At 39.5% G+C, this 72,089-nt stretch overlaps 2 protein-coding genes across 2 annotated transcripts; one reads left to right on the forward strand and one right to left on the reverse strand.

The window, feature by feature from the left end:
- Nucleotides 1-6,895: 6,895 nt before the first annotated feature.
- On the forward strand, nt 6,896-40,573 carry LOC131230882 (GTP-binding protein At2g22870). The gene is made up of 4 exons (XM_058226907.1): nt 6,896-7,427; nt 8,155-8,224; nt 39,384-39,546; nt 39,991-40,573. Exons 1-4 carry the CDS (start codon nt 6,974-6,976, stop codon nt 40,198-40,200), a joined length of 897 nt encoding a protein of 298 aa, XP_058082890.1. The 5' UTR covers nt 6,896-6,973; the 3' UTR covers nt 40,201-40,573.
- A 624-nt stretch (nt 40,574-41,197) lies between these two features.
- Nucleotides 41,198-59,471, reverse strand: LOC131230208 (mitogen-activated protein kinase 15-like). The gene is made up of 10 exons (XM_058226025.1): nt 58,236-59,471; nt 57,127-57,535; nt 56,497-56,624; nt 55,861-55,920; nt 54,807-54,956; nt 54,519-54,674; nt 54,151-54,359; nt 51,784-51,885; nt 51,521-51,690; nt 41,198-42,401 (listed from the first exon to the last, which is right to left on the reverse strand). The coding sequence occupies exons 1-10, from the start codon at nt 58,257-58,259 to the stop codon at nt 42,136-42,138; spliced, it is 1,674 nt and encodes a 557-aa protein (XP_058082008.1). The 5' UTR covers nt 58,260-59,471; the 3' UTR covers nt 41,198-42,135.
- Nucleotides 59,472-72,089: the final 12,618 nt, after the last annotated feature.

The following is a 72,089-nucleotide window of genomic DNA, read 5'->3' on the forward strand; positions in this document are numbered from 1 at the left end:
AATTATATTCCACATTGTGATTATCATTACGTATGATGAGCCGCACACACTCTGCTAGGCATGCATTCATGTAGATTGGTTACGCATGTTGATACCTCTCGTAGTGGGGGAGTATGAGACGTATCAAAATCCTTACATTACTTTTATAAATATCTTGAATTATTGTTAATCTTAAAGGATAACCATCACTATGAGTAAGGCATTGACCCTCTCCAACCATATAGATGATGTAGATGATGTACAGATTGAAGACCTAGAGGACCATCTCTCTATGAAAGATTATACTAAATGAATAAGAAGATAGTTTTATGATTTAGTTTTATATTTCCACTAAAAACTCGATAATATAACAAGCTTCCATCGAGAGGGCATTTGATAATTTGTTAAATTCTTTTACTTAAATGAAATAATAAATACAATCAATTTTATTCTCATGAATGTTTACCTTCATGAATGTAATCGGATGTGATCTAAATAAAAATAATAATATATATGGTATGATTTTCAAAGCATCAAATTTATACATTATTAACACTCGAAATTCTAGGGTACGAGTATGTACTCAGGCTGTGAAAATTCGGGATGTTACAGGATGTGCGAAAACTTCAGAATCCGTAATGTTTATGCCTCACGGTGACACCCATAGGCCAATGGACAAGTTGAAGCGATCAAAAAATCATCAAGCATCACCTCCGAATCAAGCTCGAAAAAGCCAAGTGAGCATGGGTCGAGGAACTCCCAAATGTCCTTTGGGCATACCGAACTATGGCTCAGATCGCCATTGGGGAAACTCCCTTTTCTTTAGCTTATGGGGTAGAGGCCGTTACTCCAGTAGAAATTGGGCTACCAATGGCTTGGACAGAAGCATTCGATGAACAACTAAACTCCAAGCTAATGGCATTAAGTCTCGACCTTCTCGAGGAAAGGAGAGAACTAGTTCAGATCAGAATCGTTGTTCGTCAACAACAAGTGGCGCTTTTCTACAATGCTAGGGTGAACGTCAAGAGGTTCCGAGTTGGTGACTTAGTCCTTCGAAGAACCTTCCAAAACACAAAGGAACCGGGATGGAGAACTTTGGGCCCGAACTGGGAAGGGCCTTATGTGGTAACGAGTACAAGCTGACCTGAGTCATACCGATTGGAAGATTTGGACAGTCAACTCCTGCCTTATCCCTGGAATGTTGAACATTTTAAGATCTATCATGCTTAACAGACCGATACGAAGTGTACCGTATTTTGGTCAGATTCAAGATGGAACTAATAAATATTTTCACAGTTTGATTTCTATTACGTCTGATCTATCTATAAGACCCGACCTACAGTCGACCTATCTACAAGATCCAATCTACCTACCGGGTCTGACTCGTCTATTGAATGAAATCTACTTAACTTAGAAAAATCTGTGAATGAACACACAGTTTCAAAGAACAAAAGGGTATATTCTATTAATCAACTCCCAGGAGCTCGATTACATCAGGCTACATTGAAAGACCAAAAAAGGGGGTTACAAAAATGGAGTTGATCATCAAGCCTCGGGGGGCTGTTCAGGAGGTGCATCATCACCAGATGCATCGGAGCTCGAGTTAGCATCTTCGAAATCAGAGAGGTCTATCTCTGGAAAGGCCTCCTTGATCTCCTTGATGCACTTTGAGAAGCTTAGCTGGTACAAAGAATTTCTGTCTTTCACATATGCATGGAAAGACTTGTATTCTTTGACGGCAGCCTCCCGAGCTAGGGCGATAGCTGCTCAAGTTTCTACTTTAATCTTCTGGAGCTTCACCTTGGTCTCATCGAGCTTTGCCCTAATGTCCTCGAGCGTTGCCATTAGCTCAGCCTCTTGCCAAACCGACTTGTCAGAAGCCTTCGCCAGAAGCTTCTTTGTAGCGTCCAGCTCAGCCTTTAGAGAAGAAGCCCGAGCTTTCGTAGCAACAGTCGCAGCTTAAGACTGTGCGACCTCGAATTCCTTCTGCGCGAGCTTCTAGCACATTTGCCCTTGCAGCTGAGTGATGTCGCGATGCACCTTCAACATGTAGGGGGCAAGCTGCCAAAAAAAGAGGAGGGAATGAGCAAAGTTGAATAAAATAAAGAAAATGAACTACCCAAGGAAGCGCACTTACCCTAAGAAGGCTCTTCACTGCAGATGCGAGGATCGCAGAAGAGTCCAACAAATTGAAGAACTCCTTCTTAGGCACGTTCCGATCAGCCTAAGGCAGGAGCTCCTCTATGGCTCCGCAGAGGCTCCGACACTCTTCCTCTTCTTGAACCTCTGAAGGACTAGCAGAAGGTCGGCCAGTCTCTTCAGTCTCTATCGGCAGAGCCTCAGCAGAAGGCTCGGAAACCCTCGGACCTCCGCAGGAGGGGCCTTTTTGTGAACGATCGTCTCGACCATCGCCTCAACAGCAGCAGAGATAGGCTTCGCTGCCGCTCCCTCATCTCCAACATCTACAATAATAGTAGGAGACGAAGGGCCGACCCTCCCCTAACTCTTGGAGGTCATCTTCTTCTTATTCTTCTTCGACGCTGCAACTTCATCAAGGGGGGGCGCCTCGCGCTTAGAGATGAGCCTCAGCAGAGGACGAGCTTCAGGCATTTCTGCATCACAATAAGAGGAAACTTGGTTATGAAAATTCCATGAAATTTTTCTAAGTCCTAAAGGTCAGCTAAATGTCCTTACCAAAGCTCTTACCGGTAAGGGGAGTGTCTAGACCCGACTTAAGCAGAAGCTCGGGTTGAAGGAGTACTCTCTAAGATCTTTCCTCCTTCCCTAGTGATTTTGCTCCCATGATCGGAGCAAGAGATCTAACATCCAGCAGGGAAGGATACCTGGGAATAGCCGCGACAGGAGACATGTGCAAGTAAGTCAAGGATGCTCGAAGACTAACCAACTAAGGAAAAGCTAAGGGATAGCTAAGTTCGAGGAGTGCCGACCTGGTTCAGTAAATGTTGTGGGGACCAAGTGCTGATGGAAGGTCATGTTGGCCACTTCCCAACATCCAGAGACCCAAAACCACTTGTCCCTCCAATTTTTATTAAATGATGGAGGGTCAGTGATGAGGCTTCCTCCAATCCCCCGCCAGGCAGAGAGATAATACCAGCCAGGGTGGAATTTGTTATACTTCAATTGGTATAAATGGAGGAACTCTTCGACGGTGAGCTCGGACTGCTCTAGCTCGGACCATAAGATCACACAGCCGATTAATGCCATCCACCCATTAGGGATCATCTGTCCCGGAGCCAAGTTCAGGCTAGCAAGCATCCGCCTTACTAGACCTTGTAGAGGGAGCCTTAGGTCACACTGAAGGGCGACTTAAAAAATGGCAACTACTCTCTCTAGAGGATGATCAGGAAGCTCGTTCAACGAGGGAACCCAAAGGATCACGAACTCAGGAATGTACCCCACCCTGAGCTGAGCTAAGTCCGCCTCAGTAAGGGTCGAGGCCACAGGACCTCTCAGACCCTCCTTTCTAGAGGACTCCTTTGGGTCCTCTTCATTAAAAAGACTACATTTCACCCAAACCAGCCTTGCTGTTGGGGACCTCTCCATCTCCCTCAACAATCGTGACGCTTGAAAATTGGCATCGGTCATCATCACCAATGGCGACGGTGGGTTCGACATGGGATAAAGGCTACTAGCCCCACTGTCACTGCCGGAAGTCCCCTCCCATGAGTTGAAAGAGTTAGATATGGTGGCTTTTATAGATGTTGAGAGTTGCTTACAAACGAAAAAGAAAGGAGGGGGGGAGTGAAGAATAGAGCTCACCGGGGAAGAAATGACTCCCGACCGCTGGTAAGAACAGTCCGATCACTGGTGAGAATGGTCGCCCAAAATCGCTTCTGCGAGTTAAGGAAGACAACTGGAAGGGGAAAATGTAAACGGACCGTTCGAAACACGTTAGGGTTTTCCTTATATAGGAGAGCTACATGGTAACGCTTGAGTGTGCCCATCAATGCAGGTTCCATACAACGTCCCCTTGGCTACCCCATCCCGACACGTGGCGCAACCCTAGTTGTCAATCGACCCTAATATCGAGAATGGCCACGCGTCATTTTCTCATTGGTTTAACACCAAAACGGCAGCCTGGTAGGTCACGTGACCTTGTGCCACCATACGTCACATCAACTACCATACATGATTACTGACATGCCTCGACTCCCATGCTGGCTGCCATGCCTAGCATTTATGACTGCATAACCCAACCTAAGCTACATTTAATTTACTTTTCAAGTCTCTGATGATCGACTCAAAAGTAAATGGGGCTTACTGTTGGGGGAAAAATAATACAACTTGTAAAAAGGAACCAACTCTACAACCAGCACGGACCCAATGGGCTAAAACCACTTACGAGACATCTACTGGCAAAGAAAGGTCGACCACAAAGTAGGTCGGCATAGCCATAAGTCCACTTGACAAATGGCCGACCTATTGAATAAGTCGGCACAACCAATGTTTTAAATATTGACGATATCGGCCGATATATCCCACGATATATCTTATATCCCACCATTGCGATACGAAACACATAAGTAGTGCGATATATCCCACATGTTCAATCTGATGAGCATTTTTGAATTTCGATCCTTTTATTTTATGTAAATCATGTTAAATTAGTGTCAAAATGTTACAAATCCATGATTTTTTTTATTTTTATTTTTTGCATTAAAAATCATGGATTGGGAGCTTCGATTTTGAGATTTGGAGGAGATTGGCCGAGTTGCATAAAATTGAAAAAAATAAAAATTCCCAATTTCTCGTAAATCTTTTACTATCTTTGTGTCCAAACATCAAATCAAATATGTATGTAACCTAATCTAGTGATTCTTCTTTTGCTTTTGATTGTATTGCTCGTGTTTCTACAAGTCTTCTTACATTTTTATATTATATGAATAAACATTCAATATACATGCATCAATTTAGTTAGACAACACACAGATTAAGACCCTATAGAAAGAAAACCTACTGTGTGTGTGTGTATTTGTAATGTTTTGATTTATAAGTGTGTATTGATGTCTTTTTTAACAACCACCAAAGTTTCATTGAAAAGTTCAACCAAATTTTCAATGTTTCCAACAACAACGATACATTACACGATACAACTGATATATCCCAAGCGATAACCGATATGTATCCATATACCAAGAATGCGATACGTAACGCGATACCGATATTTCGAACCTTGGGCACAACTACGTGTCGATTATAGGTCGGCTATAGGTCGACTATAGGTCGACCCAACTGTAGGTCAGCCATAGCTTGGCCATAGGTCAGCACTGTCTCCGACGAAGTCAATAGCCGTCGGAGTTCAACTAAGGTGAATGCTGATATGTCGAACAACTCGATACTACTTCCATTATATCCGGCACCTTTGTCGCCCGACCTTGCCCCAAATGAATAGTCCAAGAATCTCTCATACGACCCAAAGATATCTCTCAAGATCTTTGGAAGATAAGATTAGATCCTGGGGATCCCGGACAACTGTAATCCCGGGAAGATCCTCGCATGGGAAGATCTCCGGTACAATAGGAGACTTAAACTGGGAAGGCTTCCAACAACGTTATCTTGCCTATTAAATAGAGAAGATTTCCCACTCATATGTTCCCTCTCGACCATTTAAGGGGATCCTTAGACGATGAAAGGTACATTCATAACACTCAATCACATACATGACTGATAACTTTTTCCTGTCAGATCATCTCTTGTAAAGACCCAAGTTCCTGACTTGGGCATCAGAGGGTCCCCTGTACTAGCCAGGGTCTCATTTGTCTCTCACTTTCTTCTGTGTAGGTCCTCGAGGGTTCACCAAAGAGGGTCTACTTGAAAATTGCATCAACATTGGACAATAATATTTTAGTTTAAATATTATTAATTGAGTAAATTATGAAATCATTTTTGAGAATAAGTGACTCAGATGTATGATACCTGCTCAGAAATTAGGGAAGGCAGTCTATTAATATGTGGAAGTTTGAAGTCCATTTCCAATTTTGGGATGCAGCTTTGTGGATCCAAGGAGTCGCGTACTCCTCGTGATAGCTGTATTTTATATTCACATTATTCATCCCTATTCCAGTGCATGAGCCTAAAAATAAGCTAGTCATATCTCAAGTGAACCACACACCATAGGAAAGAGTCGTGATTGAACAAAAAGTTTGTAGGGTCATAAAGGTTTTGGATTAAAATGATATTAGTATTTTCCTTTATTGAGGTTCTCGAGACCTTGCAATATGTTGGATCACTAAAGAAAGGAAAAAAAAGGTACGGTGGGCCGTAGAGAGTTTTTAACTATGGATGTTCAATTACTTGTGGCGTGGATATAAAGCATTTGGTCGTAGGGCATTAGATGGGATTTGGTGGGATAGAATTGCATTTGGTCGCTACAGTTCCATCCCGCGTTCAGAGAGGATGGGAAGGATTGGGATCAGGTGGGATGGAATTGCATTTAGCCCCGTGGAATTGCATCCTGCCCCATGCAAGATTTCTGTGGATTTTGAAATCTAATACACGTGGGCCTCACATTGATGTATGCATTTATCCATGCCGTCCATTTACATACACCGTTTACACATGACATTATGATTATATGTGTACTAGTGAACAATATCTGTTTTGAATTTGGTCCGTGGATTACAATTCCATGGTCCACCCAACATGATTTTGTTTAATCCCGTGATCTACTGTAGCAAAAATTGTAGGGCAAACATATGGCTACAATACCATGGTAATTCCATACATGCCATCATTATGTAATAACGATGTTAATATTATCTAATACAATTCAATAGCATTCAATTCCATGGACCAAACACGCCCGTAAAAAGATATCCATCGCCAACCCTCGCCACGTCTACGGTTAAAGTGACGCCGCCAATTTTTGATAAACTAGCACAACAGTCGCGACTCTTCCGGGCTTCCAAACAAATAACAACGGCTACCTCTCTCTCTCTCTCTCTGCAAAAATCTCTCTCTACCTCTTCCGGAAATGCTGTTAAGAAATCGGTTTTTCTCCCTCCAAAACCCTTCATTTTCTTCTGCTCCTTCTCTCATCTTCTCATCATCTCCTCCAACTCTCCTCTCTTTCCAAAAACCCTTCTCCCACCAAAACCCTAGCCTCCCATCCGCAGCCCCAAAACCGCCACCGGTTTCCGAAACCGCCAGATTCGTCAAAACCGCCCTCTTCCTCCCCCCAGGCGTCGAAAGCGATGACGTCACTGAGAGCATGGTCCTCCCTGGCTCCAACATCGTCGTGGGCCCCTATGCTGGCCACTCCCAGATCAAGCACGTCGATTTTGTCAAGAGCAGCGCCAGGCCCAGGGACTGCCCTAAGGACGACCTGCCCGAGTTCGCGATCCTCGGGCGATCCAACGTCGGGAAATCGTCACTCATCAATGCCCTTGTCAGGCGGAAGGAGGTTGCCCTCACTTCCAAGAAACCAGGTCTGTGTAGTATTTTCTGTTCGGTTCCTATTTGCAATACATGTCGTGACAATGGTGTCAGTCTTAGACCGTACGGATTGTGGGCTCTGTTTTGGACGGGGCATAGAGCAAAATTCATGGTGGTTGGATGATCTTCACTGCCGGATCAGTCACTATCAAATGGACGGTTGGAAAGAAAATAGGCAAATTTGAATGGTCGAGATTGTCTAATCAGCAGGTCTTTTGTTCTGCACTCCATCCATGAAAGGAGTTGTATGATCTCTGGACTGAGGATGTATTTTCTATCCTTGTATTCTTATGGTCCTACAAATGTGTCCCATTCTAGTGATCCAAACCATTGGTCTGATGGGCCCCTCATGGATTTGCCCTTTTTTTTTAGAAAACCAATCAATGGAATGATCCCAACATCTTGATTTCTGATCTGATCTGCAAATGGATAGTTAAGAAAAAATATAGCAATGGCCCACCTTCAGCAGTAAAAAGCTAAAAGCAGTAACTGTCTAGGATCTTCATCGTTGGTGCATCCATAAAAGCTAGTGGCCCCATCTTAGGGACTAGGGCCTGATAATTCCTCCGGTCCACAATAGAGCCTATGATTTGAATGGTCCAGATCAACATACATTCATTCCATGTGTATTATGGGATAATGCTCCCTTGCAGAGTAGCTAACAGAAATGATTGATTCCCTTGCTTCACCAGTTTCATATTTTTAAATTGTTTTGTGCAGGGAAGACTCAACTTATTAATCATTTCTTGATCAACAAGAGCTGGTATATTGTGGACTTGCCTGGTTACGGGTATAGCCTTTCGTCTTCTTTGAACAAACATTCCACACACACACAAACACACACACAAACTTGAAGGGAAACTGATTTTTATTAGAGTGCCACCTTGACAATTGCCAAAGCTAAACATACAACCAAGATAATTACACACCAAACAAAGATTTAATCTTACAAATGTCCATGTTCTTCGAACCGTAGGCCCATTCGACCACTTCCCTCTTAATCTTCCATACCACCTCCCATGTTCCTCGCCTATTGATAAAACAATGCCTATTGCGCTCCCTCCATATGTGCCATAACACCGCCATCAAGACTAGGTGCCATGTCACTTCCCCCTCCTTACCTATCCTACCTATCCCTCTGCTATGCCAAGCCCATAGGAGATTCTCAACAGTCTTCGGCATTAGCCATTCGATTGTGAAGATTGATAAGAAAACCTCCCACACTTTATGCCCAAACATACAATGAATAAATAGGTGATCAACTGTCTCTACATCCATCGTGCACATAACACATGTTGGGGATGATCATGGCCTTTTTTATTGGAAGTTATCTGTGGTAAGGACCTACCTTCCCAGCAACCACACTAAAGCTGATGCTTTTGGGAGGGGTCCCATAGAACCAAAGGTAATGAAGATTCCTTGCCCCACCACTTTAATCTGACTTGCGAATTAATGAGTAGAAGGACTGAAGCGAGAACCTTCCCAATGGGTGAGCTTTCCATACCACCATGTCCTTTTTAGTCGAAGATGGATGATAGTTCTGTAGGTGCTCTAGTAATCTAGCAAAATCACTCACTTCCTCTTCTAACAAGTCCTTGCAGCATGGGGGGAACCACAACTCAGCCTGGCCAATTTGAGAATAACAACTAGCTACTACTACACTCTTCTCTGGAGCTAATTGAACAAGTCTCAGGAACTTAGCCTGTGGTGATCTTTCCCCACAAAAAAACATCCTCCCATAACCGAGTATGGTTCCCATCACCAAGTGCGAAAGATAGCCCCTCCTTGAACATAGGGACTAACAACATGACTACCTTCCAAATTCTTGAAGCCCATAGCTAGAAGATCCCTTCATCACCCAACCCCTTCTGGATGCTGTACTTGGATGCCATCACCTCTCTCCACTACCTTCCCTCTTCATTGCCAAACCTCCACAACCACTTCCCTAGTAAGGCCAAGTTCATGGACACCAACACCCTCGTTGACTTCCTTTTAAACCTTTCAACCACCTTTACTCCACAAATGTTTCACCATTTTTCCTAAGCAAAGTGGAAGGCTCAAATAAGTGGATGGAAAAGAACCCGTGCCACACCTGAATACGTCTGTGAAAGCAAATACTTCCTTCTTAGATAGCCCAATGCTTAGCATCTCACTTTCTTAACATTAACCTTTAATCATGACACCTCTTTATAACACCCCAAAAATTTCCTCAAGTTGTGCACCCTCAATATTTCTACATCACAAAATAAAATTGTATCATCTGCAAATTGCAAATGAGATATATCCAGTCCCCTTGTGATCCATTAAAACCAAAGATAAGACCCGCCTCTTGACCTCTTGCGCTACAACTATGAACAAAAATGGAGAAAGCGGATCCCCCGACCTTAAGCCCCGTGAGGCTTTAAAGAAATCCTTAGGTGAACCATTGACCAAAACTGAGAAGCAAGCTGAAGAAATACATTCATGAATCCACTGAATCCATTTACCCTATCATTTTTTTTAAAAAAAAGGATAACACCTTATCCTTTTCAACATGTACTGTAATAAAATCCCAATCAATGTGTTCATATGCCTTCTCAATGTCTAGTTTACAAACCACACCTTTCTTGCCTTTTTTGTTTCTTAAGTTTATGCATTCATGGGCTAGCAAAGTACTATCTAAAATATGTCTATTTGCCACGAAAACTCCTTGATTCTTGGAAATGACACCCATTGATTTTCCAACTCTCTCGATCATATCCTTTTACCATTCCAATTCTTCATTTGACGGTACATAGGCCTGCTCTTTCCTTAATTGAACCCCCCTTTCTTGTAATGTTACTATTGACTGTCGTTGCCCCCTTCCTTGATTTCTCTCGTTGGCTGCAAAGGGTTTATATATAGGGCACCCAGTGTCGACGATATTGGCTGATATATCCCACGATATATCTTGTATCCCACCATTGCGATACGAAACACATAAGTAGTGCGATATATCCCACATGTTCGATTTGGTGAACATTTTTGAATTTCGATCCTTTTATTTTATGTAAATCATGTTAAATTAGTGTCAAATTGTTACAAATCTATGATTTTTCATTTTTTGCATAAATAATCATGGATTTGGGAGCTTCGATTTTGAGATTTGGAGGAGATTGGCTGAGTTGCAGAAAATTGGAAAAAATAAAAAATTCCCAATTTCCTGCAAATCTTTTGCAATCTGTGTCCAAACATCAAATCAAACATGTATGTAACTTAATCTAGTGATTCTTCTTTTGCTTTTGAATGTATTGCTTGTGTTTCCACAAGTCTTCTTACATTTTTATATTATATGAATAGACATTGAATATACATGCATCAATTCAGTTAGACAACGCAGATTAAGACCCCATAGAAAGAAAACCTATTGTGTATACTTTTTTTTTTGGTAATGTTTTAATTTATAAGTGTGTATTGATGTCTTTTTTAACAACCACCGAAGTTTTATTGAAAAGTTCAACCAATTTCCCAATGTTTCCAACAACAACGATACATTACATGGTACAACCGATATATCCCAAGCGATAACCGATACGTATCCGTATACCAAGAATGTGATACGTAACGTGATACCGATATTTCGAACCTTGAGAGCACCATCCAAAACTTCACCTTTGCTGACCTCTTTAGCTAGCGACAAAACATCCCTATCCTCCTCGACCACCCTTTTTGGGGTAACCTCCTTGTTGTTCCCCGCCATAGACTCAAGAATCTTCTCTTCATTTTGCACAGAGCATTCTTCATCGACAACTCTTGGAGTGTTCTTGCATTGGCCTGTTGTCGTAGAATAGTAGCTAATCAATTTCGAGCAACTGTCGTCGCCTTCCTATCTTGCCTCCTTTGAAGGATTCTTAAACCAGCAATCATAAGAGAAGACGATCCCATAGGATCCCTATGCTCCATTCAATTCGTGGGCTTGCATGTGGGATTTTCTGACTAGCATTCGCATGTGATTGGAGAGCAAGGTATTCTGTATCGGTAATTGTAGATGTAACGGTCACCATTGTTGCCAATACGGGGCGCGTAACGACGGTTATGACCCCCATAATGGTTGAAAAAAAAATTGCTCGAAAAATTATGAAAAAATACCTAAAAAATCCATAATAATGTAAATATTCCAAATATGTATTCATTTAAAAAAAAAAAAAACATGTTTATGGTATCGTAATGATCCACTCTTTGGTGAGAGTGTTGCATTGGGTTGTCTGGTGAATTTATGAACATGGTTATGTATTTCTAATATTTAATCATCACAATCAAGCATTAGAATTAGAAATCGAAAAAAAAAAGGCATATATACTACTTTTTTGATGTTTTGAAAAAAGTCCCTCAGAGCTTCTATTCACCCTAATCGCTTCAATCTACTGTTTTCATCCTAGAAAATATAGTACAAGTGGTCGAAATCTGCTATAGAATGATCTAGGAAAGTTTTTAGAATAAGAAAAGTCGAAAATGAGGAGAAAAAATGAATTTACATAAAAAAAAGTGGCCATTTTTTAAAAAAAAATCGTTATAAGGGCCGTTATGGCCCTCATAATAGTTGATACGGTCCCAAAAAAACTACCCGTTTCACCCCCGTATCGCGTAACGGTCACGGTCGTTACCTATTTGTGTTGGCATTTATGTACGTATTGTAACGGATACGGGACACCTTGCTTGGAGAGGCATGAGTGTGAGACTCCCTCAACTCTCTTGTGCCACGTGTTGCCAAATGTAGATACACATCCCCCTGATGGCTTGACTTCTGACAACTAATGGTACACGTCAGCTCCTGCTAGGTTGCCATCCCCAAACCCATCTATCCCTCCATCTGTCATTCAAGCCTCCATAAGCCGCTCACCTGTATTTACCTGCTGACAGCTGGCCCAATTGAGGTTGGGGATAATCTTCAAAGAGAATCATGGTGTGCCGTAAAGGTCGTTACGTAAAAGGTAACAGTGGCAACCGTTACACGTTACGAGGTTGTAACGGCCGTAATAGCCGTTATGGAAAAAATGACCCATAATTACCATTAACGGCACATTACGTCCCCTATAAAGGCCATAATAGCCCCGTAATGGTCTATTACGGGACAAATACAAGTTTTTCATACTTTTTAATCAACATTACGGGGCAGATACAAGTTTTTCAGGGGTTTTTTCAATAAATAAATAAACAAAAAAGAGAGACCGTAGCCATTATAGGGCCGTAATAGCTGTTATGCCCTGTATCGTAAAGGTAGCGGTGGTAGCCGTTATGGACTCCGTTACCATTATGGAACACCTTGGAGAGAGAGAGAGAGAGAGAGAGAGAGAGAGAGTTTTGAATAAATGTGTTTTGTGTGTTGGGTCCCAAAAACCCTGACATACTCTTTTATTATAATGTTATAGCATAACTACACATACTCATGATAACTGAGCATTGTGCACACGCACACACCCAAAAGCCCATACATACAAAATAAAAATACACCTGCACATACACATTCACCCTACTAACTCTCTAACTCCCCTTCAAGTTGGAGCATAGATGCTGACCATGCCCAACATGCTAGCGATACGATAAAGAGCATCCCAACTAAGAGATTTAGTGAGAAGTGAGAACATTGGTTAATTGCTCGCCGGAGTGAACAAAAGGGGTGAATGGCAGCTCAAGAAACATTGGATTGCTGGCGATGTGAATGACAGCTTAATTGCCTCAATGGAATGGAATGGGACCTGAAGGAGAATAACCAAGTTCCTAGAGATGGGTGTGAAGCCAAACTAGTTCACATGTTGCATGAAGCATTGCCCTATACTCAACTTTGGCAGAAGATCAAGCTACAACGGACCTCTTCTTGATCTTTCAGGTGATAGGATTTCCACCCAGAAATGTACAAAATCCTAATGTAGACTGCCTATCATGTAAACTGGCAGCTAGTGTTTTAAATAGTTAATAGTGTGTAGCATAGCGTTCACCCCTCTGAAGCGTGAGGCGTAAGCTACATAGCGTGTAGCTTGCTACACGCAACTACTAGATTTTTAATCAAGGTTCTTGGTTACACCAATGCTATGATATTCAATACTAGATTAGACTGATTAATAATGAAATTTAACAAAATTTCATGATATTTGATGGAAAAAAATGCAGCCTAAAGTAATAGGAAAGGGCAACGATTAAGTATAAAGGTAAAGAAAGAGCAATGAAACTGATTTAATATTGTTATTTTTATTATTTTTACTAAAAGCATTAAAAAGGTTAACTAATTTTTATTGGAAATGGAAAAATATAACAAATCATTGAAAACATCATGTGAGCTACATAACATGTAGCATAGTCAAAATTATTGGTAGCGCAATCAGCATCAGAGTAACCGGAAAGATGGAGATGACCATGCGGTTGAAACAATAAACATTTTCCTGGAGCAGATTTGAGATATCAAAGAATACGATACATTTGCAGTAAGATGTGTTTTACGAGGAGCATGCATAAATTGACTGACGACCCATAATATAGGATAGGTCTGGTTGGGTAATTGTTAAATAGAGAAGTGTCGACCAACCAACTAGCGATACATCCCACGACTTGAGAGGAGTGCACCGTAATCAGGGGTGATTTTCTGAGTAGAGTCCATTGGTGTAGCAGTAGGCTTGCATCCAAGCATTCCGGTTTCATAAAGAAGATCAAGTTCATATTTTCTCAGAGAGAGCACAACTCTGGTCTTTGATCGAGCAACTTCAATTCCTAAGAAATATTGGAGAGTCCCAAGGTCTTTGATCTCAAATCGAGTCTTGAGAAAAGACTTAATGGTCACCATACCCTCAATATCATTGCTTAATAAGATAATCATCAATGTAGACAATTGAGTACCATAATCCGGATGGGCCGCTGACAAATGAAAAGAGAATGATCTGTGTGGGCGTCGAACAAATACAAACTTGAGGAGAGCATGACTAAATTTATCAAAGCATGCAAACTGTTTGAGGCCATAAATGGACTTCTTCAATCAACACACGAGTGAAGTATTTGATTGGGAAAAACCCCGGGGCCGATGCATATAAACCTCATCGGCGAGGTCACCATGCAAGAAAGCATTCTTCACATCTAGTTGGAATAAAGGCCAAGATAGATTTACAACCAAAGAAATTACCACTCGAACGGAGTTGAGCTTGTTCCCAAGAGAGAATGTTTCAAAGTAATCCACACCATATGTTTAAAGTATAGCCCTTAGCGACCAACCATGCCTTATAATGGTCAACTAAACCTTCTGGGAGACATTTGATGGTATAAACCCATCGGTATTCAACAATCTACTTACCCTCAGGCGGAGGTACTAGCTCCCAGGTATTGTTCTTCTTAAGAGCTTGTGTTTCATCCATCATAGCCTGAGTCCTGTCAGGGCTGCTCACGGCTTCCTTTAAGGTACAAGGGACAACCGATGAGGATATGGAAGCTGCAAAAGACTAGAAGGAGGGTGCGAGACATTGATAGGAAACAAAACTATTAATGGGATGCTTTGTATAGGAGTGAGGATCAGTAAGAGGAGACATGAAGGGGTATAGAGTTAATAACTCCCTCTGACGAATAAGAGGCTCATGAAGCAACCGCCCTTCATTGGAAAAATAAGAAATCTCTTCAAAAAAGGTCACATCCGCTAAGACATCTTTTACCGGTCAGAGGATTATAACATTTATACCCCTTCTGAGATCGAGAGTATCCTAAGAAGATGCATTTAATAGCTAGAGGGCTTAACTTGTCATTGCTCCCATCAAAGACTTTAACAAAGCACACACACCTAAAGACTTTTGGAGGTAAGGGGAAAGTTTATCATGCAGGTGCAAATTTTCAAATGAGGATTTATAAGAAAGGTAGCAATAAGCAAAAACATCATCCTAAAATTGTTTAGGGAGATTCATCTAGGTAAGTGAGCATGTGTTACTTCAAGAAGATAAGGGTTCTTTCACTCGACCACGCCATTGCTGTTGAGGGGTTGTGGACATGAAGTACGAGATAATATACCATGATCTTGCAAAAAGGACAAAATATTTGACATATACTCTCCACCATTGTTAGAATGTAGAATTTTAATAGGATATTGAAACTGAGTGACTACTTCACTATAAAAAAATTTGAATACAAGCAAATATCTCATGTTTAGATTTGAGAAGATAAACCCAAGTCATTTGAGAGTAATCATAAATAAAGTTAATAAAATATTTATATATAAAAAGAGAGATAATAGGCGCAGGGCCCCAAACATCATAATGAACAAGTTCAAATGGTCTGGATTTCCTCTCAGACAAATTGGGAGGAAATACAGCTCGGTGATGTTTGGAGACTTCATAAGTCTAATAACATAGGGGTTTAGTTACAAATATTGAAGGAAACAAAAGATTTTATCTGGACAGAGATGGATGTCCTAGATGACAATGCCATCTAGACACAAAATTTTAATCTAAAGATAGAACACTGGATGCCAATATGAGCTCATCATCAAGGAAATAGACTCATCCACGTTTATGGCCCCCACCAATTGTCTACTTCGTTTGCAGGTCCTGAAACACACAATGAGAAGGAAAGAAAGTTACTAAACAATTTAAAGACTTTGTGAGAGAACTAACAGATAAGCGATTAAGAGGAAAGATGGGAACATGAAGGACTAAAGATAGCTGCACGGTGGGAGAGATGGATGAAACTAGTTCCAGATATTAGAGTTTGGTTCCCATTTGCAACAATGACAAAGTGAGGCAGACTTGAAGGAAGATAAGAGTTAAAAGTAGGACTTACTAGTCATATGAGGCAATGACCCTCTAACATGTCATGGATGAGGAGGAAAAAGATCCATAACCATAATTTGTTCCCGAACACCGTGATAAGAGTTAAAAGTAGGACTTACTAGTCATATGAGGCAATGATCCTCTAACATGTCATGGATGAGGAGGAAAAAGATCCATAACCATAATTTGTTCCCGAACACCGTGATACTTTGATTTAAGGCCAGAGAGGAATTGCATGCTTCGAGTGTCTTCACGTTGCTTCCATGCATGATCATAATCTCTTGTACAATAGGAGGGAAGGGATTGATAGAGATCTAGTTCATCCCACATACACCCCGAAGAGCAAAAAAATACTCCTTTAGCGATCTTGAACCTTGTTGAAACTTGCCACTATCAGAGATTAACTTAAAGACTCCGAATATATTTCATGCCTCTGAATACATGTCATTGAGAGTGTCCCAGATTCTTTTGGCCGAGGTCAAGAACATAATAGAGTTTCCCATAATGGAATTTATACTATTTAAGGAGCCACACCATGACTTGGTAGTTCTCTTTGGTCCAGGTCTTGAAATTCCCATCTGACGGATCTGAAGGTTCATCTAATATATAGGATGGTTTGTCTCTACCCCTTAAAAACAACTTCACGGATCGGGCCCATTGTAGATAATTATTACCATTTAGCTTGACTGTAGTAATTAACACAGGATTCAATTATGAAGATCTCAAACTAGATCCAGAGGAGTTTTTGTCCTCAATAAGGGTCCACGAAGAAGAAAATCTAGCAACAAACAACTCAAATAAGGCATTTATTATATAAGAATCTCATCTCCACACAAATCTGAGTTCCAAATAAGGGCCCGGGGTCCAACAACAACCTTAGAACTGAAAAACTACTCTAAGAATAAAAAATAGAATTTGATGTGAAAAACATCTCACTCACCAAAAACACCCACCTAGACATACGTTGGAAGTTTTAGTGTATGTCCATAATCCCTAAGGCCCCAAAAACAGCCCAACCAGACTACCTTAGGGCTCACAACTCACCCAAATCTCCCGCTTAATGCAAAACAAACACCTTAGGCTGTCAGATAGGGCAAAACCGACCCATAATATGAAGATTGGGGGTTTTCTGTCTAATGAGAAAAGTGGCTCAAACATACTTCAGATGACCTCCAAAAATTCCACAAAAATCACCATAAATCTTTTAAGATCGAGACACATGAAACCATGTTCTTCTTGATCGGAAATAGTCCGTACGGACTGTACATTTCGGATATTAGTTGTACGGTTGCTAATGTCAGCAAGTACATGTAGCTTTGATCAGCTCAAAAGGTGCTCTGATACCAACTTAACGTTGGATAATCTTCGGAGAGAGAGAGAGAGAGAGAGAGAGAGAGAGAGAGAAGTGTGTTTTGTCTCTGTTACACACCCTACGGAGGCCCTAGCCTCCTACATCCCCCACTACACCCACCCTACCCCCCCGCCAATCTCATTAATGTCCCCATACCCTTCCCTCCCCCTACTACCCTGCACATGTCACCTTCCACTGCTCTGTCAATCACTAGGCCAACTTCCTTCTCTACCATATGTCCCCCAATCCTCTCCTAACATCACACCTGTCACCAAAGCCACACTCCCAGCTCGATAAGAATCTCGAGCCACTTGGATCTCTTTATTGAGCTCGCTTTTCTTAGTACGCCTAGACGACGTAGAAATGCTCCCGCCCGACACCCGCTGCCCTATAGTGCTAGCATATGTGGCGTCAATAACCCCCCCACCCAACCACGTAGCCTCCCTCATTGCTGGTGCTTCGATGGAGCACCCAATCGATACTCCATCATCCTCCCCCGCTTTGCACCCTCTGTTCTTTACTTGTTTTCCTCAACCTCACCTCTGCCACTTCTCCCCTATCTAGAAGGAACCCCCCATCTTTCCTCCCTTGCCTATGCTCCTCCATCACTACTGTAATTGATTTTTGAATTCGCCATGGTGATCCTCTTCCTAACGCACCTTTCCACACTGATCTCCTCTCTGGTCTCCATATCTGGATCTATGGCCACCACCTCTCCCAAGCACGATCCGATTGCTGTGAAGGCATCCACCACCCACAGATCTAGTGGGCAAGGTGTTTCATAACGATACGATGACCATAACAACCACTGACATTACTATTACGATACGGGCCGTTATGACATTTTTTAAAAAAAACCTTGTTTCTGGACTGTTACAAGCAAATTTTTTTTTTTTTTTAACAGCCATTTCAACCTTGTAACGCGTAACGGTTATGGCCGTTACCATTCTGAGCTATAGTAAGCTTCTTTGCACCAACCACTTCCTCCTTTGATATAGCTTAGCTTCCCGTTGTAGGCTTGAATGGCGTATGTTATCTCCTCTTGTTTTGCCATTCTCATGAACCTAAAGCCCCTGGATACCTTCATCTTCATGTCCTTTGGAATAATTGCCTTTATCACCTTCCAACAATTCCCAAATGCCGTCGAGAGATATCCTTCCAACCAGTTGTCAGGGAAGTTCTCCGCTGATTGGGAACTTCTATATTGTTTGGTTCATATGACCAACCCCTTGCTCGATTCTTTCTTCCCCCCTCTTTTGTCTCACGACCATCCAGTCCCCATCATCTTATATGTTATACTGCCCTCCAACTCTGCGTTCCATACTCTAACCCTCTTCCTTCTTCTTCCTCTCATTTCCCCCTCCTCCTTTTCCTCCGAGCATCTTTCTTCCCACCTAATATGCTTTTCAAGCCTTTCATGGCATCTTGCATCTATCTCCCTCGAGATGTAGATTTTCTTGTGGACCTATAGATTCCATTGAGAAGCCTGGTCCCTTGATCTTTGCCCAAGACCGTCCTCGCTCTTGCTCTGTGGATCTTGCCCTTGATCGCTTTCTCACTGCTCCTCGACAACTCTTGATCAACTTCATAATAACATAGCGATGTATAACAAACATTCACATATATCATGTGACATATCTCAGTGGTTGGGAAACTTGGAATACAAGGTTTAAAATAGGTGAATAGAAGATGAGGGAAAATGATTATGGCTACAAGTCGGTTAGTTGATCGCATACCTTATTTATTTATTCTTATTAGGCCATCACACGAACATTTTAAGCATGCTTTCAACACCAAAAAAGAGAAGAAGAAAAAAGAAGAAGGCAAGTTTGCTCTCGCCCACCAATCATGCCGCATTGAAAGGCTTTGATGGAGCTTGCCAGCCTTGCCTTGTTTGACCTTCTTGAGAAAAAGATTATGGCTACAAGTCAGTTAGTTGATCGCATACCTTATTTATTTATTCTTATTAAGCCATGACGCGAACATTTTAAGCATGCTTGCAACACCAAAAAAGAGAAGAAGAAAAAAAAGAAGGCAAGTTTGCCCTCGCCCACCAATCATGCTGCATTGAAAGGCTTTGATGGAGCTTGCCTTGTTTGACTGGCTTCTCGAGAAAACCAACAAGGTGATCGTTTAGTACTTTGTTCATGATTACTCTCTCTGATGAAGTTCCAATTTACCACAATATGTTCGGTCCTCTTATGATATGTTGGTTTGGAGGTATGAATAGCTGCCTAAATATCACATCATCAGAAGCCCGACCCTAACTCCTAACTTGAATGATCAGGTTTTCAGTCATGTCAAATCACATGTTCCACGGTCATGTTAATCTTGTAACTATAATTGTTTTTAAACAAGTTATTCAAGTAGGTGTACTATGTCAAATAGTGTAGGTTAGTATGAGAATCGGTCCAATCAACATCAAAATATGCAACCACATCACATGTATATTATTAACACATATCCTCACTTGGGAAAAAAAAAAAAAAACTTGAGATAGCCTTCAAGGATGATCAAACAATGGTTATTATTATTATTATTTATTTATTTATTTATTTAAAAGATTGAAAACAATCATATAAAGAGGGAGCCAGAGCAATCCAAAGAAAACAAAGCACCTAATAAAACTATACAACAAACAAAAACCCAAACTTAAATATATAACTCGAAGGGAGGAAATGGAGTTGTTGCACAGGAGAGGCCTTGAGGCCAATCTTTCAAATCTCGAATGATCTAAGCCGAAACCTTAGGCGAAATCGAAGAAACACCCTTGAAGCAACAAATGTTTTGCTCTTTCCAGATTGCCCATAGAGAAGACATCAACGCTAGGTGCCATATTGCTTTGAAGTCACTACCAACTCATGCCAGAGAAACAACAAGCTAGGGATGGAGTCAGGCATCACCCAGGGAGAGTGAAACCTGACCATAATCGGATCGGAGACCGGATGTTGTTCATGCAAGGGTAGTGCAGGAAGAGGTGTGGAATCGACTTGGCATTGCCAAGGCAGAGGAGGCAAATGTTGGGGAGGATCATTCCTCGGTATTATAGATTATCCTCTGTAAGAATCCTTCCTCTCGCAAGAGGCCAAACAAAAGGCAGAAACCTTGGGAGGAGTGCCATAAGACCTGAAGAATGAAGGAAAATTTAGGCTTGAGATTGAGCAAAGCCGTGAATGAGATGCTATAAGGATTTAGAAGTACATTTTCTTTGATGTAGAATGTGCCCAAGAGGAGTCTTCCACCTTTGTGGAAAGAATACAGGAACTCTCTTACACATAAGAGAATCGTAAGTCCGATGCATCCAAAAAGAAGTTCTTTTACAAAAATAAAAGAAAAGGCGTTGATTGTTATGTTTGCCGGAAACTTGGCAATTTCACCAAGGAATGTCAAAATTAGATGGGAGTCAACAAGAAGAAACCTCGGGCTCATATCACGAAAGAATTTGTAGGTGTCATTACAAAAGTGCTACTAATGCGAATGGTTGGTCAATTGATTCGGGTGCCACCAAACACATTTGCTTCAACTGTAGTTCGTTTACCACCAACGATAAGGTTGGAGATAGTGTATAAATCTTTATGGGAAATTCCACAAAAATCAAAGCTGTGGGCAAAGGTAAAGTTAGCCTGAAACTTTCATATGGAAAAATCTTAACATTGCAGGAGATGCTCCATATTACAGATATCTGTAAGAATTTAGTCTGGTCAATTTGGAATTTCTAAGAATGGTACTTTTGTTGGCTAGGGCTATGTAAGTGGACTCTTTAAACCATGTGTAATGGAAATGACGTAGAAAATCAATTAGATAGAAAGATCAAAATTATCAAATCAGATAAAGGTGATAAATATACTTTTAATGCTTTTGCATCTTTTTATGAATTTAGAGGGATAATACACCAAGTAATGGCTCCTTATTATCATGGTGTGCTGTAACGACCGTTAAGTAAGGTAATGGTGGCAACTGTTATGCGGTCGTATTGGCCGTAAAGGTTGTTACGTAAAGGTAATCGTGGCAACCGTCACTCAATTTTAATGGCCGTAAAGGTCGTTATAGGAAAAATGATCCGTAACCATGATAACACCCCTCATGAAGGCCGTTATGAGACAAATACAGGTTTTTCGTTTTTTTTTTTTCAATAAACAAGAGACTGTAACGGCCATTATAGCCCATATCATAAAGGGTAATGGTGGTGGCCATTATGACCACCGTTGCCGTTACGGAATACCTTGATTCTCCCTAATAGAATGGTATAGCTGAAAGAAAAAATAGGACTTAAATAGACAAATAATTCTATATTACCGAGTTCCGGTTTTACCCTTTCACATGTGAGGAGAAGCCATATTGACTGCAAACTACATTCTGAACCATGTACCTCATAGTCATTTGGATTTAAAAAAAAAAACCCCTCCATAAAAATTATGGAGAAATAAGCATTCTAATATGAAATATTTCAAAATGTGGGGATGTCTAGCCAAGGAATATTTACCATCTCTCAAAAAATCTAAATAAGGAAGGACTATAGATTCTATCACAGCATTAACTTCTATGCTATTTTGGGATCTTAACACTAGGAATATATAGTCCTTAAATGCTGAGGATATATTTCCTTTTAAAACTTCATTGAGTTCAATTGTAATTATAGAAATTCCTACTGAAATCTGGGAAGTCGACGGGAGAATCTAATAACATCACGAGTTGTCACACCGCCTTTCTTTGGAGATATGGTGCTCCCCCCAAGGTCACAACCAATGTAGTAAATAGCTTCCGTAGCGTACGCTATGTAGCGCAGTGTTGTTGTAGCACTACGTAGTGTGCCAAATAGCATTAATCCCCTGTAGCGTACGTTTACAGGGGTCCGTAGTGTACGTTACAAATGCATAGCATGTAGCGCAGGTAGCGTGCCCTACACTGCACTTTTTTTTTTTTTTTCTTAATTTGTTAAAAATGGCGGTGAACTCACACCACAACTACTTCTAAAGTTACTTTAAAAAAAAAAAGCCATCGAATAGGGTTTTCGAAACTCGGTGGAAAGCCTTTACCAAACTCAACTTCCTCTCCCTCTCTTCATCTTGCAATCCAAAAGCCCATTGAAGGGGCTTCTTTGGCCGATTGTTGGAGCTTATAAGGAGGTCCATTTGGTGTAGTTTCACGATCATTGGAGAAGAAATGAAGGAGAAATCATATTTCCCCAATTCCAGTTCCGGTCGGCTATGGAGCTTCAAAATTTAGAGTTTTGCTTAATTGAATCTCATCCTGAGACAACAATAGGTATGCTTGTTCCCCTTGGTGAGTTTCTATCGATGTACAATGAAAATAATTTGTTAATTTGAGGTTTTTTTTTTTTTTTTCTTTCCATTTTTTCCTTTTAAAAATGTCAGTTACTGTGCGTTTTTTGTTCTTTATCATTTTTATTATTATTTCTTTTTCAATATCTCTGTGGCTATGCATTGTTTTCTATGGTATGGCCCATGTGGGGCCTACTGAGGTGTGTGCATGGGTGGATTTGCATTGTTTTCTATGGTGTGGCCCACATGGGGACCACTGTGTTGTGTGCATTGTTTTTTATTATGTGGTCCACATGGGAACCACTATAGTGTGCATATAGGTGGTTATCCATTGTTTTCTATGGTGTGGGCCCACGTGGAGATCGTTGTGGTGTGTGTATGGTTGACTGTGCATTGTTTTCTAGTTCATCATCTGGGTCACCACTCTTTTATGATGGTTTTTTCACAAGTTAATGTTGATCTTTGTGATTCACTGATTTTTTTGTGATGTGTTAAATTTTTTCAAGTGAAGTAGTGAACTAAAGAGAGAAGAATGTTTGAAGAAAAAGTGAGAGAGATTTTTCTTGGAAATATGTGGCCGATAATCCACTTGGACAATCTCATCGATATTATGTGCATTGTAAATTTTGTGGTCAAAGGTGTACGGGAGGCTTGACTCGCCTAAAGAATCATTTGGCAGGAACCCACAATGGGATAAAGTCGTGCCCAAAAGTGACGAAAGAAGCCAAGGAGTGTAGAAAGGCTTTAAAGGAATATCATGACGGAAAAAATAATAGAAATGAGGTGTTTCGAGATATTGGGAGAGGGGGATCGACTTATATTTCTGGTTCTGCAAGTGATAGTGTTAGTGTGGGTAATGATGCTTTCATTGGCAGCTAACTTGGCAATGGATCTTCTGGTAATCAACCAATGGCAAGAGCAAGGGGTCCTATGGATCAATTTGTTAGCAGAGAGCAACGTTAATCCACATTGAATTCAAGGTAGAAGAAGGAAGAAAGAAAATAAATATGTAGGGTGATTGGAAGATTTTTATTTTTATTTTTTTGGGCATGCTTTTGTCGTTCAACCTATGTAATAGCCTGTGCTTTTCAGCATTGTGTGAGGCTATTGGAAAGTTTGGACCAGGGTTGAAGCCACCATCCATGCATGAGATGCGAACATGATACTAAAAGAGGAGGTTGCTAATACTGATAGTTTAATGAAAGCATATAAAGATTCTTGGAAAACTTATGGATGTTCAATTGTGTCTGATGGTTGGATGGATGGAAAGAATAGAAGCATCATTAACTTTTTGGTTAATTCTCTGATCGGAACAATGCTTTACAAGTCTATTGATGCTTTAGATTCAATAAAAAATGGAAATTTGTTATTTAAATATCTTGAAGAAATTGTGGAAGAAATTGGGAAAGAAAATGTGGTTCAGGTTATCACAGATAATCATTCAAGACATGTGAGTGCGGGAAAGAAGTTGATGGATAAGAGGAAAATGATATATTGGACTCCGTGTGTTGCACACTGCATAGATCTAATGTTGGAGGATATCGGAAAAATGAAAATGTATTCTGAAACGCTTGAAAAGGCAAGGACGGTGACCAAGTTTATTTATGGACATGAAATTGTATTAAGCATGATGAGAAGCTTCACGAATAATAATGAGCTTCTACGGCCGAAAGTGACACGCTTAGCAACAACGTACCTCACCCCCCGAAGTATTTACAAGCAAAAGAATGGTCTTATAGCCATGTTCGCATCGGAACAATGGTGCTCATGTTCTTGAGCTAAAAAACCGGAAGAAATTGTGAAAGAAAATGTGGTCCAGGTTATCACAGATAATCATTCAAGACATGTGAGTGCGGGAAAGAAGTTGATGGATAAGAGGAAAAGGATATATTGGACTCCGTGTGCTGCACACTGCATAGATCTAATGTTGGCGGATGTTGGAAAAATGAAAACGTATTCTGAAACGCTTGAAAAGGCAAGGACATTGACCAAGTTTATTTATGGACATGGAATTGTATTGAACATGATGAGAAGCCTCACGAATAATAATGAGCTTCTACGGCCGAAAGTGACACACTTAGCAACAACGTACCTCACCCCCCGAAGTATTTACAAGCAAAAGAATGGTCTTATAGCCATGTTCGCATCGGAACAATAGTGCTCATGTTCTTGGGCTAAAAAACTTGAAGGAATATAAAGGTACGGGCTATTATAATGTTTGATCAGAAGTTTTGGCCAAATGTTGCCTTATGTGTTAAGAGCACCATGCCTTTGATAAGTGTTTTAAGAGAGGTAGATTCGGAAGAGAGGCTAGCAATGGGGTTCATTTATGAATTGATGGACTTGGAAAAGGAGAGAAGATTGCATTTAAGTGCAATAATGTAAAAAAGAGATAGCCAAGTACTATTTGAATCCTCAAATATTGTACTCAGATAAGTTCTCTACGCACCCTGAGATAAAAAGGGGGTTGTTGGAGTGCATGGATAGGATGATCCCTTATGAAGAGCATGCTGATGCTGATATTCAGTTGGATGAATATGAGAAGAGAAGAGGGGATTTTGGCTATTGCCTAGCACTCGAAACCATGACAAAGCGTTCCCCAGGTAATTTATAATTTGATATTTAGATATTTTCATTTTTATGTAAATTATATTTCTATAATTGGTGAAAGCATTTCATTAATTTATAAATTATAACTAATTTGTGTAGTTGATTGGCGGGAACGCTTTAGAGATAGAACTCCACGGCTTACGAGTTTTAAGCCTCACATGCAGTGCTTCTGGCTATGAGAGAAATTCAAGTACTTTTGAGCAAGTGACTTTTGTATCATTCGTTATTCTAAATTGGCTTTTTTATTTAGTAGATTAGCAAGTGTTTGATAATTGACTGACATAGATCATCATATGATCAGATCCACACAAAGAAGAGAAATCGGCTAGAGCAACAAAAGCTCAACTCTCTAGTATATGTGATGTATAATATGAAACTGAGAGAGAAGCATAAAGAGGAGGGCGGCAATGGATCCTATATTGTTGGACCACTTTGCTCTGAATGATGAATGGATTGCTAAGAAAGAAGACCCTGTTCTTCCAACTAATCCATCGTGGCTCGAAGATCAAAATATGGCCTTTGATATTAGTGCCATTGCAACTATTCCAGAGTCTGATGATCCGGCTGATAGCAATGCACCATCAACATCTAATATTTCTGAAGGATTTGGCCTCCCACCTTCCTCAAACAAAAGGAAGGCAAGTAATTTAAATAAGTGTTTCTAATTACAGACTAAGTTACATGAACATTTTTCACAAAGAAAGTAAAAGACCAATGAATCTCTTTTTTTAATCTGTAGGTGGTCCTATGGGAAGATTTCTTACTCCTATAAGAGAGGAAGGAGATATAGGAATGATTGTTCATGGTGTGGATGATGTACATGCAGATGCTGATGCTGATGATGAAAGGCCTAGACCTGGTGACGAAGTGAATGAGGATGACGACGATGATGATCTATTAGGATGTAGATGACCTTTAGACACTAGAGTCTAGAGACTATTAATTGAGAATTTGATGTTTTGATTCTTGAGGAATGTGACATTTGTATTGTAATTGATGCTCTTACATGTGGGATTTCATTGCACGCTACGCTATTTCACTACACGCTATGGTTGAACGCTATGCAACACACTACCGCTATTTAATACATTGGTCACAGCGTTAGCTTGTTTGTTGGGTAAAAATAGGGTAGTACTCACGGAAGAGAGAAATGATTCTCCCAAACATATGCCTTTTATGCTTCCAGAACGAGGAATCAGTCAACCATTTATTCATCGACTGTTCATTCACCAGAATGATTTGAGAGTATTTCTTCATCAAACTTGGCATCCAATGGGTTTTTGCCAGCCTCAATCGAATCCCTGTTTTTATCATGCCACTTATGCTTGCTAGCCAGGATTGGGCCAATTTGGTCGGAAAGGAACAAGCGATGTTTCAGAAAGATCTTTGCACTGGATATTGTAATTGTAAGGACGTGTGAGTCTTCAGTAAGCAAAATTGCTTGCTTTAGAATTAGGCCTCATATAGATTTTTTATTTTTTATTTTTTTGAAGTAAAAACCTACTTTTTAATAAGCTACCCCGTGAACAAGGTACGAAACTCAAGAAAGACCTACGTAGTACGGAACAAACACTTCTTATGGAATCAGAAAAAGGTATAGAAAAACTCAGACCAACATCCCAATACTGGGAAAAGCTTGAAAGGGACATCCACCGGTTAACCTCAAATACCTTAAGCAAGCTGGATACTATCTTACAACAAACAAAGCAAGGGTACACACCTATTACCAGAACCGAGGACTCGAGGAAAGAGAATCCAGAATGATGGCTTAGACAAAACCCAAACTTTCGCACCTGGTTATCTTCCCTTCGGAAGACAACATAGGATCGGAATGCTTAAGATATTCCAATCACAAGGACTTAGGCTGAAAGTACACTTAGCACAAAGGACAACAGAACATCTCAAATGGGAGAAGTTCATTGAATTGAAATGGAAAACTATCTCAGACCACTGCGAAAGTTCTAGTCTCCCCTAGCAGACTACGCAGACTTATATCATTATGGAAAAACACCCATAACCAGCACCAAATTACACATAAGACAAAAACATACAAAGTCAGTAATGCATACTAAAAAATCCCCATCTTCTACAAACATGGATCAAAGATAAGAAAGAACAAGGATTCAACTATGTAAATTTCGGAATGTTTCAAGCACGAATGGAAGGGTTACATATGCCAGACATGGAAATAGAAATTCTCAGTTGCCTCGTAGACGAAAGGTGGAAATCCTTCGAAAAAAGCCTTTTAGGAGTAGCACAACTCCATCTCACAGAAAATGTAGGATACTTTAATGTAGTACCTGGGTATACTATGCCTATAGAAGCAACGCAGAGCATCAAGCTAGCAATCCCAAAAACTAAGCAACAAAAGGAATTAAATTATATCCACACTAATCCCTAGACCGGAAACGTATCCCTACAATTCAAACCAGCCGTATACATGTCAGATATAATCCAAGAAGAAGAATATAACAAAGCACCTTTCAGGTTCATAGAATCAAGAAAATCCTATCTCTTAGAAAAGGGTGAATCCAGCACCTCTAAAAATAAACTTATATCATACAAATGATACGATGATATAGATCTAGAAAAAAATAAGATCCAAAACATAAGAGAGCCTCCTAGCCAAGAAAAATCTCGAATGAGCCAAATCACATAAGATCAACATGATCCGCACCATTAGAGAAAGTGAAACCCTAGAAGAACTGGAAAAGGCCCTTGAACAAAAGGATAAAGGAAATAAAAATAAGAAACGCGACATGTTTTTGCAACCCGTAGCAAGAATAGCCATGGCAGAAACCGTAATTGTAGAACATGCCTAAACCAGCAATCAAACCAATCCCACCAACCAAGCTATTATCCAAAAAAACAATAGACAAGAACCTAGAAGAAACAAAGAAGCCTATATACCAATATACAAACAGAGGAGAGAAAGACCTAGATTCTTTAGAGACTTGCCTACGAATAGCCAAGCATTCCAAAGTATAAAAAAGATGGCCTAAATCCCTATAAGCCCTCTAGGTATATACCTCAATCTATATAACGTCCGAAACGTAAAAGAAGCACTCGAAGCTTGGAGGAAACAAATGGAACAATGCTTCGACCAAAATAACAAATGGAGTATACAGTGTTGTTAAATAGCATATGCGATCGTGTGCGATTGCATATGCCTGTGCGCATATACGATCGCACAATCGCATATGCGGTCACACACATTTTTTATTTTTTATTTTATAACATTTATCAAAAAAATTAAAAAAAAATAATTAGAAAAATAGGGATAAATTAAGAAAAAAAATGAATAAATTATTATATGCCATTAGCCCTTGAAATACATTTAATTGAGGTCTTGGCATCAATTCCTTAGTGGGGGTGGCTAACAGTGATGTGTGAATTGACAGTGGGGTGTACTAACAAGCTAACAAAAAAAGAAAAAAAGTAAAATAAAAACAATTACGTAATGAATTAAATATTTAGTCATCATTCATCAACAATTCTACATTCTACAATATAGTTAACATTTAACAAATATGAAATATCAACATTTAACACTACATACATTGATCTAGTTGCCATTGTGGCATATCACCACCAGGTCCACCACCATCATTATTCGCGTCATCTCCTTCTTCCACATACACTTCTTCTTCCATTTCTTTATCATCTGTCTATAATAATACTTCATCAACATCCAATGATAGATGATCTTCAGCTTGATCATTATCACCATCTCTTTCTTCCATCTCCTCCATGTCTTCAACGGGTTGACGGCTACTACTCGCCCCCCGGCTCCCCCCCCCCCCCTTCGCCTTCGAGTGGTACTACCTTCTCCAGGTGTCGACCGTATGTGGCATCTTTAACTTGTGCCCATGTCAGGTCCTCTCCAGCAAATACTGAGTCTTCCGTCTCTACGAGCCACTCGTTATCTGCATCCAACTCATCGAAGCAGATAGGGTTAAAGAAACCAGGCTTTTCTTTCCTAGTTTGGAATCGTTCTCGCAATTTTGATTGTATTGAACGAAAACCAAGTCGTTGAGCTTTTTTTTTTTTGCTTAAGGTGATTCCTTTTCTTGGTATGAATCTGCAGGAAAGAAAGCGCATTTCACATTAGCTATTTAGGTAATTAATTTAGCTTAGGCCCAGGGTGTGCCGAATCGGTTACGTATCGGCCGTATCGGCCGATACGTAACGGTAACGGTGCGAACCGTTACCCGTTTCGGGGCCGTATCGGCCGATACGATTTTTTGTACCCGTAACGGTCAAAAAACGGTCTTTTTTTTTCATTTTTAGCTCATTTTTTGCTGTTTTTTTGAAACCTTTTGCTTCCAAACTGTTTTTCACTCCTTCTACTACTAATTTCGACCAACCTTAGCTAGGTATTTGAGATAAAAACACATTATATCACAGATTTTTTTGAATCAAAGCTCGGTGGGCCATTTTTCAGAAATTCGTCAAAAATAGGTATTTATACTTTTTTTAATATGTTTTGCTGTTTTAATCATGTCATATGATGTGTTAATCATAGTAGAACATGTTAATGTACATTTTACAGATTTGGGGTGCCATTTAATAATTTTTTAATATTTTTTCTATTTACGCATGAATTTTGGCCCCTTTTTTAAAATTCGAAAAATCAAATTTTAATGGTTGTTTTGCTGTTTTAATCATGCCATTTGATGTGTTAATCATAGTAGAACATGTTAGTGTGCATTTTACAGATTTGGGGTGCCATTTTATATTTTTTAATATTTTTTTCTATTTACGCATTTATTTTGGCCCTTTTTTAAAAATTCGAAAAATCATTTTGTAATGATTCTTTTGCTGTTTTAATGATGTCATATGACGTGTTAATTATAGGAGAACATGTTAATGTGCATTTTACAAATTTGGGGTGCCATTTTATATTTTTTTCTATATACGCATTTATTTCGGCCTTTTTTTTGAAAATTCGAAAAATCATTTTTAATGATTCTTTTGCTGTTTTAATGACATCATATGATGTGTTAATCATAGTAGAACATGTTAATGTGCATTTTACAGATTTGGGGTGCCATGTTATATTTTTTTAATATTTTTTTCTATTTACGCATTTATTTGGCCCGTTTTTTGAAAATTCAAAAAATCATTTTTAATGATTCTTTTGCTGTTTTAATGATGTCATATGATGTGTTAATCATAGTAGAACATGTTAGTGTGCAATTTACATATTTGGGGTGCCATTTTATATTTTTTTATATTTTTTCTATTTACGCATTTATTTCGGCCATTTTTTTGAAAATTCGAAAAATCATTTTTTAATGATTCTTTTGCTGTTTTAATGATGTCATATGATGTATTAATCATAGTAGAACATGTTAATGTGCAATTTACATATTTGGGGTGCCATTTTATATATTTTTTATATTTTTTTCTATTTACGCATTTATTTCGGCCCTTTTTTTGAAAATTCGAAAAATCATTTTTTAATGATTCCTTTGTTGTTTTAATGATGCCATATGATGTATTAATCATAGTAGAACATGTTAATGTGCATTTTACATATTTGGGGTGCCATTTTATATTTTTTTAATATTTTTTTCTATTTACGCATGAATTTTGGCCCTCAAAAATAATTGCAAACACCTAAATGTAAGATATTTTCATATTACATTCATTCTAATATATCTATCATTGACAGTAGATAGTTAGAAAATTAAATATATGAATTTTGTAGTCAAATTCAGGTTATCTGGTTCATAAATTCATCAGATAGTCCGATACAACTTCTCACCAAAGAGTGGACCGTTACACCACCATAAACATGTTCCAATTTATAAATGAATGCATATTTGGAATGCTTAGAATATTCCGGATTTAATCCATATTTTTTCATATTTTTTTGACAAAAAATTTTTTTTGCACCGTTACGGGCCGTTACGCCCCCGTATCACCGTTACGCCCCCGTATCCGTATCGGTTTTGAAGGTCACCGTTACGCCAACCGATACCGATACGGGACACCTTGCTTAGGCCTCACACTAAAAAATTGAAGTTTACAATTACTAAACAGTCTAAACTTACCGCCTCGAACGTGCTCCAATTGCGCTTACAACCACAGGCATAACATGTGAGTCCAAGAATCCCCATATCCAGCTTCTTTAGAGCGGGATCCTTCCTGTTCAGATCCACTCCATAGGCAGCCCACCAGTCAGCTGAGAAAAACAGTTTAAGTTAGAGACACTTTGTAGAGAAACTATTTGTAAGACACTAAGACTGACATTCATAGTAGTACTTACTGAGTAATTTCATTGTCCGATGCCTTATTTCGATATCCCTTGAGAATATCCCCTCACTTTTTGTATAGAAGTCCAACAAATTTGAGATCTTGTCCTGTTCTTCTCTATCTGGAATCATTCTTTCAAAGACATCAATAAATCCAACCATATGCATAGTAAGTGCTTCTGCTGGATAAGCAGAAGCGAATAAACAGGCTGGGTTAAGGATGTAGGCAGCCGAATACAATGGAGATGACATTTGACTGCCCCATCTTCTATTTATAATATCTAAATTGGTTTGTAATCACGGTCTCTATAGTTAAAATGGTCCATTATCTTATTTTTTGTCATCTCCATCGCATCATATATGTAGCCCATTGCAGGCTTCTCATCCCCGTCCATCAATCACAACACAATGACCAAGGGCTCAGATGTTTTTAGCGCCTTTATCACTTGTGTCCAAAAACTTTGCGAAATGATTGTTTGTTGAACCTGTTTCCCTTCGGCCTTCTTTGACCAAGACCCACTTGTAAAATCGGCCTACACTACAAAGCTTCTAAGTTCTGATTTTTTTTTCCATGTAATCTTTGTAGTATTAAAAAGGCTGTAGCGAAACGGGTGACTGCTGGACGTAGTAAGTTACCCTCAATGTGTTTTCTCATTCGACTGAGAAGAAGGGCGTGTTTGTACATAAAGACGGTGATTCTTCTAGCCCTTCCGATTACACTTATAAATAACCTACCTATATCTTCTAACATAAGATTAACACAATGGGCCACATGAGGGGTCCAAAATAAACGACGCCTCTTCTCCATAAGAAGACGTCCGACTATTACATACGAGGCTGCGTTGTCTGTAATTACTTGTATAACATATTCTTCACCTATTTCCTCAACTACATTATCTAGTAATCTAAACAAGTATTCTCCTGTGTGTGAATGGCCCGATGCATCAACAGACTTCAAGAATATTGTCCCAGCTGGACAATTTACCAAAAAGTTAATGAGAGACCGACCGGATCTATTGGTCCATCCATCGGCCATTAGTGAACACCCATATGTTTTCCATGATTCCTTATATTCAGTTATGAAGGATCGTGTATATTCAATTTCAGTTTTCAGGCATGTCTCTCTCATTTCATGATATGAAGGAGGTTTAAGCCCAGGTCCAAATTGATCTAAAGCCTCAACCATTACTTTGAAACTTCTCGATTTAAAGCAATGTTGGTTTGGTAAAACCACCTAGCAATATATTGAATAGTGGTTTTTCTATCTTTTTGTTTATATCGGTTCTCTAAAGTTGTTTGAGTTGGCCCTTTGCCTCTACCCCTTTAATCGATCACATCCTCGAGGTGTGGTCTACACCATCTATCGATGGGCCCATGCCCTCGGGCTCTTTTCGAGACCATTGGTTGTACTTGTGGTCTAGACCGACCTGTCGAAGTAGAGGGAGTGAGACTAGCTCCATCTACATTAACTAAGTTTATCTCTTCATATGCATCTTGTTCTAAATATTTCTCCTGGCGTAGGGCACTATCGTATCTCTTTCTTGACTGTTTTTCATATACTCTATGATCTCCTTTTAGATTTCTGGAGTAATTTTATCGCATACTTTTGCATTTGACCCCGGTAAATGTTGCTTGTGCCTTGCAATGCCACCGGAACTCACATACCCACATAATTCACATACTATGTGAGTATTTTCCGTAACACTATGGTAGTGCTCATGCTTCTAACCCGGGTCATTCGACTTGGGTTTCAACGAAGAAGGTTGGGAAGAAGGCATTATGTTGGTGGTGTGTGTATTGATTGCTAGTAGCCTAGTACTAAAAAGTAACTAGAAAGTAAACTGAAAAGTAAAAAGTAAAAACTAAATTAAGAGACTAAGAGTAAAGAGACTAAAGAGATAGAACCTGGGAGAGGGAGAGAGAAGGAGAGAGAGAGAGAGAGTTACACACACACTTACGCTAGTAGTAGAAACTAGAAAGGGAGAGGGAAAAGAAAAGGAGAGAGAGAGAGAGAGAGAGAGAGAGAGAGAGAGAGAGAGAGAGTGTTGAGTTGCACTTGTAGAAAGGGGGAAGAAGAGGGAAAAGAAAAGGAGAAAGAGAGAGAGTTGAGTTACACTGGTAGACTTGTAGAAAAGAGAGGGGAGAGAGAGAGATTTACACACAAACAAAATTACAATTACAAATTTAAAAAGAGGTTCCAAATTCTTTAATCTTCACTTCTTGTCTAAGTTGTTCACTTTTGCCTTGAGTCCTTGAGTCTTGATTTTGATTCTAGAATTATTTAGAATATAGACTTGTAAAGTTGTGTTGTTGTAAGTTGTAAGTTGTAACACTAAGTCACTAACACAACACTAACTTATAACTTGTAACAAAGTAACAAACAAACTAAGAAAAAATGTTAGAAGTTGTTAGAAAACTTAGAACTTAGATGTTATGAAACTTTAAGAGAGAATGAGATAGAAAGACAAATAGAAAGATAGACAGCTAATAAATTAGAAACTAGAAAGAGAGATAGAAAGAGAGAGTGGTCGGTGTGTTGTGTGAATATTTATAACTTGGAAAAATTAGAAACTAGAAAGAGAGTTCAATTCAATGGATGGAGAGCGTGGTTGTCTTGTAATGTTTCTTGAGTCTTGAATCTTGAATCCTTGTGGATGTACTTGTCCCTTGATTGAAACTTCAATCTCAATTCTTGAAAGAAATATGGATGGAGGAGTGGAGCTTGAGGCTTGGAATTGTATAAGAGAGTGTAAGAGAGCAAAATAAAGATGGAGAGAGTTTGAGCTTTGAGTGCATCTAGGAGTGCTTAGAATCTTTTTTTATAGAGAAAAAGTCCGGATTAAAAAATAAAAATAAAAAATTCCAACGGTCAGATTTTTGACTATTGGCTCGCATACAGCATATGCGATCGCATATCATGGCACATGTGGCATATGCGATCGCATATGTGCAGTGATCGCATATGCCACTGTCGCATATGCGATCAGTGCACGTATGTGCACATATGCGATCAGTGCACGTATGTGCGCATATGCGAATGTCCGATCGCACATGACAACACTGGGAGTATAGATGCTTGTCATGCGTACGCCGAAAAATCCTTAGAAGGAAAAACTTCCAGATTCCTAAAAACTCTAAAAACAGATACAAACCCTGAATTCGTAGCTCAATACGAAGAATTTAACAGGCGATATGCAAATGAGCAAAACGTAGATAGATACGTCGCCTTATTCGAAAAATAAAAAATAAAAAATCTTGGAGTAAATCGCTTCACTAGACAATCTGAATCCGAAGATGCACGAATAGCATTAGCCAAACTTCGTATCTGTGACATTAAAGACAGTACCATATTCGAACAATTATCAAAAGCTCTACTATTTAATAGAAAGCCATGGAGAAGAATTCAAAGATGAATACTTCAGAAAGATACCTATCCTTAGTAGTGTCCTCCTACAAAAGTATAAAGAATGGCCAGGAATCGACGGTGTAAAAGCCAATACATTGGGAGAACGCATAAATTTTGCTCACGATTATTTAACAGAACAGAAAAAGAAGATTAAAGAAGCTGCCCTTATTGAAAGAACCTTCACTAAGCTTCCTGCCTTCAAAGAAGACAGAACAGACATCCTCCCAATACAATGGGGATGCTGAAAGAAAGAAAGACCAAAACACAGCTTCAAGAGATATCAACTTAGAAAATCACTCACATTTAGAGAACCTGAACTGAGAAACAAAAATTTACGACAAAGAAGGTATTGGAAGAAAAATACGTCAGCCAGAAAAAGTGTGGCAAACTACAGAAAAAAGGAACATCAAAAACCTTTCAGAAAACGGAAAATAGAATGTTGATGATGATGAATAAATCTATAGCATCGTCACCATAGACTCTAGCAAAACAGAAGACACAGTCGAATATCCTTATCCCAGTGAAGAAGAAGAATCCTTAGAATCCAAACAAACTCCTATTCGAAGCTGTATGATAAGAAGCATAACCATACCCAACCTAAAGGTGTACGTAGCAGCAGACAGCTCATTTGATGAAGATGATGGACCAGAAATATATAAATACGAAGATGTAACTTATAACTGTACAGTCAAGTGGAAACCTAAGCATATATACCAAGAATACGACTGGGACCCTCCACATAAAACAAATCCGGACTGTTGGTGCAAGTTCCGGCTAATAGGATCCAAGCGCTGGCAAATATGCTCCTATTGTTGCTATAAAATTGGAGGAAAATATGGCAAAGATGAGCAAGGTCTTTACATGTCATGTAACTGTTGCTTCCTGCACTACTGCAGGAATTATTTCTTAATAGAATTGAAAAGACAAAAAGGGACCATAGCCTATGACGCAGTCCTAAAAGGATACAGACAGTTCTAGATGGAAGTAGAAGAAAACAGAGTAAAACGACAAGAATTGCATGAAAAATTCCAAGCATTCCACGTAACAGCCGAAGTAAATGTGCCCACAGAACCCACTAGCCCTACCGGGCAAACCCCAGCACCCTCCCTCTTAGATAAAGGAAAGAAGATCATAGAAGAACCAACCGACGAATAAAAAATTTATTCCACCGATGAAGAAATTACTGAACGCAACCCTACTTGGCAGAATGTCAAGATATTACACAGCTCCACTAGCCTAAACAACACCCAGACCTTAGAGATAAAACAGATACCTAGTATGTTATTACGAATGTCAAAATTGAAGATTAGTTAATGACCTCAGTTCACTAGTCTTCTGACAAACCTAATATACTTACATTAACCATTTATATTGTCTTGCCCATTTTTATTTTTTAAAAAAATGTGAGGAATTGTTAGTATGTGTGAATTTTTTTAATAAAAATGCATTAAAAAGAGGATGTTTTGTCTTTTCTAATTTTTGCCTTTTTGTGGTTTTGTCTTTCCTCCTTTGCCTTTTTTACTTGCCCCCACATCGGATGGGAATATGGAGGAAAAAGCCTTTATAAGATTTCCTTACCCCTTACGTTTGTGAAGCAAACATACTAGTGGAGACTGTCGGTGAAGGGTTTGGGTTTTCTTTATTTGCCACATGCGCATGCACACCGAGCCAGGTCGGGCCATGGCATGTGCATGTGTGGGTGCACTCCCGCTATAATTTTTGTTTAAATTTTGTTTTCAAAATTTAAATCTAAAATGTTTCTTTACACCTTCGTGGAAAGAATACATGACCTCTCTTAAACATAAAATAAGGGAAATGAAATTAGACAATCTCATACTTCACATTCGGATAGAAGAGGAGGCATGAGATCATGATAAACAGACCTTTGAATTGGAGAATGTTTTTGAGGCTCATTTAATTGAAAATTTTCAAAGAAGTCAGGAGAATTGTAAGTCTAACGCATCTAAAGAAGTACTTTTTTTTCAGAAGTAAAAGGAATGAGAAAAATAAAAGAAAAAAACATTGATCGTTATGTATAGGGTAAACTTGGCCATTTCCCCAAGGAATGTCTTTAAATTGTTATGTTGGAATTTTGGAATTTAAGAGACTGCACAGAAATTTGTGACAAGCTAATGTCTTTGAATCAAATAATTATTAAACAACACTAATTGAAAATGAATTAATTAAAAAAATAATAAATAATAAAAAATAATTCCCTGTTCTGAGTACGCTTGTAAGCCTTCGACCAACTTAAGAGATGAAACAATCGCCATTCCATAAAAAGTCTCTCTTGAGTTTGTCGATCTTGGCAAATATGGATTTAGGACAATGCTTTAGGGAGAGATAATAGGAAGGAAGATTAGACAAAGTCACTTTGATCAGAGTGAACCTCCCCCCAAGAGATAAATAGCGTCTCTTCCAAGGCGTTTATTTGCACTCTATTCTCTCAATAACTACATCCCAGAGATGTATGGTTGGCTTGTCGATACAAAGAGGGAGCCGTAAGTAAGATGACGTAAAAGAACCAGCTTTACATCCGAACGCCTCTGCCAATCAGAAAGAAGAGAATCAGAGATATTAATACCCAACATTTTGCTTTTTAAAAGGTAGATCTTTGGGCCAGGGATTGCCACAAAACACCTAATCACTTTCCTCAGGTTAACCACAGCAGATTTAGTGGCTTCGCAAAAGAAAAGTGTGTCATCTGCAAATTGAATATGGATAACCCACTGAACTGACCAGCAGATTCCCTTTCCTCAGCCTATGACTAAGGCCATCAGAAGCAATCACAAAAAGAAAGGGAGAGAGCGGGTCTTCCTTTACTGATTTAAGGTATTCAATAATGGTAATGGTAGCTGTAACAACCAACCTCATGGCCATTCTAATATGGGCTGTAAGGGCTGTTACAGCCCCCGTAACAGCCATTACCGTCCTGTAACGGTTGAATTTTTTAAAGGAAAAAATGTATTGGCCCATATCGGCCAGTCACGGGCCTTTTTCTCAACTTCTCCTTCATCTAGGATAGATCTGACCTTCTGGTGTGAAGGATTGACATTGGCCAATAGACGGTTTTTTGGCGACATAGATCTGAAGCCGATTCTAGTTCTAATGTGTTTTTCCATTCTAGAAATTTGACAATATCAAAGAAGAATCCTTAGGCTAATAAATAGCATAGAATCTGGATTTTGAAAAACCTTAAGTTTGTCTTCGTTTCAAAAATCCTGACTGGAGGTTTAGCAAGCATTGCCTCCGCTGTGCTTGGATATAGAAAGTGAACCCCTGCCAAAAGTTATTGTTTTTTCTTGGTTAGTGGGTTGGAAGGTGGTCCTAATTATCTTCACAAATAGGAAAGAAAATTATCGTTGATGGATGCTGCTTGTGCATTAGGGATGCTGAATCCTTGTTTACTTGTTCATCAATGCTTTTTTGCATTGGCTGTGTAGCATTGTTGTTTTCACAGCTTGGTGTTGAATGGACCATTCTGGGTTCTGTCTTTGCTCCTTTAGGGTGTGGAGAGGGGTGCCTTTCAATGGCAAAGGGGGAATTGTGGCATCTCTGTATCTAATCTGGGTAATTTGGAAGGAAATGAACAAAAATGTACACTCTAATTGCTCACAGTCGGTATCTAAGGTGGTGGAGACAGTCTAGTTTCTTATATCCTTTTTTTTTTTTTTTTTTTTTCCCGGAAGACAAATTCAATTTATTAAAAGCAAAAAGGAGAGATGAGGACAAGAATTCAACACGCAGGATACAAGGCCACCTAAAAATAATCAAAGGGCTCAAAAGAAGATCAGGCAAAATGCTTAAGAGCCCGAGCCAATCAATAACATCCAATTTTGCCCTCTAAATGCTTTATCCAGATTCAAGCTGATGTTTGTTTGGTATAATCATGTTGTGGAATGAAGTGAGATGGCTTTTGTAATATTGGGGTAGGTTGGTCCCTCATGCAGATATATTCTTTCCTTCTTGGGGGCCTTTTAATAAATATCTTTTCTATATATATATATATATAAATTGCCTATCTTCTATGAATTCAAGTGGTATCTTGCCTTTGTTGTTTTTTAACCTACAGCTTGATTAGAATATCTCTTTTGCATGATTTAGAAAAATAAAGATAAAGAGGAAAATTCCAGTAGATTATTGGTCGTCTTAGTCTACTTGTCAGTTGCACTTCCCAACATCAGTTTTTCTGCTCCTGTTATTTGTCAGATACTGATTTCTAGTTAACAACGCTTCATTCAGTCTGTGGATTGGAGCAGTTCTGGACTCTGACTGCTTTGATTACAGATTTGCAAATGCTCCTGAAGCTGCTCGAATGGTTTGGTCCTCATTCACCAAAGGCTATTTCTTGAATAGAGAAACTTTGGTTGCCGTCTTACTCCTAATTGATGCTAGTATTCCACCTCAGAAGATCGATCTTGATTGTGCTAATTGGCTTGGCCGCAACAATGTATGCTCCTTTTTCTCTGCAACATCTGTCATTTCTCGAGTCCTACTAAGTCCATATCACCTCATCTGTCATATCCATGCATCAGGTGGTACCACTATATAGATGATGTGGCCCAAAAGTCCGATCAGTTAACCCATCTGATTAGGCCACAGGTGTCTATTGAAAGCAGACGGTTTTTTTTTTTCTCCTTTTTTTCCTTCAGTTAATCCTGCATTGTTTTTGTACATCTGTGGCCCTCCTGATGAGTTTACTGGCATGATGATTGGGTTGGGTGCTTCACATTGTGTGGTCCACCTGATGTATGGCTAGGATACTCCCGACACATGCAAGGCTGGCACATTTGGCTGAGCGCAGCAGTGCATATGGGTTTTAGGAAAGATCTCCTTTCTTTGCTTTCTCGGGGGTAAACTTGCTTCTCATGGTTTTTCCCATTTGGCTGCCCAGATTGCAATGACTTTTGTATTCACCAAATGTGATAAAATGAAGGGGGGCAAAGGAAAGCGGCCTGATGAGAATATCAGGAATTTCCAAGAGCTTATCAGAAAATACTACCAGGAACCACCGCCATGGATCATGACCAGCAGTGTTACAGGCCTAGGCAGGGACGAGCTTCTCCTCCACATGTCACAGCTAAGGAACTATTGGGATAATTAGAGGGGGGAAGTAAGACTGGAACCACAGCGCCATGCATGGCCTTGGACGGATGTTTGAGGACTCTGGACAAACAAATCATGGAACAAATTCAGTAACTCAGTGGTCTGGGGCGATTTTGGGAAAAATTAATTTCTACTTTGTATATAATAGAAAGCTGGTCAAGCTCCATCCCATTTCTTGTTGTGGTATTTTTTGAAGAGGAATTGTAATATCTACTAAGGATGTTGACATCCAACTTGGGTTTTCAGGCCCCATGTTATTATAGTGATCCATAAATGTGGGCCTGATGGGATCCACTGGATGGATCATGCCCCGAAACTCTCAGATTGGAAGATCTTAGTGACCAATCTACAACTTATTTTCCTTTCACAAAGTAATGGTGTTGTGTGCATCATGGCATTGGAGTAATTGTTCAGGTTACGCGACTCTTATCTGAACTCACATGGCATATTTGTTAGACCAGCTAGTGCATCCAAATCAATGGCCCAATTTTGGATGGCTAATCATAACCAATGTATCCCCCGTGGTTTCTATTGCGGGGTTTTCTCTTCGAGACCGAGCTGTACACAAGCCCAACTGAGTCGAGCTTGCCGAGTCAGCAGCTCAGCCAGCTCAAGCCAAGTTCCGGCTGAGTTTTGAGTTTAGGTGTAGGGTTTTTAATATATATAATTTATTTAAATATATAAATATATATAAAATATTTATATTAAGTGAACCTAATACGAGTCGAATTGATTCAAACTGAGTCACGTTTGAGATGAGTTCCGAGCCAAGTCGAGTCAAGTTTGGTCTAGTTTGGACTCGGCTCGAAATTTTTTCGAGCTAAAAAAATTAGCTCGACTTGGCTCAAACCCAGTTTCGAGTCAAGCTTTTCCAAGTTGAGTCGAGTGAGTTAACCCACCTGACTATGTGTACAGCTCTACTTTGAGTTATCATTTTGATGGCTGGTCCAGTCATTTGTGGAAAGCAACTCAGAATCAAATCATTCAACAGACCATAAACCAAAACATTATACTAATTCAATAATTGAAAGATATCTGAGCCTTACAATGAAATTACAATTGACACAACAATTTCAAATGGTAGCCCCCCAATCAAGGACCCCATTGATTTCCATAAGGGGTAGAATGGAGGGTTCCGAATCAGAACAAAGAACTCATGAAATGTTGAAATAATACACCCATAACAATAGAAATGTCTTATAGCTAGTCCTCACCTTAAAAATAAATACAAATCAGAAAAAAAAAAAAGAAAAAGAAAAGAAAAAGAAAAAAAGAAAAGAAAAGAGAAAACAATGGCTCCTGTCTCTGCATCCCTTTTGATATTGCTTTCTACCCCACCTTCCAGATAGCAAGGTCATCGTCAAACTATCCATAACATCCCCCTCCTTCAGATCAGTAAGGTACCACAGCTGAAATAATCACTCTTCTCCCCAACACAGGCACAGCTGGCTAGACCACTTCATGAGCTTTCTTTCAGATGGTGGTGACTTGCCGACCATGTGCCTGGAAAGCAGATGTTTGGTAATCCAGAATTTCCAAACGGTGGGCCCTGTTGTGGATGGAGCATTGCTGAAAATCACATTGACCAGACAATCTTAACCATCTGATGTCTGCCACTGAATTTGGCCCCACAGGTACACAGGCCATTTTCTTTTCAATCGTCCATTTGACTGGCAACCATATTGAACCCACTAGGATCACCTACCTAATTTATGTCATTTTCAGGATATCCTCCATCCACAATAGGGCCCATGATCTCAAAATGTTACGAAAAACTTTCGATATTCCATGCTCCACCATGAAGTTGGTGTTTAGTTTATTGACCAACCAGTCAAGTAACAGGGGAGCCTGTGGATCTGGCGACCAAGGGGTGTAGGCAAATGATGAAGACCAACGTCAGATGATTCTGACCTGAGAAAACTCGAATGCAGAATCAGTACCAGTTACCAGCCCCACCTTTGGCTGCAGCAACTTTCCTTGCAATGTATTGAGGCGGTTTGGGCTGCACTGGATTGGAACCTTCAATCCCTTCATTCTCTCCTCTATCGCTCTTACAGCTCACATTCCTTCTTGGATACAAATGGCCCAAAGCAGCAGGGTTTTTAGCCATCATTCGCTGTTCATATGCTTCTGCTGTCATGCAGTTGTTGTAGCGTGGCACAGAACCAACAGTTTTTCCAGGCTTTGATGTGGCAGCACCTATCATACAAATGGCAGTCAATGAGTGTATCATGAGTCAAAAAAATCATCGTATGTCATGAGAATCAGATCTGATTGTTACATTGATTTCATGAGTTTGATTCCAGCTTACCAACAAAAGGAGTGTACTGTAGAGAGCTCTACCCAGCCCACATGCAACTCTACACACTGTTTCATGTCCCAACCTGGCACATGTAGGACATTCACGATGTGCATCCGGTGGGACCCACTGTGTAGATGATCTGGCCCAAAAATCAGGTGGTCAACTCATCAGGTGAACCATGCTTGTATCAAAACAATGGACAGCTCAAAAATTGCCCACAGTCAACACTCAAAACATACAAAGCTGCCTGACCAGAACCTGCCTAATTATTTTAACCAGGTCTTCTAGACATTGGGGCCCCCACCTGATGAATGGCTTTGAAATCCACACGTGCCAACTGCCAAAGACGTGTACAGGTATGTGAAATGAAACTCGCATGTGGAGGGGGAAATGTTGACTGGTTTCCAAGGTTAGCAAGGTCAATGGTACTAACAGGGGAAGAGGTTCTATAATTTTATTTTCATTCAATCATATTGCAGAAAAGTGTCTTAATTAGAAATATTTTAGTGAAACTTCCCATTTCTAAATGAATTCATGGAAATCACCTTCCCATTTGTTGAATCGATCATAACCCCCTTTAAATGACACCAGAATCAATTAGCATGTCTTTTCAGGCTTTCCCACATCTCAGATGTGACTTAGTTTTTAAAACCACAATAAAAGTGAACATATCTTGTGGTGTTGCGGACACAATCCTTCATCCACAGACTGTTAAGCCTACTCCTAACGGTCAACACAAGCCCTTTAATTCTGAATTCTTTAATTAAGAAGTCATCAAATCAGTAAAGATAACATGTACTCCTGCCCAAGAAAGAGACCCAAGTCCTAGTAACCCCACTTAAGTGGTGATTCAACATTAATTCTATCTGGCAGAAGATAAAATGAATTGGAAAATTAAAAATAAAAAATAGTCATAGGAAAAAGAAATGGTACTGAAATTATTTTTCCTATATGTGCAAAAAGTTTGTGTTGTTGCTTCCTAGGTGTAGCGCTACTTTCCCTCTGCAGTTTACTGGTACTAGTGGAGTAGCATTGACCTGCAATACAACATGTATTCTGGCAATGCAATGGAGTTGGACCCTCATGTTGATCTGAATATCAACCTGATGTTAAATGGAGTCTCTATGCTCGACTCTAAGAATCAAATATGATACTTCATACACATTCAAACTCATAGAATGAAAAGAGGTTATTTTGAGGTCCTTATTTCATTATGCCTAGCATTGGTGGGGACTCTTAAATTCCTTCATAGTAATTTCTTTCTCCTCATCGCTCATCATCATCTCCTTGTACTAGCTATCTGGGGTTGGCTTTACAAATCCCATTCTGTGAATGATTCCTATCTAATGCCCTATCCTTGGAAAGTGGGAAAAAAAAAAAAAACTCCATATCTCTTCTCACAACCTTGATCCAAATCCTTTTTGGGTCCAGTCATCATCTATTTAGGTCCTTCAGCCCTTTATCAAGTTGACCTCCTCATTGAAGCTATCTTTGGTCTTCGTAACACATGACTGAACCATCTCGATGTGATTCCCATCATTTTCTCTTCTTATCAATATTATAAATAAAGAAAGGAAAGAAAGCAAAACCCTTCCACCTTATACCACTGATGCAGGATGATGGAAACTATCCTAGGATGCATGATAATAGATCAATTACACATTAATTTCAACAATCAACATGTAAAATCAAGTATATCCTCATAATAGATTCAAAAATTCAGATTTATAACATGAAGATCCTAGGTTTTCATACACGGTGTACGAAAATATAAAATAGTTCAAGAGTGGCCCGGTTGGAAGTAGGGACTTCCAATCTATATAGGCACGTTTCACACTTAAGGGAATGACTAGTAGGTTTTATGATTAGGGTTAGGAAGGGAAAAATCTGAAATATGGATAATTAGGGTTCATGGGAATTGAGGATTTTGGAATTAGGATTTTTAGAAATTGGGGAAAATAAGAAGTTGAAGATCTAGGGTTTACAAGGTTGTAATGGAAGGGAAAAGAGGAAGACATGAGAAGAAGAGAATACCTTTCGAATAAGGGAAAGATGAAGGATGTACCTTAGAATCCACCACCAATAAGCTTATAGCCTTTTACAATTTAATTGGAATGGAGAGTTTTTTTTTAAAAAAAATAAAAATAAAAAAACCCTAGAAAATAAAGAGGAAAATTCCTTCACACAAGAGAGTTCCACTTTTTTTTTTTTTCTTCTTCTCAATAACACCACTAGGGTTGGAACTCCACCCCTCCTGTGCTCTTATAATAAAAAAATTCGAAATTAAAATCCAACATAATTAAACTATGCCACTCACTTAAGTAAATGACCTATTGTCCAAAATAAGAAAACTAAAACATATATTATCAATCTCAATCATCAAATAACTTCTAAAAATAACAAAAACCATAAAGAAAGCAAGATCATAGTCCAAGGGACCCAGATCTAAAAGATTTGGTTGCCCGATGGCCTGATCAACAAGATCCAATGGTTGGATCGACAAGAAATAAAAATCCTTTGACTAAAATGATCTTTTAAGCAGCCCACATGCATCATCCTAAGGTGGAGTCTTCCTAATGCACGTCCAATGCATGTGGGGTCTTCAAAATGGTCTGGCGGTCGCCATCTGAAACTTGTCTCCCATCTACAAAGAAAGTTGTGCTAATGTGGGTGGTTGTGTGTCTTTAGTACATCCGAGTAGGTCCTCCGATGTCCCCATCAATTCCCCTCGGCTGAGGAGATTTCGCCTCTGGTAAAATAAAGCTGCAGTGATTCCCGAGGAGATCCGGGTTTCGTCGCTGAAGCTTTGCCTCTGTGATCTACGTACTGTCTGATTTTGGTTTGCCCTTCCACTTAACAAGGTACTGGTAACCGCCATGTCGTGTGGAAACTGCTTCTTCATCTAAGATATCTTCCATCTCCTCTCTTCTCATAGGTATGGATGGTACGGATGGTGTAAAGGTTGAGAAGAGGGGTCAGGTAATGGTCATGGGTTTTGGGACAGGTCAGGGGCATCATCATTAAAGTTCATGTGAGGGTTAGGGGAATGTCCATAAAACGGTACAAGATCTTCCACATTAAGTGTGGAACTGATACCCATGTTAGGTAGAAGATCTATCTTGTAAGTATTCGAACCCAGTCTTTTCAAGATTTTATATGGTCCAGTGTTACGGGCTTGTAATTTTTTTATGGTTCTCGGTGAAAACCTTTTTGGACGTATTTTAATCATGACTTCATCACCCATAATAAACTTTTTAAATCTATGGCATGAGTCAGCAATCATTTTGTATGTTTCATTACTTGTATTGATTCTTTTTCTAATCTCCAGATGTGAGTCATGCATATGTTGTGTAGATGCGTGTGTAGACTCTGAAGGCCTATAGAACACAGACGTGGGTATGTAATCTATAGGGGTCTTAGGCCCATCTACTTGCCTTTCCAAATTCACTTCCTCCCCAGGACTCATTTGATCGTGATGAAAGTTTGGTAGAGTCAATGAGTGAATGTCTCGTACGGGTATAAACTCATCCGGTATGCCCTCTGGAATGACAACATTTGACTCCTCCAATACTAGACTCACCTCAGATGGTAACTCTACACTACCCTCAGGTGGCATCTCCATAATAATCTTAGGTGTGACCTCACTTGCCACGTATGCATACAACGCCAAATCAGTTGTAGTCTCTCTATCACACTCTTTGACATTAACTATAGGAAGATACTCAAGCTGGAGTTTCGTTACATCTTCAGGGCTACATGTCTTGACGTCCTTCTTTTTAGGGATGCTTTTGGGTGGGAGAGACTTCGGACAATCCTTTTGCCTCTATACAGAAACGAACACGTATTTGAGCGATCGAATAGTATTGCATCCATGTCATACAACCAAGGCCTACCCAAAATGATGTGTCCTATATCTATAGGCAAAACATCACACCACAACGTGTCCGTATAGGAACAAAACTAGATGGGAATAGGACAACACTGAGAAAGCAGAATTGAAGATGCATCAACCCATGAGACTCGATAGGGCTGAGGGTGAGGAACGACTAGCATACCTAAGCGGTCCACGGTGCAAGCAGATACCACATTGATGCAACTGCCACTATCAATGATCACCATGTAGTTTTTACCACCACACTTGGCACAAGTGTGGAAAATTGAATCCCTGCGCCAATCATCACTTTCTACAATTTGGCTTAAGGCGCGGCTAATAATTGCAAGTGGCACAATCTCAATTTGATCCCCAACTTGTGATTGGACATCTTCCCGAGGGTCAGGGTTTGCCTAGAGGGAGGCTTCAAGCCAATTGACACGCGCATTGATCATGGTCAACTGAGTTGTGGTGGTCCTATTGTGCGCTTCAATAGCCGTCAGACGGTTGTCGATAGCGTTAAGCGCCTCGTCAATCTGCTTTAGATTAATAGTGGTATGTAGACCAAAGCCACGTCCAGAACAAGTGGGGGCATACACAAGGTAACTCCAAAAAGGAAACTCTAGGTCTTAGGATAATGATGAAACTAACCTAGAGATCAAGCTGGACACACCAATCAGAAAATTCAGCAAGCCACTATCCTCAAATATGATGATGAAAATTCAGCAAGGTAGTAATCTAAGGGTGCCAAACTGAAAATTCAGCAATGTGATACCCTAAGATTTCTATGCTGAAAATTCAATAATGTATAAGTGGAAACACTAGCTGAAAAATCAGCAATATGATACTCCAAAAAAAAAATAAAAAAAAATAAAAATTAGCAATATGATCCTATATGCAATGAATGTTCTACTAACCCTAGATGTGACTCTAACCTAAATGCAACACAAAAATCCTATGCTAAACCTATGCTTTGATACCAAATTTGATGCAGGATGATGGAAACTATCCCATGATGCATGATAAGAGATCAATTAAGCATTAATTTCAGCAATCAACATGTAAAATCAAGCATATCCTCATAATAGATTCAAAAATTTAGATTTATAACATGAACATCCTAGGTTTTCACATACACGATATACGAAAATATAAAATAGTTCAAGAGTGGCCCAGTTGGAAGTAAGGACTTCCAATCCAGCATAGTCACATTTCACACTCAAGGGAATGACTAGTAGGTTTTATGATTACGGTTAGGAAGGAGAAAATCTGAAATATGGAGAATTAGGGTTCATGGGAATTGGGGATTTTGGAATTAGGGTTTTTAGAAATTGGAGAAAATAAGAAGTTGAAGATATAGGGTTTAGATGGTTGTAATGGAAGGGAAAAGAGGAAGACAAGAGAAGAAGAGAATACCTTTCGAAGAAGAGGAAGAGGACGGATGTACCTTAGAATCCACCACCAAACAAGCTTCTACTCTTCCACAATTTAATTAGAAGGGAAGGTTTTTTTTTTTTTTTTTTTTTTTTTAATAAAAAAAAACCCTAGAAAATAAGGAGAAAAATTCTTTCACACAAGAGAGCTCCAAATTTGATGCAGGATGATGGAAACTATTATATGATGCATGATAATACATCAATTACACATTAATTTCAACAATCAACATGTAAAATCAAGCATATCCTCATAATAGATTAAAAAAATTAGATTTATAACATGAAGATCCTAGGTTTTCACATACACGGTGTACGAAAATATAAAATAGTTCAAGAGTGGCACAGTTGGACGTAGGAACTTCCAATCTAGCGTAGGCACGTTTCACACTCAGGGGAATGACTAGTAGGTTTTATGATTAGGGTTAGGAAGGGAAAAATCTGAAATATGGAGAATTAGGGATTTTGGAATTAGGATTTTTAGAAATTGGAAAAAATAAGAAGTTGAAGATCTAGGGTTTAGAAGGTTGTAATGGAAGGGAAAAGAGGAAGACAAGAGAAGAAGAGAATACCTTTCAAAGAAGAAGAGGAAGGATGTACCTTAGAATCTACCACCAAACAAGCTTCTACCCTTCCACAATTTAATTGGAAGGGAGGATTTTTTTATTAAAAAAAACCTTAGAAAATAAGGAGGAAAATTCCTTCACACAAGAGAGCTCCACTTTTTTTTTTTTTTTTTTATCAATAACACCACTCCCCCCCCCCCCCCCGGTGCTTTTATAATAAAAAATTCGAAATTAAAATCCAGCATAATTATAACTATGTCACTCACTTAAGTAAAGTGGCCTATCGTCCAAAATAAGAAAACTAAAACATATATTATCAATCTCAACCATCAAATAACTCCTAAAAATAACAAAAACCATAAAGAAAGCAAGATCATAGTCCAAGGGGCCCAAATCTAAAAGATTTGGTAGCCCGATGGCCTAATCAACAAGATCCAACGATCGGATTGACAAGAAATAGAAACCATATGACTAAAATGATTTCCTAAGCAGCCCACATGCATTATCCCAAGGTGGGGTCTTCCTAATGCACGTCCAATGCATGTGGGGTCTTCAAAATGGCCTGACGGTCTCCATCTGGAACTCGTCTCCTATCTACAAAGAAAGCTGCGCTGATGTGAGTAGTCGTCTCTGTCTTTGGTACATCCGAGTAGGTCCTCTGATGTCCCCATCAACCACCCATCTCTTCAATCTTTCAATACTTTAATAAAGCCTCTTCTAAAGAGCATGGTTAGGTCAATGTGGTCATTCAAAAATGTTTTATCAACTTGTCAGAGAAATGAGATTTTTTCATATGAATTATATGATATGTGGCACACGTCGTTGCTTAACATACACAGGTTTCCAAATCTGACAAGAGGGCCCATGGTCCGGTAGTCCAAACCATTGATTTCTTGAATGGATGGAGAATGACCAAAAAGTCTCCTTAATAGGAATATCCAAGCAACCAATATTAGGAAGTGTTAATGCACTAATTTTTACACTATATTTGTCAATCACATGAATCCTTATGTTATGTAGTCGGTTGAGCCCTTGAAAGCTGAAGACTGAAGACACAAGTGAAGGTGGAGCATCAAGGAGCAAAGAACAGGTAAATGCGGTGCCTTGTTAACTCTAACCCTAGACCCAAAATAATCTATTAAACCTCTAGATGATCTTAAACCTAATATGTAAATCTTTTATTGATCATTCCTTATGAGCCTAAATTGATCATCCTTAGGTTAGCTTTAGAGGTCTCGTGTTGCTGGAAAAACTGCACAATTTCAACAACCTTCGGTCCCACCGAACCCACCTTCGATCTGACCGAAATAACTAAAACAGGATGGTGCACTGAGGCAGAATTCCGGGTAATTCGGTTGCAACCAACTACCACCTTCAATCTCACCAAAGACCACTTTTGGTGCGACCGAAGACTACCTTAAGTGCAACCAAAAGTGCCCAAGTCTATCCAGCGGCTTTCCTGTCTAATTCGGTACGACTGAAGACTAGCCGTTTCTGTCGGTTTTATGACCGTTAGAACTTGATTCATTTATAAAGGATATTCGGTCTTTAGGCATTTTTTTAAAGGATTTTTGGTGCAATTGAAGCTTAGGAGAATCCCCAATCATATCCCACATCCCAAGCCTCATATTCCATGAGATTTGACTCGTCTTCTTATGCTTTACCACTCTAATGAGGATTTCAACCTCAATGTTGAAGATCATTTCAATCTCCACCATTTTCTAGAGTTCAGACCCAACCTCTATAGGTATGTCCTTGTCTAAATCCTCTAGAAGACCATTCTTAGTAAATCCCCTAGGAATAACTCCCCATTAGTTATAGGAGTTCTACTAATCTCCCATCATCTTGGTCACCTCAAAAGAGTATCAAATACAAGGTGGTTGATCTTAGAGCTAAAACATTGGCAACGCATCGACATCATGATCATGGGAGCAAAGGGGAGATGACTGAAGCACGAGAGAGCATCGATCTAGCAACCCGAGACACCCGAGACAGTGTTATAAAAGGAGCTCAATTCGACAAGTTGTCATTTGTAAGAGTCCGTATACACTCCTTCCTTGTGTAGGGTTGAGTGTAAGAGTTTGAATTGCCAAACACGACTAGGTTCTTGTATAGGACATTGGTTCTTATGTAGGACCTAAATTAAAGTCCTTGTGTAAGCCACCGTACATGGGTGTGTACGTGTTAGTCTTTGTGGGAGCATCCGGCAGGGGTAAAAATAGGTCATTGGACTAGGACTGAGGTTGTTGGTTAGCCAATAGAAAACTAATTCAAGGCTCTTGCGGGAGCCTCCAATGGGAGTGTACATCAGTAGGTTCTTGTGTAGGACCAAGGTATGTGTCGAGCTCATAAAAAACCACGTAATCTCTTATGGGAGCCAGTCCTTGTGTAGGATTGTAAAGGTTAGAGGCAAACCTGATTTAAAACCTCCGATAGTGAAATCCGGTACACTTATGGGTTGAGTGCGTCCGCCGGGAGTGGAGTAGGGAAATCGAACCACTATACATGCCTGTGTTTGGGATTGTCTTTTGAGCACTTGTTTAATTATGCTTATGTAATGAATGTTTAATTATATGTATGCATGATTAAATGAATGCTAGGAGTTGATAGGTAGCACATCCCACATACACATGTACACTATCATGTTTATAAACTGGTTGCTTAATCGCCACATCTTTTGTAGTCTATGTGATTGGACCCTCAATTGGCTTGGAAGCCATAGAGTTAATTGACTTATTTTGTTTAAATTGCATATTAGTTAAAGTAGGTAACTGTGTTTTAAAGGCAAAATTTTTATTTGGTTCCCCCACCTCAGGACATAGCCATCATTCCTTAGCTCCGCCAAGTTTCCATACGCATAGCCAGTGGGCCCACCGCGCGCCATTTCAGGAAGTTTAGTTGAATGTGAACCATTATTTCCTTCTCAACAGTCTACATGTAGGGCACAAATAGAAGGGTTTAAAATTGTCTTAGCAAGGATATTTTGAAGTGTAGTCCATTCACAGCGGGGCACGACAAACAAATGGTCTGGAACAAGTGTATGGAGATTTATATCAACTTCTAAACAAGTAAAGAAAAAGGAATGAGTCTGGTTTTAATGCTCAACAAGAGATTTTGAGGAATGCAAATTATGGACTGCACCTTACCTTGTGCTCTGTGTGGAACCTGGATAGGAACCCTTGTCATGGGGATCCCACAGTTCCTGTCTGGCTGTGGCTTCTCAATCTCTTTGATGCAGCATTTGGACAAATTGTCAGTAACACCGGCTTGATTTTGTGCCACTGACACGTTGTTGTCTGGATAGAAAACACATGGCCTACATGTAAGAGAGTTCCATCAGTGGGACAGTCAATGTGCCAGTTAAGAAAATGGGAGCAGCATATGAAGCATAAAATGGCAATATACATACCTGGGTAAAGAGGCATGTTGCCTCTCAAGTGGGGCAACTGTCACACCATTTCCATAGTGCTCCTCAAGGTAAGCAAACTGCTTCTTAAATTGATCCACAGCACTATAAAAGAAAGTAATACTAATCACGAACAGTTTGTTTGGTTTCAGAAGAAATCAAGACATATGATAGTCGATTAAAGGTAATGAACAGTTTCCTCTGTACAGGTGGGGCCCACTGTTAAATGGTCATGATCATTGATCTGAAGGGCACACCATGATGAATCTTTCTGCCAAACATCCAGATTGGAAGATCCTGGCCATCCACTCCTTGGATTTGTTTAGTAGATGTTACTGTGGTTTTATTCATAACCGTTATTTGTAGGGCCCCTTGTGAGGCAAAAGCACTACTCATCTGTAACTATATAACTTGAGAAGTGGTGGTCAAGGAGAGCGGGAACTTTTGGGTCAAGAATATGGTCGCTTAGGTTCTGTTTGGTAGATGATGCCATATATCGTGGTAGAGACATTTGTTGGAAAGGTGTAATCGTTAACCCCTTTTACTTGCACTTCATGAGAGAAAATTCCACAAATAGTTAAATTTTTTAATACTATGGTCTATCTGCGAAAGGACAAAAAATGGACGAGAAGTACTTTTATACACATTTTCCAGTTTAAGCGAGTAATTATATGAACCTCAACTCAAGAAGGGCCTTTAATTGGATAAGTGGAGACATGCTTCAACTTTCCAGCCCTTTGATTTAGTGGGCTTCAACTTTCCAGTCCTTTGAATTAATGGGAAACATTGTGGATATCTCATGCCCCAAAAGTCACCATGGGGGCAATCGGCTGGCAAATAGACAGTTGGGTTTTTTTTTTTTTTTTTTTGGGGGAGGTGGGGGCAATTAAATTCGATAATAACAGTGCCATAGATTGGATCGCTAGTGCCATCCAATCTGAGAAATGCTCAAGGCATACTCAATACCTGGGCTAATCAAAACAATTCTGAATCACCAATTCCTGGGCTCTGGTTGATACAAAGCACATCTTCCAGTCAAAGATTGTATCCTTCAAGTTTAAGATTCAAGAGTCTAGCATAGGAGTTGAGTTTTGGACAACTATGGATTCGAGAGTTTGGTCTATAGAGTTCTTTAATCTAGGCTTCAGGTTCTATGATTCACGAATAAAGAACTCTCAAACATCTTATTTTGCTTGGCCTACTCTTTAGGATTGATAGTTTCAGGTTATATATTTGAGGTATAGTTTTCTTTGGAGCCTTAGAGCTTAGAATTCCATGTATTGCATGGCTCTAGGGATTTGGTTTTCAGATGTTAATGATCCAACATAGATTTGGATGTAGTAATTGGTCATTTCCAGGAAAGTTCAACATACACAAGCATGATTTGTTGTACACGACTGTCAGTTCAGACATGGAGACTGTGGGAACTGCCACACATGCATGTTCATATAGTAAAATGTATTAAACAACTATGAAAAAAAATGGATACACATGCATGCATGCAATCATTATGGTGTGCATACACAGGCTCATGCTTACTGAGCCATTCTCCCCCCATGCATGCATTCTGAGAGTTGAACTCACAATGAACTCATGCATGTATGCATGTGTTCAAGCATGTGAGGTCTGCATGTACACACGTTCCAAAACATGAGGACAATAAAGAAAATTAAGAGAGTTCCCCAATAGTTGTGCTGCATATTAAGAAAGGTTCCAGCATAGAAATGAAAGAACAATGAAGGGACATTTTCTTCTGACTTAATATCCTGCCTAGGGTTTGTGGTTTGCTCTCTTGAATTAAGATAAATGCAGCTGAGTCACATGAGTGTGCATGCAAATGAGGGCATGGCTCAAATGTGCCAACTATTGCAGGCATGCCAGATACAAGCCTAATCAGGTAGGCATCTAGATGCCCTGGCCTAAAGGTCAGGTGAGTTTGCCCAACTGATTCACACAAGTACAGTTGAAAATGCACTCAGGGATTAAATATGCAAACACAGTGCATTTGTGCAGGATCCAAGTCTCATCAAGCAGGCTTCTAGATGTCCTAGCCAAAAGGTCAGGCAAGTCAGTGCATTTGGTGGGCCACACATGTATATTGAATGTGAATCATTTGTCAACTGCTTACCATCCATTTCCTTTTGTACATGTCGCAACCTAATGGGAGAATTTGCTTACGTTTGGGCCAAGGCATATACATGGCGGGGGCCAACTGATGTGCAGCTTGGATCTTGCACAAGAGTGCCACATTAGGCATGATTGAGCCGCAAGGGCGCTTGCAACCTGCAAGTGCACTTCCTCATGTCCTATTTGCAGGGCCAATTAAGGAAGTTAGGGAGTTAATATATTGTGAGATCAGGAAACCAATACCTAGGATACATGAACCCCATCGAGTCTGTTCCCTCTAAAGTCTTCAAAATCTTTGGATGGTACTCGAGAATTTCCTGATAAATGAGTTCTCTTACATCTTCTTTTGTCAGCCTTCGTCTCTCAAATTCAAACTCCATCTTCGTTACTGGCTTAGCGAAAGGCTCCCTGTCCACCTTGGCCAAGCTCCTGAAATAGGGATCAGCCAAAGCCTGACACCTTGTGGCACAAATTTTCTTTGTTAGACAGCGCATGCATCTTAAGAAACTTGAAAAAAAAATAAAAATAAATATAAATAAATAAATAAATAAGACATAAAAAGCTAAAGCAAATTTTGGGCCCCAACACCCAGTATAAGCATGCCACTATACCTCCTCTGCAGTAGGGCGATCCTTGGGTTCAAATGCTAGCATCCTTTCTAACAAACGGAGAGCAGGAGGATCCACATGTGGAAATTTCTGGGAGAAAGGTACTGGTCTTTTCTTGCGCATGCAACTTAGGTATCTCCGTGCCTTCTCATTACGTACCTGTCAAGAGAAGATAAATGGTTACATGTTAGTTAAAAGAGGACAGTCATAATAGAAGACTTCATTGATCAACTAAAAAAAAGGTACGAACACTTTTGTTTTATTGCAAAAGTAATATCACAGGAAGCAGACCCTAGCAATGGCTTCAGCAGCAGGTGTTCCTAACAGATCAGTCATCAAATCCAATTGGTGCACCACATTCTTTCCTGGAAAGAGAGGCTTCCCAGTCAAAACTTCAGCAAATATGCAGCCAATGCTCCATATGTCTATCGCCGGAGTGTACTGCAACAAATTCAGTGAATAAAATGAGAACTTTATATGAAGTGGAAAGCATATAGAGGAAATTTTCGTCGTCTACAAAAGCAAGTCCTCATGATATGTGTTCCAAACATCTCGAGATTGACTATCACTTTAGACACGAGAAAGTTTCCACCAACGACATTTATCCCTGAAGTTTCTACTGATGGCATTTCTTTGCTGTTTACCCCTATATATCTCAGATTGCTCATATATGTGCAAAACAATTGGCTATAGTTTTCAATGGCTTAGGAGAGAGTTGAAGATTGCCACTCCAGAGATGCACAGCTTGAGGAGAAGTGGTAAGAGATAAACATGAAATATTATGGATAATCAAAGGGTGATTTATTAACGTCCCTGGAAAGCCATACATATTACAGCAATAGTGTGTAATAGTGTGTAGGTAAGTGTCCACCTTCGTGGATACAGATTATGTCTCTACCCCTTATCCTCAAAGAAATACATTCCTCGTTCAAATTCTTTGGGTAAACATCTTTGGCATATGAAGTCTGAAGGCTCCTCATGTGCATAAAACCAGTTAAGTTTCAGCAACAGAAACAGAGTGATCAACCAACAAAAAAGCATGCGGGGAGATGATGAACCAAATTTCAAGCATAAGAGATGCAAAATAAATTAGATCCAATAAAATCATTCTAAGCCAAATCCAAGAAGAGTAAAATTCAATGGAAATAAACATAATAAATGTATTGAATGGAAGAACATATTGTTCTTGAAGAATGGGGATGGGGCTAGTGATGCCTACAAAACTACTCCATGAGAAAAGAAGAAATACTCCAATTGAAAGCTCAATTGGAACTAAAAAACCACAAATAAGATGAGTGCATCATCAAACTGATTCCACAAAACTGGCAAACTAAAATTCATGCACCTTGGAGAAAAAGGATCCACACAATTCAGGAGCTCTGTACCATCTTGTTGCAACATAGTCCTGTAAGCAAGGGAAAGGGAAAGTGATTAATACAAGGGCATTTTCTCACCGGGCTCGGGTGTGGTGGCCTATGGGATGCAGGGGCACACTTGTGGTGGGCGGCCCATGTGAGGCGGGTGACTCATGTGAGGTGAAACCTATGTGATGTGGGGCCCACAAGGGGGTTCGGCCGAGGACCTAACCCATGGGATGTGGGGCCTGGGCTATGAGATAAAGGGGTTGATTTGCCACGCTCTATCAGTTTGAGCTTTTAAAACAAGTGATTAGTTGTCTTGCATCAAAGTGATATCAGAGCAGGAGGTCTCATGTTCGAGACTCCTTGGCCCCTGGGATGCAGAGGCACACTCAGGGTGGGCGGCCCGTGTGAGGCGGAACTCATGTGATGTGGGGCCCATGAAGGGGGTTTGGCCGAGGACCTAACACACATGGGATGTGGGGCCAGTTCAAGCTTTTACAGCAAGCGGTTAGTTGTCGCATGATACTACGAAGGGCCACTATGGTTAGAGAGAAACATAAGAGTTGAAGTTCGAGGAGAAGAAATAAATACAAAATCTATTTGATTGGTAAGAAACATACCGTCCAGAATATGGCAGTGGGAGTATCATTGAAGGCCACCCTTGCAAGGCCGAAGTCACAAATCTTGAGCTTGCAGTCAGCATTTGCTAAAATATTCTTCGGTTTCAGATCCCGATGAAAAACATTTGCTGCAACACCAAAGAATGGGAAAAAAATCAGAATAGGAAGAAGTAAAAGGAGTTAGTGCTACTTAATCCATGCAATACTATCATGCACAAGCTATTTGCTCAAAGGGAAACAATATCATGCATAAGATATTCGATACTTATGCAGCTCAATAGGATTATACATGTATGTATGTACTTGTGCTTGCCTGATATCATTCTCTTATCCTCAATGCACCAGGCTTTGAGTTATAGAAGATCGTCTCCAATATTGTACAAGAAATAGCATAATGTTTTGGAAGAAAATCATAGACCATTCATGTAATTCAGACATCCTTTTTTTTTTCTTTTCAAATAATAAGAATCTCATAATCGCCTTCCCAATTCAGCTGCCAGAATCCCAGATGCATGCATCAAACATACTGCATACAATGGATAGGTTGCCATAACAAGAACTGAATTATATTTTAAATTAGTAAAGTGCAACTCCCAAGGTTAATGCACATATGAATAAGCATTAAATCACCTGTATGTATGTACTTCAAGCCTCGAAGAAGCTGATAAAGAAAAAATTGATAGTGTTCTGGAGTCAGATCATCATTAGCCTTAATAACCTGGTGCAGATCAGATTCCATGAGTTCAAATACGACATATATGTCTCTGAATTCCCTTCTGGAAGGAGGCAGAAGGATGTGTTTGATTTCCACGATGTCGGGATGACGCAGGATTCTGAGGAGCTTAACCTCACGAAGTATGCGTGTGGCATCAGAGACATGCTCAAAGATATCATTAATCTTCTTAATCGCGACTTTCTCCCCAGCATGAGTATCGAATGCAGAGCAAACAATGCCATAGCTCCCCTTCCCTATTACCTCTTCTATTCTGTACCTGCTACCCTCGCCATACTCAGTGAAAAAATTGACTTCCACAGGTGCCTGAATTAACAGATCAAGAAACATTTGGTTGATGCAATTGAAGAAATTCAAGATGAGCATTGAATTAAGAGAACAGGAATCACCACAACAAGGGTTTTTTCTTGGTATAGGGAATTTATGACAACTATATACGTACTCTCATAAAATTCACCCAAGTCAACCAAGAATGACAGATCGTAAACAAATCTTAAACAGGAAATTCAGTATTGTACAGGATCTAGGATTCATTTGGCTGTTCTCGGTTCCCAACTCTTTTTTTTTTTTTTGAAAGATTTTGATTCCCAACTTTCCAGGATCAGCAGGATGCACTACCAACAAACCACGTATCTCCACCATGCTTTTGGGTGGAAAAGGCATCAAAACATCAGTCTGCTGATTGCTTATTACATTCATGATGAACGGATTTCATTAATATTTCTAGGATAAATGGAATCCATCAAAATTCCAACTTCAGCAATGAAATTGAAGCAAATATACCACAAACTAACTAAATTGAATTGCATGAAACCATAAAGATAACCTACTCCAAACATCTGAAAAGCAAAATCTAAGAAACCCACTTCGAGAACTGGCATGCAAATCATAAACAACAAGATCGATCTTGAATCCTTCACAGTTAAATGTTTCTCAACAACTTCAATGAGAGAATAAAAATAATAACAATGATAATGGAAAACTTACAAGAAAACTAAAAACATACCTTCCTTCGATGATCCCTCTGCATCTTAGCTAGCAAGCCTCAAACTCTACCCAGGCAGATAATTGAGAATAGCATCTTTCAAACTCAAGGCAGCATGAGAGAAGCTAAAACCCTTAAGTAAGCCATTAAGATAAAGGGACCCAAAAAAAAAAAAAACTTTCAGATCAGACGGGACTAGAATCGTCCAATTTCTGTCTAAAAAGAGCTGAAAACAAAGATTTTGAAATCGAGGGAAGAGCAAGTCCAGAGTTGAAGATTAAGTAGGATCAGAAATTCTCCAATTCGCTGCTAACACTACAATTGAAAGAAATCAGCCAACCAAACAAGGCTGAATTCCGCAGATTTAATCTAATTTTGGGGAACAAAACTAAATTCACGATTGAAAGGAGAAGAATTTGTGAATTCAACTGAAACCCAACAACCTTGAGATAGAAACCAATTAGAAATCCTTTCTTACTATTTGCAAAGAAAGGAGGCGAATCTTCTGGCACAATCAGAAGGAGATTATAATTTCAAATTCTGCTGAAAACCCAGCAATCCTGAAACTGAAACAAAGTGGATGTCGTGATTCCTTACAAAATGCAGCAATTGGAGGCAGAATTCGCAAATTCTCCACCAATAGCGGTGCTAAAACTATCTTAAAAAGGAAGCAAATTTACAATCGGGAGGAGACGAGATTGCAAGATTCTATCCGAAGACGGATCAATTTAGAGGTCGAAACAAGGCAGGAAACCTAATTCACATCACTCAGTGGAATAAAATTCAGCAGAATTCCGCTACAAAAACAACTGAAGAAACAGAATTCGAGAACGGAAGGAGAACAGATTGAGATTCTGATGAAAACTGAATAGTATTTAGATCAAGACAATCAGAGAGAAAGAGATGTAATTTATGGGCAGGTTGAGGCGGAATTTTCTAAAATGGTTGGGGAATTGAAAAGCAGAGGTGGAGAACGAAGGGTTCGAGATTGGGATGGGATTGGCGGGAATCGCTATACAACTCCTCAGCAGCGGAAATCTCTCTCTCTCTCTCTCTCTCTCTCTCTCTCTCTCTGTTTGTTTAATAGACGGAGAGAAGAAGAGGCGGATTTTCCTATTTTATTCCCAGATTTGCTATTTTTTAAAATTGCATCGTGAGTGAAAAATAAAAAATAAAAAAATTTCGGGCTTGGATTTTGGAGAAAGAGGAGCAGAGGTGAGGATAGTTTAATAGAGAGGGAAGAAGACACGAGAAAGGGATTGAGAAATTCGCGTGATGGAGAGATTGAAGAGGTGAAGGGTAGAACACGTGCGTACTTGACACTTGTGTTACGGTCCTATCATGGACCCCACTCATCGGGCGGGTGAGACTTGGGTGCTGGATATGGAAACGGATCGGCTACTCCCCCTGCCACCAGCCATTGGCTGATGGTCGGTGCTCTGTGGGCCCCACCATGATTTATATGTTGCATCCAGGCCGTCCATCTATTTTTATAGGTCGTTTTATGGTATGAAAGAAAAAATGAGGTATATCTCAATCTCAAGGGGACCACATTACATGAAACAGTGTTGAATGAACGTTGACCATTAAAAACGTTTTGGAGGCCATAAAAGTTTTGGATCAAGCTGATATTTATTTTTTCCCTTCATCTAGGTCTTTATGACCTAATCAACAGATTGGATGTCAAATAAACAGTACAGTGGGCCTTAGTAGGATTTTAATGGTGGATATCCAATCATTATTGTTTTCCTGTGGTGTGGTCCAATTAATATTTATATCCATATCATTTTTTTTGTCAATCTCTAAAATGATCTGTAAAAATGGATGAACGGAATGGATGAAACACATACATCATACTGGGGCCCACGTAGCACCGACCACCAGCCACGGGGCTGGTGTGAGGGGGAGTAGCCAATCCGTCTCCGCTTGGTATAGGCTGTTGGTGGGCTCCTTATGATGGCTGGTCAGGATCTTACACGTGCGCAATGATTATTTGGTAAAATGACACGGTGGCCAATGGGTGCTGTGGGGCTGTGCGAGGAAGCGGATTGCGTGGTGTGCCCATTGTTCCGTTTTTCCAGCCCAGTAACACCAATAACACTAATAGCCCTGTCGATGACATTTGTGGTATTAGAAATTTTCAGATGTTGCTAAAATTTTCAACTATGTAAGCTTGTATTATCATTATATTAGCGATATTTTGATAATATTTTCATAATCAATATCATCAAAAAATTATTTTATTAAAAGAAACTTCATTTTAATTTTATTTTATTGGTATATGATTGTACGTAGTGTTCAATTTATTGATGATAAATGGTTAATATCGTGATATTATCATTATCACAATATGAGCAATATCGAGATTATTATCTTTCGTTTCCTTTCTAGTTATTAATATCTCTTCGCAAAACACCGTGTGTTGTCCATATTATGAAATATTGATGAATATTTAGATGGAAAGTTGGATAGGTTGGACTGATTTTTTAGGACAATACATGCTTTTAGGCCAACCGTAAATGAAAACTTGTTGTGTACACATTCTTTTTATAATTTTTTTGTTCATAAATATGCAAATATGTATATTTTAACATTTTCTAAAGTTTTTATTGAAAAATTCCATCGTTCACCCCATGTTCCCTAATATTTCCCTAAGTTCCAATTATCAATGATATTGATGTTGTTTTCATGTCCCCGACCAACAAAACTTGTGCCATAGACCACCAACCTTGGTGGTATATTAGCGTCACCAAGTTATGTGGGCCCCACCATGATCTAGGTGTTACAATCACACCATCCATACATGATACAGATCCCAAGCACAAGTAGACCACAACAAAAAAAGCATTGAGGATTGAATGCATATCATTGAAAACTTCCAAGGCCACGGAGGTTTTGGATTTAGCCCATGTTTGCTTTTTCCCTTTATCCAAGTGTGTAACCATACGAGCAAGTTGGATGACAAATAAACATCATGGTGTGAGCCATAAGAAGGTTTTAACCGTGGGCATTATTGTCCTCACTATTTTTTTTTGTAGTATGGTCCACCTGAGCTTTAGATCTACCTATTTTTGATCTCATGCCCTAAGAGTATCTCACCGAATGGATGGCCAATGTAAATATAACACATACATCATGGTAAAGCCCACAAAACTTGGTGAAGTCAACACACCACCGAGGTTAGTGGTAAATGCACCATGCAATCTGCTTCCTAACACATGCATCATAGTGAGGCCCACGAAACTTGGTGAGGTCAACACACCATCGAGGTTAGTGGTGTGTGGCACACCATGCAATTTGCTGACAGTCAATGGGTGTCCCACCATAATGTCATTAAATTATGTCGGCCCCACCATGATGTACATGTTATATCCACACCGTCCATCCATTTGGCAAGATCATTTTATCGCATGAGCCCAAAAATGAGCCAATCCAAGGCTCAGGCGGACCACACAATAGAAAGCAATAAGGACAATGATGTCCACCATTGAAACCTTCTTACAGTTCACTATGATGTTTATTTGCCATCCAACCTATTCATAAGGTCATGCATACCTGGATGAATGGGAAAAATAAATATCAGCTTGATCGAAAACTTCGTGGCCTTCGAGAAGTATTAAATGTTAGGCGTTCAATACCCACTGCTTTATGCGGTGTGGTCCACTTGAGCTTTGGATCTACCTCAATTTTGGGCTCATGCCCTAAAATGATCTCGCCAAATGAATGGACAATTTGGATATAACACATACATCACGGTGAGGCCCATAGAACTTAGGGATGTCAACGCACCACTAAGGGTAGCATACCACATAATTCGCTTCCCTGCCCTGATGAGTTTGTGACATACAATGCGTACATCATTTACAAGACGCTCTCTTTATAAACATTCTTTTAAGAAAATTTTGAGTTAGAGACTAACTTCATTTTCTTCTAGATTATTATGATAATTAAATGTATTGAATTAACATACTCCTTAATTAGAAAAATCAATTTATTCCTTCCAATTAATTAAATCCAATGTGAAAATTTTGAGACTATAATCCCTTTAGAATATGATGTTGCACCAAATATAGAAGTGGACTAGAAACAATTCATCTTAATCATAAACCACTTATCTTAAATCATTGAGATGATAACACTCAACCAAACATGTTCGGTTCCATTTGTGCATAGGTATAATTCTAATGCTCCAATCATGATGCACACTTATTTACTTTAAGATCAAATGAAATTTATCTTTATAAACTTAATCAATCAAAATTTATTGAAAACGCTAGTGTGTGTGTGTGTATAAAAAGTTGATAATAAAATCCAACAGTCTATTCAATCTGGTGACTTATCTCCATGACCTAGTTCTAATTTAGCCACTTTCCCAACGTACTTCTAGCCCAACCAAATCTATGCACATGGCCTTAAGAATGTACACCAAAGTAGTCGTACATCATCACGACTTTATCATGTAGCGCTGAGTGGTGAGGACACAAAAATCACATACAGGACAATCATACTTGCACAACGACTAGACTAGAATTGATCCATCATTTGTAAATAATTGAAATGTATGGCCCAATTCACACATTGTGAATGATAAAATGTTTATCGTCTAGATGATTATCATGCAAGATCCATCCAATTAAACAATAATTCATCCCCATTGTAATACATATGCTTACACAATCTAATCGGGAACAGAGTCAATCATACCGATCCATATGAAATCTCATCCTAATTATCTCGTAAATAAGGATAAAGGTACATCTCATATGTATAGGCATCTCAATATGCATTGTTGCATACCTATATAATGGTATACTCCGTGCAAGAGGTGGACCAAATATTTAATCGACGAGTTTTGACTATACTTCGTTATGAAAGTCAATCGGAATATCTATGTTGTATACATTATCATGAAATGATCACATTTATCTAAATTCAAATATAAAAAAAAATATTAATATAATTCAATGAACAGTGGGTTGCATAGCCTAACATAATTCCCTTCTTACACACAAACCAAACTAGTTCAATGTGATGGTTGATACGCATACATATGAAGTTACCAACATGCCATGAAGGGCAATTGAATGAGAACCATTTACGAATTTAGATATCAAGAAAAGCCAAGCAGTTAGACAAGCAAAGTAAAAGGCTTCCTGATGAGGAAAAGCTCTAGCAAAGTGCTTAGTGAGGAATGGGAGACCCCACTTAAGTTTATTTTTAAGACAAGAAAACCCAAAGGGCTTCCCAATGAGGAAAAGCTTCAGCACAATGCTTAGCAAGGAATGTGAAGCCCCACATGAATTTACTTTTTAATTAGCTAATTTTTGGACACAATGGATAGTCAAAATGAACCCCATGAACAAAATTTCAATAAATTAGGAGATAGGATGGTTTAATTCCAATCTATATTTTATATGGTGATCTAGTAGGCCCCACAATTTTAGGTGGTTCAAATTTGAGTAATTTGTACAATTTCTGAGCACCTGAGAAACTACAATGTAATTAAGTTGAGTCCTACATGCACCACACGTGCTACCCTACTCATAGTGATGGTCGTTCCTTTAAAATTTACAATATATTTGATATGAATCACAAGGATGAAATGGGCATCAATACTCCTCATACTCTACATATATAAGGGCATCAATATGCACAGGGTTCTATATGATATACATGCCTAGCAAAATATGTGCGATCCATCACACTCAATAGTCATATTCATATTGTGGAAGGCAGTTTATTATATCCGGCTCGCCTCGCATTCTCACACTACGGAGATTCGTCAGCGTGTCCTACGTTATCGTGGCTTTATGCAAACATCTCAATGTGACACAACAACGTGATTGGGGGATTTACGTAACACGATGTGTTCATGGAGTGACTATTTACGACATTAAATCCCGAGAAGTGATGTAACACGCATGACATTTTACTTACATCGATTGTGCACCACGCCAACCAACCCATGGAATTACGTGCCAACCAAGAGGGCCGCTACCCGTCACGCATTACATCCACGATTTTATGATGACTATTAGAGATGGGATGTCCGACACGATACTTGCGTGTAGGAGAATGATGTGAATATCTATGGTGATGATTCATGAGAAAATTCTTTAAAGAAAAACAGGTAAAGGGCATGATCAAATAAATTGCATAATCTAAAGAAAGGATCTTCACCTTAGCTTATTGATCTTTAGAGATATTTTTTATGGTAGGTCCTACTCTAATTACTTGTTTTAAGTTGAATTTTAAAATAGGTTTAATATATTTATTTAGGTTATGCTAAGACGAGCTGCGCATTAGTGGTCTTTAATTCACTATGCTCGGGTCCATCGCATGAGTTGACTTAGTTGGGTGTGATGGCTCCTATTGCATGGAAATTTTAGGAAGGAAAAAGGAAAGAAAGGAAAGAAGAGAAAGAAAGGAAAGAGATTGATCGAACTGAGTTGCTGGGTGGACTCGGTACTTCCTAGCCGAAGGCTTACACTTATCTTCCCCCTCTTCTTGAACTGTACGTGAGCTTTCTTCTCTCTCCGCACTTCCTTCACTCTCTGTATTTCTTACCTTTCTTTCTGGTGGGAGGGACAAGGCTTTTTACAGCCGGTCCAGTCCTAAGATTTCCTATGCAATTTGGATCTGGAAGCTTCTTACGAAATGCCAGATGCGTAACGTGTAACAGGGACTGGTCGTGTGATAGGAATCCCGACTTCTACTCATCTTCCTCTTTTCCATCTTGCCCGGCCACTAATCGCCCAATGATCATCAACAGATCCTTGTTGGATTTCTTGATCGGACAGTGCTGTTTGGATGTTTGGTTGGTGCTAGTTTAAATGGTAGATTGATCTCGATGCACTAAACCCCCATTTGGACACCTCCAGTTGGATTGGATTGGTTGTCTGAATCCTTTTGGTCACCCGAACTGCAATGAAGGTGGGCCTTGTGAGTACACTGTGCGGATAGCACGTTTTCGCAAGGAGGTGGAAAGTGGAAGTTCTGCCGTGAAAAACAACATGAGTTGTGGCCAGAATTTCCTCCTGAATTCGAAGAGCATCTAGCCAACCTTCTTGGCTAGATGTGTATGCAAGGTGGAGGTTTGATTCGGATGCAATGTAGAGGCCGGACTTAGATCCGATCGGAGTGACGTTTTTGCTGGAGCAACTCGCTTCCTCCCTCAATATGGCCCATCATGGTTGGAATTTGATTAGGTGGTCGTTGAACGGTCCTGATCTTACGACTGTCTGTGATGGTGACCCACTCCAGATTCGGCCGCGGATCTCCTTATTTCAATGGGAAATTGACCGTACTCACCTCGAAGTTTGGGTCAATTACCTAGAAAGCTACGTCATTCCATATATTTCAAAAGTGGCCAGGCTTCTAAAAATTACTTGGACCAAAATGCCTTTGTCCTTGTTTCAGTAGTTGTACGGTTTTCTAGGGAATAAGAAGTTACGTTGTATTTAATGCCAAGAAAGTGATGTGTACGTAACCCTTTTTTGCGCGTGGGCAAGGACCAAACTCATGGGGCCCACATTGATGTTTGTGTATAATCCATGCCGCCCATCCTTTTTGTTTGTCATTTTAGGGCTAGGGCCCAAATATTAGCCTTTGCCAGAGCTCGTGTGGGCCACATAATAGAAAATAATGGTGACAATGAAACCCACTATTGAAACTTTCCAGGCTCATTATGATGCTTGTTAGAAGTGGACACTGCCAAAGTCAGGACTTTTTGGGCCCACGACAAGCTGGCCGGCAAGGTGGTTGGATCGGATCACCCCCATTGTGGGCCTTAAGCTATGGTACCAATGGTTTGGTAGAAAAGGAAGTGAACATGTTCAAAACCACGATCCATACAATATGACAACCATGACTCATATAACTAGCAACTACAACTCATGCAAACCATGACCCAAATGTGCCCACACTAATGTATGTGTACAATCCATTCCGCCCATTCTTTTTGTCATTCCATTTTAGGGCTAGGACCCAAATATCAGCCCAATCTAGTGCTTTTATGGCCCACAAAATAGAAAATAACGGTGGCTATTGAAAGTTTACAGGCTCACTGTGATGTTTATTAGAAGTGGACATTGCCCAAGTTAGGACTTTTTGGGCCCACGCCGAGCTGGCCGACAAGGTGGATGGATTGGATGACCCCATTATGAGCCTTAAGCTATGGTACTAATGGTTTGGTTGAAAAGGAATTGAACACGTTGAACACCATGATCCATATAACATGACAACCACGACCCATATAATATGACAACTACGACTTATGCAAACCATGACGACCCATGGAAACCACGACCCAAATGGGCCGCAGTTGTATGGATCGTAGTTGTAATGTTATATGGGTCTTAGTTGTCCTGTTATATGGGTCTCAGTTGTATGGATTGCAGTTATCCTGTTATATGGGTCGCAGTCGCAGTTGTCCTGTTATATGGGTCTTAGTTGTCATGTTATATGGGTATTAGTTGTATGGATCGTAGTTGTCCTATTATATGGGTCGCAGTTATTCTGTTATATGGGTCGCAGTTGCAGTTGTTCTGTTATATGGGTCTTAATTGTCCTGTTATATGGGTCTCAGTTGTATGGATCGTAGTTGTCCTGTTATATGGGTCGCAGTTATGTAACGCCCCGTACTTTTCAGTACACGAGTGTCACCAGGGAAGTCTAAATCTATTCCCTTGTGGGTAGAAAACACACATGGTTATCCATGCACACCGACACCCAAAAATCCTCGATCTATTCATCTCAACTGTCATGTATAACATTCATTCGTACATCAAGCCATCCATTCGATTGATTTTCAAAACAATATAGAGACTTCTATTTTATAATCCCAATCACTTCAATAGGAGAATCAAATCATCCCGTAATATTTCATACCTATATTTATAATATTATTTTCATATTATTATTATTCATTATGTTCATTTAATATAATATTATTTTCATAATATCTTATATACATTAAATACATACTTATAACTCTATTATAATGCATTTTCATACGTTATTTATTTGATAAATAAATTATCAAAATACATCCATACTCTTTTGATCTATGTTTGTGTAAAACTTATAATATAACAATTTTTTATACTAAGGGAGCCGAAGGGTTATAGACTCAGGAATGTGATACCCGAGCTAAGCAGTAAGGGTCGAGGACACAGGACCCCTCGGACCCTCATCAGCAGACTCTTTTGGGTCATCTTCACTGGAACGGTCATGTTCTATGCTTATCGGCCTCTCGGCTAGGGACTGTTCCATCGCCCGGGATGCCAGGAAGTCGACATCCACCATCATCACCAATGACGACGATGGGTTCGACATCACCCAGAGGCTACTAGCCCCACTGTTGCCACCGGAGGCCTCGTCCCATGAACTAATGGAATCCGACATTGAGGCTCTTTATCGATGTTGAGGGTCGCTGACTAAAAGGAAAAAAGAAAGGAGGAGGGGGAAAATATATGGAGCTCACCGGGGAAGAAATAGACTTCCGAACGCCGGTGATTACAGTTGCTGAAAATCACCTCTCGACGCTAGGGAAGACGACTGAACACAAAGGGAAAAATACAAATGAAGGCTGATGAAGGGTTAGGGCTTCCCTTATATAGGGAAGCCACGTGACGTCACTTGAGTATGCCCATCAGTGTTGGGCATACGACGTCCTTTCAATTACCCCCTATTGACACGTGGCGCGACCCCATGCATTTCTCGACCCCAATATCGAGTATTAGCCATGTGTTGTGCCCTCATTGGTCTGCCACTAAAATGGCGGCTTGACAGACCACATGACCTTGAACCATGAAACGACACGCCGCATACAGTTACTGACATGCCTCGAGCACCGTGTTGGCCGCCATACCTAGCATTTATGACTACACAACTCGACCTAACCCCGACCTAAACTATATAAGGCTTACTTTCTGAGCCACTGTAGACCGGCTCGAAAAGTAAGGGGGGCTTACTGTTGGGTGAAAAATGAAAAGGCCGAGTTAAGAGTCCTAGAGGGGGGGTGAATAGGATTATGCCAAATTAAAAATCTAAATGCGAAATTAGAAATAAATAAATAAAGATAGCACTTAACAATCCCATAAAGCAAAAATAAATAGCAACCTCAAATGCACAAGTATTGAGAGGTTGATACAGATGTTGTTCTAAAGACAACCTTACACTAAAAACCAATGGCTTATGGTAGGACAACCTGATTCTTAGAACGGTCTGTGTATCAAAATCCCAAACCAATACAGAGGAGAATAAAAATAGCAAAGAAAATGAACTAAGCTATTATAGCATTCCTACACTTACATAAAACAAATTACAACATTCTCGACTTAGAAAGAATTTACAACATTCACACAAAGCCACAATCAACCAACCACCACTACACCAGATATTATAGTGGCTCGCTTGTGTGTACACCAATTGTTAAAAAACAACCACACAACTACTCCAATCTCAATATCCTCTCCCTCGGGATATTAGCTTTCACTATGAAATAGGTTTTTCAAGGTTCACCTAAAACCTTCACAATTGTGTCTTTCAAGTGAGCTTACACAATTCAAAAACCCCACACTTTGAGATTTTCTGGATCACCTCAGACAAACCAACAAGAGATTTTTCCTGGCACAACCTCAAAAACCAAAAAGAAATTTACAAAAGTGTAAATATACTTATCTAGATATTCTCCTTTGATGAAGCCCGGTAGAACCAATTCGCAGTAGATGTTCAATGTTCACACTCACTTATGAAAGAGTTCTAAATGATTTTTAGATTAAATTACTTTGGGCTAGCTTGATTTGATTTTGATCTCAAAAAAAGAGAAAAACTTAAATCCCTTCTTCAAATAAGATTGGAATAGAGAACTCAAAATCAAATGCAAAAAAACTAATTAAAAGAGAATATTAAATGAGCACTAAATAGCTTAAGAATATCACAAACTTATCTCTTAGAGTGGAATCTTGATTTTGGTTAAATAACTTATCAAACTCTGAAAATCGTGCTCTATTTATAGGTGAAAAAATTGTTCACTTGATTGGCCCAGAGGTCAGCTCGACTGGTCGGAGGACCAACAAGAATTTAAAATTTCGGGTGCGATAGGATAATATTGGTCCACGACTGGTCGAGTGGCTGGCTCGACGAGTCGAGTGGCCTGCTCGATTGGTCAAGTGAAACCCCTGAAAGGTTGTTGGAGTCGAGCAGTCTCTAGGACTGGTCGAGGGTCCAACAGAAAATCCTGAAAATTAGTAACAAATCTTGGATTGGTCGAGGGAATTCTTAGACTGGTCAAGCCAGTACTTGGACTAGTCGAACATAGACTAGGACTAGTCGAGAAAAAGCCTATAACCTTATATAATGACCCAAATTAATTATGAAATCAATATAACCTAACCTATGGTCAATATAGGGTCATTCATACCTTATAGGTGAAATTAGAACATTGAACCATCATTCGCTTCGATAGATAGTTTATCATGAAGTACTTGAAGCTTGTCATCTTGAAGTACTTTGAAGCTTGTCATCTAGAAGTACTCTGAAGCTTCTTGAACTTGAACTTCTAGATCTTGTACTTGAGCTGCTTGAACTTGAATTTGAACTTTTTGAACTTGTACTTGAGTGTAGGCAATGATGATATAAAGTTGAGCTACACAAGATACAAATTCCAAGAGATTTTGACACTATAAAATTTGACAAATCTAGGAGCTAGATAAGATAGTATTTTCAAAAAATAGTCAAGTCCTTAGTTCGACTTATGGAATGGACCAACTTTATTAAACAACACGGGCCCTTTAAGATCCGAGCCCTAAGGGGCATCCACTTCCGAACATAGGCCGATCTTCAAGGAGGTTGGCGCAACTGTAAGGACCCTCAAAGAGGATGCAACTATAAGTTTACTTAAATAGCTAATTGTCGACATAACCTATAGGTCGGCCATAACTCAACTATAGGTCAGCCATAGCTTGGCTATAGGTTGACCAATAGCTCGGTCGTAGCTTGACCAGAGCTCGGCCATGGTTAGGGGTGACCTCTGAGAGAAGGAAAATGCCGACTCCATGGAAAGCTCGATATACGACCTATCCCGAAACCAATAGTCCGAAGATCTTTCCAACGGCTTGAAGACCTCTCCTAAGATCTTCGGAGGATCGGATTAGATCCTGAGAACCTCAGATTGCGATAATCTTGCAAAGATCCCGGATTTGAACAGATTCATCTCCAATGTATCAGGAAAGGCTCCTTACGCCGCTGTTTTCCATCCCCTATAAATAGAGGTATCCACAACTAATGTAACGTATGCACATTCATACCCTAATACTCGACTGGTGACTCTTTTCCAAAAGAGATCTTACCCTACAAAAGACCCCAGGTTCTGACTTAGCCATCGGATGGTCCCCTGTACAAGCCAGGGTCTCCTTTACCTCTTGTTTTTCTCTATGCAGGTCTTGATGGGTCGATCAGGGAGGGTCTGCTAGAAAACTGCATCAATAGCATCAACAGACCCTATTTCAGTTATATTGAAGACATTGACAACACGAACTCCATAGCTCAGTTGTGGACAAACCCTATTTCAATATTGAGATCATGGGATTGAGTGCCCATTTGATGTAAGTGTGTTTTCAAAAAAAAAGAAGAAGAGCTTAGAGGCTTTAGTAATAATTTTACATTGTTAGCCTGTACAGAGTCTTGATCCATCCTTTTGTCCTACCCTGGATGTGGAGTGGATTTCACATATACAAATATAAGACTCATAAAAAATCTTATTTTATACATAGGTCATCAGTTCAGCTCAGCATTAGATTAAAAAAGTAGCTCAGCCTTCTTATCCAGCTAGATAGATTCTCAAACTCCAGGCGTCCTTGTCCCGTCCAACTGCCCTTGCCTCTGCTTTTCCTGGGCTAGCTATAAATTCTTGGACTTTGGAATAACTCGCATCGGCCTTTCTTGCCTCTGTTGCCCCGAATAGCTTGCTTTCTACCTTTCTTACCTCTAGGGCCACGTGTATGGATCTTTGTTGCTCCAGTCTAACCATGGAGAATGATTTTTATAATTATTTAAATCTCAAGTAAGCCAAACCAATGAAAATAGCCGGGATGAAGCTCTTAATTTTGTGTGGGGTTCACAATAATGTTTATATGGCAGCCAATTCATTATCCAATCCATTATCTTATAAGGATAATGAATTACCCAAAAATTACAGTATTTCAAAACTTAGGTAAGACATTTGGAGGTTTTAGGTATGATTTTGTTAAGCGGCCCACTTAATTTTTGTATGATTTTGTTGGGTGGCCCATCAAGTTTTGATCATTCTGAATTTTGGGATCAAGGTGCAGAAATGTTAGTGTACAAGATGGATGGCTAGGATTTTATATCCATTTGGTCATTTCTCCTATCTTAGTGGAAATAACCCCGGTAGCAACCAGTGTGAGGTATCCAATTGTCTTCTTAGACAACATGGTGGACCCCACAAAGCTTGGTTGTAGTAGGCAATTTGGGTATGTGGAAAAGGACTGCCAGTCAATTCATTAGGACGGCTGTTTTTAAACTATTATGGCCTGTTTGGATTGTTGACTTCCTTAGTAATACAGGGAAAAGCTAATGTCATTGTATTTTACTAGTGATTGGATAGAACCAGCTGTCAAATCATAATAATCCTTAAGAATCACCGCAAATACATGGATTGACAGAGGTATGTTAACGTAATATAGTTTTGTGGGCCCGCCATGATGCATGTTTATATCCACACCCATCCTGTAAAATCATTTTATAGAATGAGACAAAAAAAGTAAAAATTGAGGTGGATCTAAACTGAAAATGGACCACATCGCATAAAGTAGTGGGAATTGAACACATGCGATTGAAAACTTCTTTAGG

This window comes from Magnolia sinica, chromosome 17 (assembly GCF_029962835.1).
Source record: "Magnolia sinica isolate HGM2019 chromosome 17, MsV1, whole genome shotgun sequence".
NCBI classification, from domain to species: domain Eukaryota; kingdom Viridiplantae; phylum Streptophyta; class Magnoliopsida; order Magnoliales; family Magnoliaceae; genus Magnolia; species Magnolia sinica.

Coding starts and splice junctions, on each gene's coding strand:
- LOC131230882 (XM_058226907.1), top strand. CDS start 6,974: ATGCTGTTAAGAAATCGGTTTTTCTCCCTCCAAAACCCTTCATTTTCT. Junction 7,428..8,154: donor CCTCACTTCCAAGAAACCAG/GTCTGTGTAGTA, acceptor TGTTTTGTGCAG/GGAAGACTCAACTTATTAAT. Junction 8,225..39,383: donor GTGGACTTGCCTGGTTACGG/GTATAGCCTTTC, acceptor CTTTGATTACAG/ATTTGCAAATGCTCCTGAAG.
- LOC131230208 (XM_058226025.1), bottom strand. CDS start 58,259: ATGCAGAGGGATCATCGAAGGAAG. Junction 55,921..56,496: donor CCACTGCCATATTCTGGACG/GTATGTTTCTTA, acceptor CCTTGCTTACAG/GACTATGTTGCAACAAGATG. Junction 51,691..51,783: donor CAACATGCCTCTTTACCCAG/GTATGTATATTG, acceptor TCTTACATGTAG/GCCATGTGTTTTCTATCCAG.